The 67,727-nt window shown below is 43.0% G+C and overlaps 8 protein-coding genes and 2 long non-coding RNA genes across 16 annotated transcripts; 4 read left to right on the forward strand and 6 right to left on the reverse strand.

The window, feature by feature from the left end:
- Nucleotides 1–2,118: 2,118 nt before the first annotated feature.
- On the forward strand, nt 2,119–22,601 carry crebrf (creb3 regulatory factor). Of its 2 annotated transcripts, none has more exons than XM_037119132.1 (9): nt 2,119–2,257; nt 3,437–3,562; nt 5,668–5,843; nt 7,404–8,557; nt 8,826–9,023; nt 10,016–10,205; nt 10,374–10,447; nt 10,607–10,750; nt 12,006–22,601. In XM_037119132.1, the coding sequence occupies exons 1-9, from the start codon at nt 2,249–2,251 to the stop codon at nt 12,122–12,124; spliced, it is 2,190 nt and encodes a 729-aa protein (XP_036975027.1). In that variant the 5' UTR covers nt 2,119–2,248; the 3' UTR covers nt 12,125–22,601. The 2 variants fall into 2 exon arrangements, with proteins under 2 accessions (XP_036975027.1, XP_036975028.1); XM_037119133.1 differs by having other exon boundaries at nt 10,607–10,726.
- On the reverse strand, nt 2,227–5,119 carry LOC119031029. Of its 2 annotated transcripts, XR_005078491.1 has the most exons (4): nt 4,963–5,119; nt 4,534–4,712; nt 3,339–3,570; nt 2,227–2,364 (listed from the first exon to the last, which is right to left on the reverse strand). It is a non-coding gene; the product is annotated as an uncharacterized LOC119031029 (long non-coding RNA). The 2 variants fall into 2 exon arrangements; XR_005078490.1 differs by lacking the exon at nt 4,963–5,119 and having other exon boundaries at nt 4,534–4,852.
- Nucleotides 22,602–23,675: 1,074 nt separating the features above from the next.
- On the forward strand, nt 23,676–27,083 carry bnip1b (BCL2 interacting protein 1b). Its single transcript, XM_037119143.1, has 6 exons — nt 23,676–23,832; nt 25,106–25,198; nt 25,280–25,371; nt 25,549–25,656; nt 26,624–26,742; nt 26,887–27,083. Exons 1-6 carry the CDS (start codon nt 23,749–23,751, stop codon nt 27,081–27,083), a joined length of 693 nt encoding a protein of 230 aa, XP_036975038.1. The 5' UTR covers nt 23,676–23,748.
- Nucleotides 27,084–27,992: 909 nt separating this feature from the next.
- On the reverse strand, nt 27,993–33,806 carry LOC119031026 (stanniocalcin-2-like). The gene is made up of 4 exons (XM_037119142.1): nt 33,530–33,806; nt 30,704–30,846; nt 29,731–29,942; nt 27,993–28,930 (listed from the first exon to the last, which is right to left on the reverse strand). Exons 1-4 carry the CDS (start codon nt 33,672–33,674, stop codon nt 28,621–28,623), a joined length of 810 nt encoding a protein of 269 aa, XP_036975037.1. The 5' UTR covers nt 33,675–33,806; the 3' UTR covers nt 27,993–28,620.
- A 4,470-nt stretch (nt 33,807–38,276) lies between these two features.
- On the reverse strand, nt 38,277–40,535 carry bod1 (biorientation of chromosomes in cell division 1). Its single transcript, XM_037119144.1, has 4 exons — nt 40,243–40,535; nt 39,865–39,989; nt 39,096–39,304; nt 38,277–39,011 (listed from the first exon to the last, which is right to left on the reverse strand). Exons 1-3 carry the CDS (start codon nt 40,390–40,392, stop codon nt 39,097–39,099), a joined length of 483 nt encoding a protein of 160 aa, XP_036975039.1. The 5' UTR covers nt 40,393–40,535; the 3' UTR covers nt 38,277–39,011; nt 39,096.
- On the forward strand, nt 39,925–45,142 carry htatsf1 (HIV-1 Tat specific factor 1). Of its 2 annotated transcripts, none has more exons than XM_037119135.1 (10): nt 39,925–40,018; nt 41,734–41,898; nt 42,244–42,484; nt 42,599–42,646; nt 42,739–42,893; nt 43,027–43,190; nt 43,355–43,451; nt 43,525–43,614; nt 43,720–43,857; nt 44,128–45,142. In XM_037119135.1, the coding sequence occupies exons 2-10, from the start codon at nt 41,734–41,736 to the stop codon at nt 44,401–44,403; spliced, it is 1,374 nt and encodes a 457-aa protein (XP_036975030.1). In that variant the 5' UTR covers nt 39,925–40,018; the 3' UTR covers nt 44,404–45,142. The 2 variants fall into 2 exon arrangements, with proteins under 2 accessions (XP_036975030.1, XP_036975029.1); XM_037119134.1 differs by lacking the exon at nt 39,925–40,018 and adding an exon at nt 40,685–40,866 and having other exon boundaries at nt 44,128–45,140.
- A 400-nt stretch (nt 45,143–45,542) lies between these two features.
- On the reverse strand, nt 45,543–48,523 carry LOC119031031. Its single transcript, XR_005078492.1, has 2 exons — nt 48,386–48,523; nt 45,543–46,511 (listed from the first exon to the last, which is right to left on the reverse strand). It is a non-coding gene; the product is annotated as an uncharacterized LOC119031031 (long non-coding RNA).
- Nucleotides 48,333–51,370, forward strand: LOC119031024 (pinopsin-like). Of its 4 annotated transcripts, none has more exons than XM_037119140.1 (7): nt 48,333–48,781; nt 49,358–49,526; nt 49,665–49,836; nt 49,945–49,975; nt 50,203–50,235; nt 50,383–50,574; nt 50,868–51,370. In XM_037119140.1, exons 1-7 carry the CDS (start codon nt 48,439–48,441, stop codon nt 50,942–50,944), a joined length of 1,017 nt encoding a protein of 338 aa, XP_036975035.1. In that variant the 5' UTR covers nt 48,333–48,438; the 3' UTR covers nt 50,945–51,370. The 4 variants fall into 4 exon arrangements, with proteins under 4 accessions (XP_036975035.1, XP_036975031.1, XP_036975033.1 ...); XM_037119136.1 differs by having other exon boundaries at nt 50,383–50,567; XM_037119138.1 differs by lacking the exon at nt 49,945–49,975 and having other exon boundaries at nt 50,005–50,235; nt 50,868–51,009.
- On the reverse strand, nt 51,217–61,281 carry LOC119031025 (protein-tyrosine sulfotransferase 1-like). Its single transcript, XM_037119141.1, has 6 exons — nt 61,015–61,281; nt 56,724–57,440; nt 55,576–55,734; nt 55,152–55,405; nt 52,779–52,980; nt 51,217–51,833 (listed from the first exon to the last, which is right to left on the reverse strand). The coding sequence occupies exons 2-6, from the start codon at nt 57,129–57,131 to the stop codon at nt 51,798–51,800; spliced, it is 1,059 nt and encodes a 352-aa protein (XP_036975036.1). The 5' UTR covers nt 57,132–57,440; nt 61,015–61,281; the 3' UTR covers nt 51,217–51,797.
- Nucleotides 61,282–62,762: 1,481 nt separating this feature from the next.
- Nucleotides 62,763–66,199, reverse strand: LOC119031470 (calcitonin gene-related peptide-receptor component protein). The gene is made up of 6 exons (XM_037119970.1): nt 66,076–66,199; nt 65,220–65,256; nt 65,007–65,105; nt 64,807–64,901; nt 64,640–64,697; nt 62,763–64,463 (listed from the first exon to the last, which is right to left on the reverse strand). The coding sequence occupies exons 1-6, from the start codon at nt 66,081–66,083 to the stop codon at nt 64,317–64,319; spliced, it is 444 nt and encodes a 147-aa protein (XP_036975865.1). The 5' UTR covers nt 66,084–66,199; the 3' UTR covers nt 62,763–64,316.
- Between the last annotated feature and the right edge of the window lie 1,528 nt (nt 66,200–67,727).

Below are 67,727 nucleotides of genomic sequence, written 5' to 3' on the forward strand. Positions count from 1 at the left end.
AGAAATTACTGACGGGATTTCAACAAAACTTTGATGGATGATGGATCTCGGCCCAGAATAAACCCTGTTAACTTTGTTTTGGTTTTGAATATTGGATTAAACTTGATTATATTAATTCAGATTGGTCAGTATTTTGATCTATTTACAATTTCTGATCTGTTCTGTGTATATAAGCTGTTCTGAATGAATCCATTCACCCTTTCACCTTTATCATACATCCTGTATGATAAAGCTGGCTGTTGTTGAAATATAGGAATAATGATGCACATAGTTTCTCGTGAAAGACACTCATTCTGTTACACAGCGCCACTAATCCAATGATGGAAAGAAACGAGTATCTTGAACCTGAAGCAGGCTAGCCGTGCCGCACACCGTAGCACGCTGAGTCAGCTTTGAGATATCTGAAAACTTCAGTCGAGCCCAAAGATAGCTGGCTTACTCATTAATCTTGTTTCATGGAACAGGCCAAACGACATGAGAACATATTTAGGAAAAGCAGAAGTGAATTAGAGGGACGGAAGAGGAAAGATGAGATTGCGATAGACTAGCGCGGCCCAGTTCTGTGTTGACTTTAGGTCCGGCTCTAGAGATGCAGACAGCAGGCTGAACCTCCCACCCAGCAGTTATCAGTAAACAGACAGAGGACTGCAGGCAACAGTTTTAGAAGCTCTGGTTCAGAGTTTCCCATGATGTTTTCCTTTTAAAGACACAGAAACTATTTCTTTTTTTTTTTTTTGACAAACAAAGACCTAGCTGTTGCTACGGTTGAATAACGACTGGTGCATGGAGAAAAAGGTATTTTTAAAAAAGCTTTCAGAGGAATTCTACTTAATCAAGGTTTTTTTCATTATTCACATCGGACTGTATCACAAAAACCAGTTAGCATCTGGAGTCGACAAGCAACCCAGCAACCGAAATCCCCTTTCCTCTCCAGTGAAGAGGGAGCGGTGATGAACCTCTCCGCTGTCCGTCCTGTTGAAGAGAGGGTGTGATCTATCGATTGTTTTTTCACTCCCTTTATGCAGCTGCACGGTGAGATAAAACAAGCAGCAGAGAGAGAAGCATGGCCGCCAGAGAACGGAAGGACATTGATAATAAATACTGACAGTTACGTGTTGTTTTTTTTTGTTTTTTTTATAAAGTTACAGCAAAAGATATAATGAGTCATTACAGTATAAAGTGTGGTGTGGTGTCTCCAGGTGTGAGTTTACTCCTGTAAGACTTGAGACAGCACTTTTAGATCTTGGCACAACAAGCGTGCTGCGTACTTATTTGCTCACTGACCCTGTAGAGATTTAACTCCTGAGGTGTCAGAAGTAAATATCAAATGACGGGACATTTTTGATGCCATACAGGTATGTTGTAGGTTCAGTCCCCAGCTCCACTGCTCGCTTCCTGCTCAGCACCGAACAGCAGACAGACTTATTTAGCAACTAGCTTGTTAACGATGATGAAGGTTTAGCAGCTAAAGAGATTTTTCTATTAAGAGTTGTTAGCGGAGTAAAGAGTGAATAATTTACTTTCATTCATTAGTTTTTTAGAAACTTGACGCCAGCTAAATGATAATTTTGCTCTGTAACTGCTGGTTGTGTTAATGAGCAACAAATTAGTTTACGTGCAAAGAAAAGTTAAGAGAAACATAATTGTATACGCTTGAACCAGTGATTCGTTTTATATGCTAAAAAAATAACTAAAATATAATCAAAATAATAATAAAATACCATTAACTAATTATCAAAATTGTTGCCAAATAATTTCCTGTTGATTGGCTGTTAGATTCAGCACTTGTTGAAGTTCTTATGGTCATTTTTACTTTTTATGTGCTTTTATCTTTCTTTTCTTTTATCTTTTTTATTGGATGTAAAATAAGAGTTTGGTTTCCTGTCACACAGTGAGACAAAGAAACTCAGCAGCTGTGTTCAAAATGTCCTCACATGTCACTGTTGGGTTACTTCTTTGTTTCCGCTTTGGATTCTAATACCTCTGTTCTGTTTTTACCACAGACCTGAAGCATACAGAGCGCCACATCAGACCGCAACAGACCGGACCAGACCAGGTCGATCCCAGTCACTGACCCGTCCCCTCCCCTCCCCCCTCCAGCCTTGAAGGCTGCATCCACCAGCACTCGCCGATCGTCCTGTTTACCAGTTATTTATTTTGCTGATCGGACGACCTCACACCACCACCACTGGGACCGGACAGGAGGCCCAGAGGTTCCCCCCGCTGGACCTCTAAGCTGTGCCTGGCGATGCCTCAGGTAAGAGGGACGACAGAACGAGGGGAACTGGACTGTGAGCGACACACAGGTGGACGGGCGTCCTCCAAACAGGCCGGGACGAATGGACAGTGTCTGACATCTGAAATCTGAAAAAATCACAATTTTGTTTAAAACATAATAAATACAAATATAAACCTTCAAATCTAGCAAACAAATTAACAACAAAGGAGGTTTTCAGTAACCAGAAGCGGACATTCAGTACCAGAGATGTAAAACACAGTTCAGCTGTGTGACCCTGCTGCAATGTGATGCATCAGGCATCCAAACAGCTGCTGGGGGCAGATGGGCCGTGAGTAGCTGAGTGTTGAGTGTGTGGACGTGATTTCAGATTAAAGTTTAGTTTTTTTAATTAAACTATTTGTAGTGTTGAGTAAAAAGAAAGGCAACACACTCGACCTCAGGAGGAGATGATCGCGCTACGTTAAGATGTTGTAGAGAACACGTGTTGCATCCTGATGGATTGTGTGGAGACAAATATTACTGCAGGTAACTGCAACATATCTCGTCTCCAAGCAAAACCTTTACAAAGATCGACCACCAGAGAGCGCTGATGAAGTCAAATTATTGACTGTTAAATTCTCCGTGTGTCTCTTGGCTACAATTAATATTCAAAATCTGAATCAAGATTGCATATTTATGTTATGTGTTTGCATTTTTTTAATCAGGTGTTTCATTGATATTGGATATTTTGAACACATTTTCAGTATTTGTTAAGCTACTATGTTTGTACAACCCCCAACCAGAAGCTCTGTGAGGCTAACGAGTCGTCTGCTGCTAACAAACATTTGTGGACTGTAATAGCACGGGCACAGTTCATGAGCTGTTAATCCTCCGGTGGGTTGTGAGGGATTCATTAAGAGCATCAGGTAGCCCAGAGTCCTGGCGTCTCTTGTGTTTATCTCCGTATGTCAAAGATGAAGAAATAATGTTGTGTGTCTGCAGCTCGGCAGCTGAGTCATCAGCGAGAAAAGCTCCGTTGTCAGGATGTTCTGCTCATCTCGTAAAAGACAGATTTAGAAAACTGACACAACTTACAGAATTTAAAAAAAAACTGCATTACCGTCAATTAAACATGATATTCTGCCTTTGGTGGTGATGATGATGATGATGATGTTGTTTACTTCCGTTTCACCCCCTCGGTGTTCTGTTGTGTTGCAGCCCAGCGTCAGTGGGATGGAGCCTCCCTTTGGGGACGCCTTTCAGAACTACTCGTTTGCTGACCAGGCCCTGACCAGCACTGAGCTGCTCGCCACCAGCTCTGACCCAGATTTCATGTACGAACTGGTGAGTGGCTGTACACACACACACACACACACACACACACACACACACACACACACACACACACACACACACAGAGTCAGAGAGTACTGTTTAACCCGTTATAGAAGTGTACAACCGTTACTATCATCCGCACCTGTATTCATACGATGGTGCGTTTACTAACAGACTCATCTCACTCAGACGGCTAAACGTCCTTTGAGCCTGACTTCTTTTCAGATCAGCTACAGCTGCTCACGCTGCGCCGTCACTGAGCTGCATCTGAATGAAGTATCCAAGTTTAAAGATCACAGTTTTCACATGTGATCATCTTCCCAAGCACAGCATAGTTTCTGCATCATTTGTTGTGGTGGAAACAGGATTTGATTGACGTGTCTGTTATTGCTTTTAGGGATTCCTCTGATAGGCTTTCAGTGTAAAATGTAAAAATGCTCTTCATGCTTCCCTGTAGCTCACATTCAAAAACCGACTGGCAGCGATTGATGATAGTCTCTCTGTCTGTCCTCTGTGCCGAGCTTTAACAGATTTCAGGTCAGTTTTTGTTTTGACTCAAGCTCAGTAACATCAAAAAGAACAAATCTTAATCTGCAGTACAAACTGATCCCCTGGAAGCATCTTGCTGTGTGGTGCACAGACCAGTGTGAGATATATAGGGCAGTGTGCCAACGACACGCAAACACACAGATACTCTGGCAATGATTCTGTAGCCTCTAGTTCCTGTTCATGCTGTCAGATATCAGCCTTATTGATTTTAACATTTACTGATGGCTCGTGTTGGAGTTGTGTGAACTTCCTGCCGCTGCCACTTCACATTAAAAGCTCTCTACTTGCAAACCAGCAGCGTTTTTTACTGTGAAGCACCTGCAGGAAAAGCAAGTAGTACATCAGAGAGTTGGCTGAGATTTATATGTGTTACTATTCTTTGATAAAAAGCAGATCTGCACACCAGACATGGACATATTCTGATCTGTTACCTCAGGGTGTTATAGTTCAAGAAGAAACAGCCGCAGGGAGACGTTAGACGTTCATGCACCTCCAACGCGTCATCGAGGCAAACTGCTTCTTTAACCTTGCCGTGCTGTGCAGTGGAAAAACACTCGCACCCGCGCCAGCTTGAGTAGCTCGAGTGGTCACAGTTGCTCACAGCTCTGCTCTGCGAGAGTTTCCCCACCCGTATCGAAAAACAATATTAGGTTACACAGCACACAAGCTCCCAACAAACACCACAGAGAACCCAGTAAGTGGCACAGTGATGTTTTGTTGCTAATGCTTTTTAAAATTCAAATAATTAAAGGACTACAAAACAAGTATTACAGTCAGATGTTTTATGCACATTTGACAGCACTGAGATTAAACACAAACAGGGAAATCATCAGGTTTGGATCCAACACAGAAGTTGTCACCTGAACAGAGTGAAGTCAGAGTGTCTGCAGGGACGACGGCAGACTTTCTTCACAGCTGAAGTAAACGGAAAGTCCCTTGAACTTCCTCCGACATGTTAGAAAACACAGCAGCTCTTTCACTTTCAGTGTTTTGTTTGCTTTCTTCTGTTTCAGTCATCTCATTGTGAATCGGAGGTTTGCTCAGCCGCCAGCGTGGCATTTTAAACAGAGCAGCTGTGTCTAATTGTTTATCAGCCGTGTGACATTTGCCCGACTCTCAGCTCACCTGTCACTGCTCATGCTGTCAGCTACAGGTGTCTCCCTCAATTTAGTGTCCGTCGTAGACTAAACAATAGTGATTCAGAGCTGCGCTCTCCATTTCTAGCGCCATAGTAACACATTAATCAGATGGTTGTGTTGTGTTGGATCCTCTTCGATCAACAAATAGGACTTCTATAAACACCTTTACTAAATGCACAGTGTAAAAAGATTTCCAGCGTTCTGTTGCGATCTTCTCTGTCTCTCCAGTGAAGATCGTGAACGTTCTGACTGAGAACTCACACTTCTGCTCGGTAGACGTTCACCTACCAGGCACTCGATGAAATGACTTCACAGTCTTTATGACGAGGCCGCGGTAGTAAAATGGAAACAGAAACTAAACTGAATGGAATTTTAAAAAATAGAAGCTCTTCTAACCCAGAATCCATGTTTTCCTCCGCTGTGCAGGACAGAGACATGACCCATCGACAGAGCCCCTGTGGGGACAGCGTGGTGGGGGTCGGGGACGGAGGGAAGGAGGTGGAGGGCTGCGTGGATCAGCTGATGGGTCTGGGCGAGTGCGAGACGGTCTACAGCAGCTCAGCGTTCGAACAGTGGGACTCCTACTGGGAAGACCTCACCAGGTACTGGATTATTCATGTTTGTACTGGAGCTTATTTTAGATCAAGTTAAAAACAGCAGTAAGTAAATAAGACGCAAAAACACACTGATGAAATTCAAACGGCCTCCTAGTTCTCCATAAACTTTCCTGAAGTTGAATGTTGCGCTTCTTCTGAGAGAACTTGGTTTTCTTCAAAACATTAACTTGATAACTGAGTGAATACGTGGCAGAAGAGAGTAGCTGGTGGTGGACTTAGTATTCGTACTAGTCATGAAGGAAAAACAGCCTGACACTTTTCTTCCAGCTCGGTTTGTTGAATATCTTCATTTTAGTTGCTCGAGGTGCAGGTTGTGACTCTCTCTGCGTCTGCTGGTTAAATTTAATTTCATCTGCTCGAGTCACTCCTACCTCGGTTTGTAAAAGATTTCCACTCAGCTGAGGGAGTTTGACAAGCAGACAGTCGCAAGGCTGAGTGCAAATGTTACTGTCAACACATAACACATTGGATAAATCACCCAACTTCACACCGTCAGCTCATTTAAGAATTTAATACAAGCAGAGTAACAATCTGCAACAATCTAATCTAATTTTCTTGTAAACAAAAACATGGATCTGAAACTGTAAATAGTTTAGAATAAACATCTTAAATCCTCGCGTTTGACTCCGCGATCATCTGAATTGCAGTGGATGATTGTTTTTGGGGGACCAGCTGGATTTAAGTGAATTAAGAGGGTTCTGGCTCAGAGGAGGTTGTGCTCAGTGATTTCCTGAATCATGTTTGCTTGATTTCTACTGTAGGAATGACAGAAGTGAAGTCAGTCTGTGAGCATTATGAGATCGGACAGGTGCCTAAAGGTTTTTATAGCCGGAGAGTTTACCATCACTGACGGGTAATTCATGGAGGCAGGTCATCTTGGTTGAACACACGCAGACGACGTGAGGCAGGTATTGGTTTTGCTTCAAGGCAGGGTGTGGTTTAAGAGGTCGGTAAACAACAAAGCAGCTGGCTGCCGCAGTCTCCTGAGATCTCAGGTGATGCTCCGTCTGTCCTGCAGCTATCCTGATGCTCTGCTGCCAAAATAGTTTGTGCACACTGTCCTCTGATGTCAGCTGAGGGCAGAAAACAGTTTCTGAAGTCCAAAGGCTATTAAAACGGAGGCGGAGGAGTGCTGGGTTGAGGGTATCTGCCGTTAAGAGGGTTGATTGAGGTCATGTTTCAGTAGGGCAGAGGAAAGTGCTGCATCTTTTGGATAATGAGTGAGTCATTCTTTTACAACCCAGACTGTCCAGCTTAGTCCCACTTTTCTGTTTTGTAGCTGTGGAGAGTTTCTGGGTCAGTAGAAGCTGTGATTTACCAAGCAGCAGTTTTCTTCATAAAGAGATTAAAGCAGTGACTGTGTTCATGTGTCAAAACTCTGACTACGAGATGTGAAATGTAAGACTGTACTGAGCTTTATCTAGTTCACATTGTGTTCATTCAAGTATATAAAACAGGGAAAATATGAAAATCCTCGTCATGTCTTGGTAACATTTTACATTTTAAAGGTTATATCCAATCTAAGATTTTGTCTCTGGTCTGCAGATACACTCGGCTGGCCAGCTGTGACATCTGGGGTACCAAAGAGGTGGACTTCCTTGGCCTGGATGACTTCTCTAGTCCCTACCAGGACGAGGAAGTGATTGGTCGAACCCCGACGCTTGCTCAGCTTAACAGCGAGGATTCGCAGCCCGTGTGTGAGGCTCTCTACCCCCCTGCTGACCTGACCCTGTCCACCCCCCAGCCTCAGCCTCAGCCGTCCCAGCTTCCCTGTCACAGTAAGAGACCCCTGATCCCTGGACAAGGATTGGGCCCCGGATCTGTGCGGCCCTCCCTGAGCTCCACATCTTCCTCCCGTCCCTCCCGCAGCCTTCTCCCAGACTTCCCAGAAGGCTCCCAAAAAGCCACCAGGCCCGTCCCCTCCAGCACCGAGACCATGGCCAAGACCCAGAACCTCCTCAGTCTCACCCAGGACTACGGCCAAGCTCAAACCAAGCCCCACGGCCGAGGAGCCAAGATGGCGGCCCCGACTTCTCATGGCTCTGACTTTGTGCGGAAGGCCAAAGTCCGTGTGAGTGCTGTGCATAAAACTCTTCCTGACAAGCCCCCCCAGACGGATTTCGAGAGGTCTGATCCCCCTCTACCTCTCTCCCAGCCCCAAGAAGAGAAGGCCTCCACTTCGGCGAGCGCCGCCTTGGTGGGACTTCCTGCTGCAGCAGCCAGCGGCTCCAGCAGCCTGACGAGCTTTGAGAGGAGGTCAGAGGGGCCAGGGAGGAGAGAGATTCCTGTAGGCTGGTCCGCCGCAGTGCCTCATCTTATCGAGGCGAGTCAGGCCCTGGAGAGCAGCACCTCTGCCACAATCGGCGGCGGGGACGGCGTGGCGGGAGCTAGCGGCGGCGTTGTTGAGGGTACAGAGAAGAGCAAGGAAGAGGAACACAACTACTCTCTGTTCCTGACCCGCAGCAGACTGGCCAGCAGAGCCCAATCCCTGCTGGATGAGGAGGAGGAGGAGGAGGAGGATGAGGAAGAGGCGGAGGAGGATGAAGGCGACGGGCTGGAGCTCGACGACGAAGACCACGATGAGGGTTTTGGCAGCGAGCACGAGCTGTCGGAGAATGAGGAGGAAGAGGACGAGGAGGAGGATGAAGACTACGAAGCAGACAAGGATGACGACATGAGCGACGCCTTCTCCGAGCCAGGTAGCATCCCGTCGTCTTCCTTCTGCTGTCACCAGTCGCTGGCAAACAGTTGTTATAAAATTTTTGTTCTGAGGCTGAAGCAGCTCAGTAGTCTCGTAGTTCAGCACTCGGACAAAGTTCATTTTCTTTCACTGTCGCCACAATCAACAGCGAATTAAAGTTCCTCATAGCAGCTTTAAGCAATAACGTCCTGCGTCTATTTCTCCTTTTTCGTGTTTTCTTTTCTGCCACTCTGATTTCCTCCCTGTTCTCCTCCCGCCTCCACCAGGCTGCGACATGGAGCTGATGGAGGACATTAAAGGCCTGACAGCAGGAGTCTCCAGCCGGAAGAGAGGCAAGCGCCGCTACTTCTGGGAGTACAGCGAGCAGCTCACCCCCTCCAAACAGGAACGTATGCTAAAGCCGTCTGAGTGGGACAGACACACGCTGCCTAGCAACCTGTACCAGAAGAACGGGCCTCTCCACGGTATACATACGCACAAACACAAACACAAACACACACACACACACACACACACACACACACACTCATATATATATATATATAAATATATATATATAAATATAAAAACTGAACACCGGAGCACAAACAGACGTCGTGATGTAATGACTGTTCTTCACAGGAATCTTAAAAGGAGCGACTTTGTGCAAACTAACATGAAATGATATGTTGGATTATTATAATTTTGGCAGAAAACTAAACATATAAATGACTTCTCGTGGCGTCTGCAGCTCGAGACATTCAGCAGGACTGTGACAGTTTGAATTTTCCACAACAGCAGCTGTGCACAGCATGTTGCGGCGATACTGCAGCTCGAGTGATCGCATTGAAAGTATTAATTGGATGAAAGGAGCACGTCTCATTTCTCACATAAAAGGCAGCAGATTTCTCTCGCATTCATGTCCGTATTTATTTAATTCTGTCGCCCGAAATGAATGTTGTGTGAGGATGCAGAGGATGACTCATGATGCATATTGATCATTTCACAAAGAAGAAGCACTTGAAGCTTTTCCCCTGTTTGAAAATTCAATCATAACGTAAGTGTTGAGATTCAACACAGAGGGACGATTACTTTGCTACTGATCCAGGACCTGTTGTAGATCCACTGCAGGCGTCGTCAACTGTGGCTGAATGAAAAACAACCATTGAAAGTGTGTTTGATGCTTACGGCAATGAGAGAAATGAGAAAATGTCGAATTGCTCTGAAAGATATTGAGTGAACAGGGAAACTGTGCAAATTGAACATTACATGGAGTCATTTAAATGGATGCTGGAGGAAAAAGGAAGAAAAGTTTAGATACAAACAAATGTTTCATGATTGATTTATTGTTCAGAGCACAGATTATTGAATACAGATCAATTAATATTAACTTGATAAACCACAGGGAACCAATTTAAATAGTAGAAATGTTTGTTATTCTTATGCAGTAATCATCTTTTCTTCTCTCCTCATGAAGGAAAGTATATGCTGAAGAAATCTCGCCGCACTGACGTGGAGGATCTGACCCCCAACCCACGCAAGCTGCTGCAGATCGGCACCGAGCTCCGCAAACTGAACAAGGTGATCAGCGACTTGACCCCCGTGAGCGAGCTGCCGCTGACTGCACGGCCGCGGTCCCGCAAGGAGAAGAACAAGCTGGCGTCCAGGTAAGTTATTCACACGTACGCATTATCTACACTCAGCTGTTTATTTACAATCACGCTCAACTCCACGATATTGTAGTCAAGATGCTGATTTGGGAGCAGTATGTCATGTTTCCCAGAGCCTTTTCTGTTTCCATGAGTAAACTCCGCTCACCTGTCGTGTTTTTGTAGAGCGTGCCGTCTAAAAAAGAAGGCCCAGTATGAAGCAAACAAGGTGAAGCTCTGGGGACTCAGCACAGAGTACGGTACGTTAACAACACGATTTACATTCATCAACCCTCTGCAGTCATTGTGATTATTGTAATTTATGCAGCTGTACCTGTTTTTAAGCAAATTTAAAGTTGCCCCCCTGATAGTGAAATCGTTGTGTGCTGAATGTTTGTTTGTTTGCTGTCCTCCTTCAGACCGACTGCTGTTTGTGATCAACGCCATCAAGGAGGAGATCGTGGTGCGAGTGGAGGACTCTTCTCCGCGTCCGACCAACATGACTGACACTCTGGAGCATCTCATCCAGGAGACACTTGGTGAGAACAATTTACAGCTGACAGGTAACCAAAAATAGACATATTGTTATGTTAAAGATGATAAAAACATTCTCTGACATAAGGAATTTATAGCCAATTCATTTTATCGTGTGGGAAAACTTTGTGGGAATGTTATTTCCAGATTTGAATTTATGGGGTTAATAACTTGCATGAGAATCACAAACAATGCCTCATTCATTCATGGTAGACGAGTTAATTTTCATCCAGATGAGCTGGACAAGTTACAGCCAGCTGTCATGACAGTGCGCAGAAACCGTCTAACAAAGTGCAAAACAACAAGCGCAAATATTCATTTACTTCAGTCCTATGAAGGGTAGTGTCATCAAAATCACTTCACACATCCGTGGTCTCCTGTTGGTTACACAGCAGGTTAAAACTTTGTTGAATTTTTCCTGTTTGGAGTGAATTTGTCAGTTTCGCTTTTCAGTGTTGCACTTGTTGTCGGTGTCCGACGCACTCTCACCTGACAGGCGGCTGAATTTAACAAGCTCCGGTTGCTCCTAACTTTCTCTGTCATCTGCTAAAAAATGTCAGTACAGCCGATCACGCTGCACTTTAGTCGAATGCTGTTCAATATACTGTCCTCCGCAATTATGGCAAAGTACTAAAGGTCCACAGGTAATACTAGTCCTGTGCAAACAGGGCTTCAGAGGAGAGCTAATTGAAATGTAATGTAGACTGAAAAATGTGATTTTTAGAGGAAAAATAGTTACCAATCATTACTACAAAACTTACCCTTAGATTTAGATATGATATCACTCAAAATACCATTCTTATCAAAACTTAAACCAAACTAAATGTAACTATTGAAATGGTAAAAAAAAAAAAAAAGTTGATAAAGCAAGTCAGACAAGAAAGAAGTTAGTAAAGATAACAAATGACTCAGTTAACGTCGAGCCAGACGAGATAACCTCAGATCATATCAGAGGCACTGAAACAAATCAGAAGGTAATAAGGAGGCAGTTAACCACTTTTCAGGGATATCGAGCCGCCATGTTTACCTGAAGAAGAAATAATCTGGTGAAAATGTCACTGAAGAAAATAACAACACAGATGATTTACCAGGTGACTGCGTGACAAGTTGTGTAGTGACAGTGAGGAACCAACGTGAACGCTGATGGTATCACTGTGCAACCTGATGACACAATAAATCAGATATATTGTCTGTTTCCAGTTTAAATCAGGTGTTTTTTGTTTTTTTTTTTTAACGTCTAACATCTCTGACTGTCTGCATCTCTGTGTGTCTTTGTGCCGGCAGTGGCATCACCTGTTGCTGGGCAGACTTCGGACTTCGTCAACAAGATCTTGGACAACACAGGACGCGGGGATCCCACCGGCGGACTGGTCGGCCTGCGAGTCCCCACCTCCAAAATCTAGACAGAAGCGCGGTCCACTAAGAGGAGTGGACTATTCCCACCGTGCTGTCCTATTGTAACTATGCTCCCCTCTGCATGCCCCTCCAACCCAGAGTACACACACATTGTTAGTCACACAAACACACATACCACTCCCTGTGCGTATGTATGTGTGCTTGTTGTCGCCATGCACCCGTATGGCGTACACCCTAGCTTCCTGTCTCTGCGCGCCCTGTGCAGAAACAGTGCGTCACTGTCTCCCAACCCATCGTGAGAGTCTGTTGGGAAAAGCGCCTCAAAAAGCAAGGGATGGCTCGGTGTACAGCGAATAGCATGTTCTAAATCCACTGGTGATTACTAGATGTGTTTTAACATAGCGTTGTGTAGGGTCGGTTCTGACAGTCACACGAGTGTAACCACTGGAATACTACGACACAATTTGTTTGAGGTTGTGATGACAGAGGAGGAACTGTTACACGTCAGACACCATCAAAAGGTTCAAAAAGATCAAGTTAACATTTTTCGAGACGAGGTTATAACCTCACATGGCAACACAAATTAACTCCAGGATGTTAAATTGGCCCACTCAGTGAAGTTTTCGGGGTGGCAGGAAATATTTTGTTTTGAAGGCTTAAATATGTTCGTGCCACCCCCCGCCCCCCTGTTTGCCAATCAGGTCTTCTGTTGATAAAATATCGATGTTGACTTTTAGCAAAAATGAAAGTAGTAGAAGCTGAAAGTTCAAACGAGACTGTCAGCAGGAGCGACAGACATCCTGCCGAGTCGCAGGAGGAAGCTTAGCGTCTATTTTTGAAGACGCCGACTTAAACAAGAGGAGGTAGTTGACCATGTGGAGAGGAAGCGTATGTAGTTTGGTGCTTTTTGGCCTTGTGCTGGTTATAACTGGACTGTGTGAAATGGACATTTTGCCAGTGTGGGAGCAGATTGTGAGGAAGATGATGATGATGATGATGGTGGTGGTGGCGGTGATGAAGATGACATTAACAGTGATCCATCTCCTCGAGGAAACTGTACATAAAAGCGTCTCCCAGGTTAAAACCGGCTCCCCCTTTTTTGTACAGTAGAGACGGCCAGGCTAACAGTTTGGTGTGTTCATACTAGTGTTTGATCAGAGTTCTATTCATTGTGCCTTGTGTATGTATGTGTGTGTGTTTCTGTAAGTCTGAGTGAGTGTGAGTGTGTGCAAGGGACTGAATGAGAGGAGGTGATTGGTCAGAACTCCCTGAGGTCCAGCCAAGGAGAGGCCTACATTACACTGAGGGAGATAGTTATTGAATGTGAGGAGGGAGGCACCTGAGGGGGTTTGTTGTGTATTTCAGTTGTCTGAAGATATTCTGAATGTACATAAAATGAAACGGAAGCTCTCGTTGCGTGATGCCACAGAGTCTGTGTATATAGGAGGGCTCTGCAATAGATTACTTTTGGTTTTTGGTACTCTTGTCTTTAGGGATCGGGGGAGGGTTAACATATATTTTCGTTTTAGAGTTACAAAAAAAAAAATATTTGCACACTATATTTTGATTGTTTTTTGTACCAAAGACACATGCAACGAAATGGCGACCAGCCAGTTAAAGTAAGGTTTTGCACAGCTTACCTGACGCCGTATTGAATGTAAGAAACGTGGGAGGGTCAGGGAACTTCATTGAACTGTGAAATTAGCTTGGGTCCAATTCTGTACAGAAAAGGAACATTCATTCATTTCTTTTTTTTTTTTTAAATCTAAAAATTAACCCCATCTTTGGGCTTCTCCAGTAGATTTGTTGCCTAGCGAGCACTTCATTCCTGAACTGATTCCTCCCGCCACGTGCTAATTGTGTTAACGGCGCTATCTAGGACAAAAACCAAGAGCGCTAGTAGATAAGCTATGTTACATTTTTGCCTGTTTGTCAAGATGTCACCAACAATAACCAAAACGTTTTGTTCCTGTGTCACTTATTTGATTTTCTGTATGTAGACGAGATCTAGTTCATCAACAAAATATTAACTGAGTTGTGTTTTAAAGTACTGTATATAGAAGCATTAATGATATATCTATCGATGGTGAAATGCCACTTTTCATGACAATTGATTCATTTTTAAGCATGACACATTTCTAAAGCCTATCCTTGCATCGAGAAAGTTAGAGGAAAAAAAAACACAAAACCAAAAAAAAAAGGTTCTTGTTATATTTTTGTACTTTAGCTGCCTGCTAGCTTTCCTGTTGGTTTGGGAGTATTTGTTGGTCAGACAGGAGTGAAGAGAAGGAGATGTCCATCTGATAGTTTATGAAGCTACACTTGACCCCTCTTCGCCGACTGAAGTGAAATGTTGGAGAATCGGGGCTGCAGCGGTCTAGTTTGAATGGTCTATAAAGAGAATGAGGACATGCTGCCTTTAGTGAAGAGATGTTGTCTCAGAAAGAAAGCCAAAGCATCGTACTTTAGTCCCAGTTTCAACACTGTGCATTGTTACTTAGATTTTCTCCCGTATTCCCTCTCGAAATTTTGCATTTCCTGGGATTGACATCGCCGCCTTCGAGGTTGCATTGCCGAATTTTTACCTGCCTGGCCTTCGGTCCTCAGCATCCATCCTTCCTGACCGGTCACATCTGCAGAGAATGACTTTGTTGACTTTGCTTACGGAAACAAACAGAGTTACAATTTTGTCCAACGTTTAAAAAAAAACAAAAAAAACTAAGAACATGCATGATGCCTGCATGCCTGCCCCTCCTGCAGCCCCCCACACAGGACACGCTGCCAGTCCCAGGAAATGTAAAACTCAACCAGAATTCACGCGGCTGAATTCAGAAAGTGCTCCTTCACCGAATGATGTCTGATGATGATGAAGCAGAGCTGTGGTCTTTGTGTGATTGAAGAACAGCTAGTGCTACATACAGTATATATATACATATATATATATATTTTTACTGTTTTCCGTTCCGTCTAAAAAGGGAGAAATGGTGCTTTTTTTCTGAAACTAGAATGATGAGTATCCATGATTCTTATTTAGTCTAGTTGTAGCCTAATGACTTGCTCTCCCCCTTACCGTCCATAGCTATTTTCTTAGTAGTGATTCATTTTTTGTAAATAGACTATAAGTTAATATGTATCTTCTAAATGTTAGATATATGTATAGAATACTCTATCTTATATGTTTGAAAACAAAAGCACTTTGTCCAAAAAAGGAAAAAAACAAAAAAACAACAACAAAAAAAAAACAAAACAAAAAGAAAAGCATTTTTTTCTTCCATTTGCTGCTAAAAGGCCTGGTGTGAATGCTGCAAGTGTACTTGACGACTACTTGCTAGGATAGGTCTTGTACCTCACCTGGCTAGGTGTATAATCTAGCGAGGAGTAGGTGTTCGGCCTGGCGAGGGTTACATCTACATGTTTCTGGAGCCGTGAAATGATATGAGGCGTTGCTCGAGAGCGTATCATTCCTTGGCTTCGGGAAGTCCAGTGTCTTGACCGGATATGTCTATTTCCTGATCAGGGGATAGGTCGTGTGTTTGTGGTCTTAAAAAACAAAAAAAATAGAGGGTTTTGATTCCAGGGCCCCTACATTGATCCTGATGCTGACCCCCTTGGCGTCTTGATTCATTTGCCTTCAGTAGAGGTTTCCTATGGAAAAACAGTCTGCTTTGGCTTCCTCTTCAGGGTGATGTACAGTGTAGACACATTTCTCCAGAGAGCTATATTGTTATCATTTGTAAACTGATTTCTACTTGTGACTTAATGCGGAGGGGTGTAGCCTGGGGCGGCCCGGGAGGAGCCCGTTTGAAAGATGTTCTTCCGGGCCGCCTTGGGGGAAGTTACTTTATCACTGTACTGTATGGCAAGCCAATTACAAATGGAGACTCAATCCGGACACTTATTGCCTTCTGAAACTTTTCACTTACATACAAACAAAAATAATAACGTGGCAGACGTGTCTGTTGCCGAGGGGAGTGCCCGAGGTTCACGACGCTGTCCGCCAACATACGGTCAATAACAACAACAACAATAACAACAAAACCATTCAGCCTGATTGGCTCAAAACAACCTTGACTGAAGTAGCAGACGTGGCGAAATATATCTGACAAAAACGGCTTCAAATATTTGAACTACTCGTGCTCAGTTGTATCTTTTGGAACAGTATTTGAGGCATTTTTTTTCAGCGAGGATTTCGGCCCAGGTCTGGTAGGGGGTCAACAGCGGTTAAAGGGCCACTGGTTGACAAGACATTAGACCAGAGAAGCGTGTGTGTTTTGCTGTCGATCACGAGGCTGGTTCAAGAAAGAGTCCTCACAGGTTTTTACATTTAACATGATAGGTGCAAGCTGTGCAACTTTACATTCAAACCAGGAGACTCTGTGGCATTTTAACAGTCAAGGAGTGAGTGAAAATCCACGCCAGTAAAACTATTCCTTCTTCTTTTTATTTCTGATGACATAGATCCTATACAGTCAACTATTAAGCTAATAGAGTGTGTAACTTTGTGCTACTCTTGTCCAATAAAAGCTAAGTGGATCCATAAAGCTCTTCTTCAGCAAATCAGGGTAATATCGTTCTTCTATCTGACATATGTGATGACATATAAAATCAAAAGAAAATATATTTATGTATTCCAATTATTGTCGCCATTCTTTACTCTGTACAAAATATTTTGTGTGTGTGCGTGTGTATGTGTGTTATGAATTATCAATGTCAATCAATATAGTGCAATGCTCTTTACACAAACTGAAGAAAAAAAAAAAAAAAGGCCAACAGACTTGTCACAAGAATTCAAAGTTTCTCCGCTTTTCTTATTAAACTGGTATTCAGACACACACAACCTACAACATTCTCCTCTCACGAAAGGATTTGATTCTGGTTTCCAGCTGTGATCCAACTGGGGCGTGTCACATGGTGCTGATCACTTTTCACTATCCCAGAAATAATTCAACAATTAGAATCTGTATTCAGACCTGCTTGTGAATACGGCTGTCCATGTGATTGTTTTCAGTAACTGTCATCAGACCAGACTTCCCTGTCGGACCAATCAGAGGAAGATTCACACGTACTTTTGCTCTAAACAACAACGGACTGTTTTATTTTCTGTCGTACTGATCGGATCATTAATGTTGAGCATACCTTGGTTTTCCTTTTTGTAAAAGTCAGACTCCTGGATTTCACACCACAGCACAAAGTCAAAGAGGATTTTTACTCTGTTTGAGGAGGTGCGAAATAATCACCGATATTCTGGTGTGTCGTTTGGTTGATTTGGAATTTTTTTTTAATGTTATCATGAGAAAATAATGTAATTAAAATGAAACAAGTTTACTTTGTATTAAAAAATTCCAAGAGGAAATATTCGGTAACGCCTTTTTAAAATTTTATTATCATGTCTGTAATTTCCAAATAATTTCAGTTAAATGTACAACAAGGAATTGTCGATTATGAAAGTACAGCACTTAATATTCCATGTTATAATTATTAATCATCACTATGCTTCCTAACAGCTGAGATTAAAAAAAGAAGTGTATTAAAAATATGTTGCATCTTTCTTTCAGTCGCTTCCAAACCAAAATCAGAGGAGGTGGTGCTCGTGCTGCATTTGTCCACAGGGGGCGCCAGAATCAGCAGATATTAAAGTTCCTTGTTGCCTCTTTAAGGTTTCTTGAAACAACTTTAAAGTTTGGTAACAGGGAAAATAAAAGACAGCGTGTTATTGATACACTTTAAGTTAATTAATTTCACTTTTTGTGAAAAAAACCTTTATGTTCAATTATATTTGCTGCACTGATCTATATTTCTTTATTGGTTATAGGACGTCTGATATACGGATATTAATGATAAATTGTTGCATTTAAAACCAAAATATTGACATTGTGTTAATAATAAACATATGATAATACTGTGTAATTAATCCAGCACCTTCCTGTGTATCTTTATGCATCATTCAGCTCATTATTGTGGTTTTTACAGGCCACCATTTAACTTTTAGTTCAGTCTCAAATCTTTCACTAACAGGACGTTGTTTCCAATGAAAAACCTCTAAAACCCACCACAGAAAAATGTGAACGACAGTTATCAACTAGCTAGTGAACATAAAAGTGCACAAACACAGAAGTCTCCTCCGCCGGGCACTTTTAAAAACAGTAGTTGAATAGTTCATCGTGTTTCCAGGAAACGTCTCAGGAGATTATTAGGAAATTACATGTAACGTGTAAAACAAGTGTTACTGAATATTCTCGTCTCTAGAAGTGAACGCACCTCACGCTGGCTGTGACGTTAGATCTCAGAGTCTGGCTTCCGGCTTCTTTCGAGGCATTTCAAGTGTTTTTCCAGTCTTGTTTGGGCCCGTGTGAACACCTCATGTTCAGAGGCCGTGTGCTTACTACCCACGATTCTCCCTGTGTTAATTAGATACATACGGAAATGTACTCTGTGACAAAACAGGCAGTGGGAATGATGTTGGTGCATGCCGATTCCCTGCATCGCACTGAGAGAATGGAGTGGCGTCTCCACCGTCGCACCGTTCGCTCACTGTCAGTTGAATGATTTCATACTTGCTGCTATTGAATGAGCACAAAGAGATTTTAGAGTTTGGTTTAGCGTGTCCACGACACAAATACAGTATATTGTTACCACACATCCCCGGTTTTTTTCTCACCTTTTTTTTTTTTTTCCTACGACAGTCAGAAAAACCAACAGTGTTACTCACCTTGCACTTGGTTTTTACATATACAAGGAAAAAAAAAACTTTGAATATGATGCCTGCTGAACCAGGTGCCTTAATCAAATATACGAGAACACAAATCTGCACCTTCTGTCAGTCTGGAGGGGGTTTCCCTACAGAAACAAGGGGCTGGGTTTCCCAAAACCTTCACTTGAAAAAAATGAAACCTCATTTTAACCCCAAATCAAGACTTTTTTGTATAATAATCAGCCTTTAACAGCCTGCAAGACAAGCTGTTTGTCACGTACGGATAGAAATATTCCCTTTTGAAGCGTTACTGATTCAGAGCGTAGCCGATAACTTGTAAAGCTAAATTTTTGTTTTGGGAAACCTGGTTCTGTTTTTATCTCTTTCTCTGCCCACTACGCCACATTATTGTGTTTTCTGTATTGGCTGCTGCTGCTATCACCGCTGGTGTGTCCGTGTAGAGAAGAGCAAACTTCCACTGTGTTTGAGGCAGAGGGAGACTTGGACCTGCTTTGTACCTTGTCAATTACAATGTATTCTTCTTCTTCTTCTTCTTCTTCTTCTTCTGTGGTTTCGACATGGAGCACCGTGTTGCTGCTCTCTTGACCTTTTTTGAGAAAGAAAAAAAACAAACAAAAACAAACAAAAAAAAAAGCATAAAACAGAACTTTCCGTTTCTTAACTTTGCTATTATGAAGTGCCAGACCCTCCTTGAAGTCAGTGTTGGCACTGTGTCGCAGGCGAGCGAGTGAAGCGACAAACTGAGCATGGAGGTAAACTGTGGTGCTAATCTGTCCGTGGCTGGGTGCTAACATGGCTGTGTTTCAACAACAAAAAACGACAAAAAAAAAAAGCTGTATTAGCCATATTATTCCTTCTGTTGACGACTCTGGTCAATCTCGTGTTTCCGACTGCTGCACTGCTGTATGCTGACATAGCGAGGTATAACTCTGCTGCTGCTGCTTTGCTGATGAATGTAGACTAGTCTTCCTCAGCAGGATCATACAGACAGATGCGGTTGTCTGGTGGAGCTTTTTCCTGTTGTTCTTCTTCCCGTTAGACTTTGTTCAGAGGGAGACTCTTGTCGTCAGGATCCAGAAAGATCGTGATTATATGTTTTAAACCTTTTTTTTTTTCTTTTTGATTAATCTTGTGGATTGATATTTATGCTCTGACTCTGTCAAATGTTGCAGGTTTGAATTTTTTTTCTCCTAAATTATATTTTATATCCTTTTTTTTCCCCCTCCCCTGATCCCAGTGTTCAAACCGTTTCTTTGATATTTATTTGTTTTGTCCTAAAATTGAACATGTGAGGAGATAATTTCTTTAAATTTATAGCTTTTCCTCTGAAGCAGGTTTTAGCAGGAGTCTGAGGCTTCACAGGCAGGAAGTCAAAGTCACAGTGAAACAAGAAAAACTAAAAATACAATAATTCTTTTCTTGCATTTGTGAATGAAATATTTTACTAGATCCAGTCTGTAATATTACCTCATCGTGTACCACAGATAAGATTGGTTGTGAGGACAATCATCAATTAATGTTTACACTAAATAGATCAGACTGTAAAACACCTTACTTTGACAGAGAAATTCCAGTTAATCAGTTTAAAAATAACTGAACTCATTAAGTAATAGATGCGTTAAAATAAATGCATTAAAAAGCTAAATAAGACGTAAATGAAGCAGCTCATCAGGCAGACTTTGAGCCCAAGTTCCCTCTTTTACTGTAATAATATCCAGCTGTTTTATCCAATAATAAAAGGAACAACAAAACAAATGGCATTAACATTTACAGAGTAATGTGACGGACTATTTCTTGTCAGTGACTTCCTGGAGTCCAGAGAGCAATTTAGTCATTTTCTTTAGTGCTGACAGAGAAATCAACAGCCTGAATATGAAAATATATCTGAACACAAGAAGGTAATTGAATAATAATAAAGGATTATGATCCACTGGCTCCCAACCTGAAGGTCCAAAAGCTTCACAGGGCGATGTAACGTCTCCTCGATGTGTTCAAGTGTTCAAGAAACCTTGTAAAGAATATAAACTGTCGGCCTTCTGCAGTTAAAACAACCAACGAGCTGATGGAACAATGAAGAAAACACTAGAAATAGAAGCTTGTTTGTATTGTTATTCAAAAATAGGAATAAAAAACAGACATAATACAGACAGAGAATTGCATAAAATGTTCCTAAAAATATCAACCAGCCTCTCATCTCTTATTTAATATTGGAATATGAAGCGAAATATACATCTTCAGTTTGCTTGGTGATAGAAAATGTGTTCTTTAAGGAGAAAGTTTGGGAACGGCTGTAATCAAATATCGATCCTTCGGTATCCTATCACGTTATACGTTCTGACCTGGTGCCAGTCAGAAGGATCAGAGCTGCTGTTTCATGGTGACCTTGAGTTATCGTCTGTGAAGCCCTGGAAGCGTCGTGTCACTGGAGGTCTGGATCGGTCAGGCGGAACCAGAACCACCTCTGACACAACTCTTCTCCTGTCAGGACTCTGGATCGAGGATCAGGTGAAGTTAGGAGGCAGCTCGCCGGCTCTCTCTAACTTCTGTGTCAGACATTTTTTTTAGAAATCTGATCAGTTTTCTGGGAAAACTGCGGCAGAGATGTTGTGTTTTGTTTTGTTTTGTTCTGAGAAGGGCTTTGGTTTCGCAGTCGTCTCGTCAGGGAGCTCCTGAGATTAGCCAGGGGTCACTTATAGGCTGGTGGGCAGAGACCCCTCACCCTCCCCTGCTATGAACGACGAGGGGAGGATGATTTCCTCTTCCGCAGACTGATCTTACTAAAGCAAAACAACGACACCCGAGATAACAAAAACAAAAACCCCTCTTTTCATAGCGACACACGTCCTGCTCATCATCCAACACTGCAATGACTTACATCTCCCTCCAGACTTCCCAAAACACATGGAGCGAGAGACATTTAACAAGAAAAAAGAAAATCCTAAAGCATCTTTATTTTTTTTTCTTTTTCTATTTTTTTCTTCTTTAGATTCTTTAGCGACAGACAAGAAATCCATACAAGTCCAAACATGTAGAGGATGTGGGAGTTATCGGTCATCCTGAGCTCCACAGCTACATGCCACTGTAACGATGCTTCTGGTCTTGTATGGTAACTTATTTGATTAGATCGACAGCATGGGATCTTTCTGTAGTTAGTCCTGTGTGTGTTCCTCTCCCCAGTCTCAGTAGGAACGGCTGTACTTCATTGCTAAGTGCTCTACAATAGATCTCTTGGGGAATTATAATTTCATAAAGAAGCAAAACCTGCAGAACGTGTATCCTGCTGAAACTAACTTGATCCTCTCTTTAGCAATGACGTCTATATTTGTAGTTCACATATATGCCTGTTCGAATACAATATCTTGACAGTTGTTATATTTATGTTGTGTAATAAATGTCGTGCTGGGTTTATACTTTTGTTTTATCTAACTTTTTCTTTTTGTTTTACATCGTATTTTTTTGTTTTTTTGTTTTTTCTCGGAGGCACAGTGGGTGGTTTTATGCACAGGCGTGGAAATCTACAAGGTTTCCTTTTGTTTTCTTGGATTGTACTGTAACAACTCATTCTGTTTCAGAGCTTCTGACAGTTTTTGTCTCTGGCTGCTCGACATCCTGCGGACACCTGCCCTGAATCTCTGTCGTGTTATTGTGCCTCTCTCTCTCTTTTTCTTTCTTTTTTTTTCTTATTTTTTAAATCATTCTTTCACTGTTGTATCAGCCAGGAGTTGGTACCACAGCTCTGCTTGTAACCACAACAATAGTCTGATTATGTTTATTGATTTTAATATCAAAATAATAAAACCATTAGCACCCCATCCCGACTCACGTGTTTGACTGGTTGTAATGGAACTGTGCATGTTGGTTTTTGATGACTGATCACTGATTTATGGGAGGGGGTTTATTTGTTATCTACACCACAACATTTAATACAGTCTAAAGTTTATTGGTTAAACATCTCCATATTATTTAACACAGCTCTATGTATGTAATTCATGGATTATAGGTATGTGAAGAAGAACCAAAGACCCCGGGGGAAAAGACATGCGTTTAGGTTTTCTTAAGTTTGAATCGGTTGTTATCCATGACGATGAAATAAAAAAGATTAAAAATATATTCAATATTTTGGCTCCTATAGAACTGTAATATTGTTTTTAACAATTAAAGGGGTCCTTAATAGAAACCTTTTCTCCTTTACCATTTGATTTTGTAGCACGATCCCTGAGATAAATTATTTGCATTAGGGTTAATTTCAGACCCCCTTTTCTTCTAACAAGTTTGTAAATGATGTTATTGAATTTTCATAATGAAAATCAAACATTACAGACAGGAAAATATACCGAAATGTTAATGTGTGATTCAGATTTTTTAATTCAGTTTTGAAAATAAGCACAAAAAAGAAAAATGGCTTCAGGAACTCTCGGTTGTGACTTTACTGTAAAAACAAACTGTGTGGTTTACTTTTAAAGAGTTGGTACCTGGGTAATTTTATAGTAATTCACAACAAATTATCATTTCTATTCATATGAACTTGACATTATTTCAGCTGTGCGTAAATCCTTTAGTGTACTTCACTTAATCTGAATTCTACGAAGAATGGAGTTAAGAGTAAAAACATTCTTCTGATTTCTTTCAACTAGAAATCCAAAATATCGAGTTTATCGAGTTTATGCTAATATTCTGTTCATGTGTCTTGAGAATCTTATTTTCTGAAGTGAACCTTGAATCCACCACAATGACAACAATATAGGATGTATAATAATATAGAATAAATAATATATAAGTAGATTTCACAACTGATAAAATAATTAACAAGAAATTAATCCTAATCAGTTTTTAAATAGCATATGTATCGTATATCCATTGATTTTTCTCTTAAATAGTAACATTTCGTCACGCAGCTGCTTCGCCCTCAGCAGACCGCCATGTTGTTTGAGCCTCCTGCTTTGCCGTACAGAAACAAATATGGCGTCTTCTGCGGATGTACACGTCCGAATTTGTGGACAAGAAATTATAAAATATGACCTAGAAATCAAGGCTCTGATTCAGGTAAGAAATGAAGAACACGGTTTATCAGTTGATCCATTGATTGATTGATTGATTGATTGTGCTCGTGCTGCTGTCGGTTCAGTTCCGGAGGGAACAACAGGTGACCCGAGGAGAAGCTAACGTTAGCTAGCTAACATGTTCAAACTGTTATAAGAAACAATCTGATCAACATAAGTTGGTTTATCTTCATGTCCTCCTGTAACTGCCACCTGTTTATCCAGGTGTCTGTCTCAGGTGGTGACAGATGTGGAAAAAAAGAAACTTAACACGAAATGACGATATTATTTTACCGTCACGGTGAGATAAATGATAAACAGACCGACCGTCAGATCTGATTATCAGCTGATGAGCAGCGATATGAAGGTTTATCAGTTGAAACACTTGTTACATCCTGATGAATCATTTACTATCACACCAAACTTTGTAACCAAACAGCTGGTGATAAACTGTAAAGATGGTTTAACACTGAATGGACGCACAGCAGAATTATCCTTGACTTGATCATTTGATATTTTGAGAAAAACATATATTAGTTTAGTCGATTAATCATCTCATTTATGAGTCCACTAAGAGAGTAAACTAGATTTTTAAGCAAAAATGGAAAATATGTACAAAGTTCCAGCTTCTCAGATGTGTGTTGGCTGGTTTTCTTTGATTTCTTCACAGTTTTCAGGTCGTTTTATTTTCTTACATCTAGAAAAAACATAACAAGGATTGTGAGTTGATATTATTATTTGAAAAATCTGACACGACATACTTTGTTTCAGTGGTGTTCAATAGAAGTAATGTAGGTAGAATATGTATATATGTATTGAAGAACAGTTTATTGTTTTGTACAACATTTGGTCATTTAATTTTAGGACATTTTTGGAATAATTCCAACATGATTGGACTTTGTGTAACGATTGAGTTTCAGAAATGTAATGGGTCTCTGATTGTATTTTCCATTTATTATTTATTTTTCATATCTAGTGGCAAAAATAGTGGCAACTACATTTTAAAATGGCAATTGAATAATCATCCGTCTCTCTCTGGACATGGACATCGGTCTCTACCAGAGTGTGTGTATAAGTGAATATGTATATATATGTTATGAACAACAACATGCAGCATCATATACAAAACATTTTTTATTGATAGACGGAACATGTCCTCAGTGTTTGCTCTCACAGATTAACTCAGTTCAGAACAGAACCTTGATCAACCATGTATTAATCATGAATATGTAACACTTAATTGTGTGTGTGTGTGTGTGTGTGTGTGTTACCTGCAGGACATCAGGGATTGCCCTGGACCTCAGTCAACCCTGTTGGAATTGAACTCTCAGGTCAAAGAGAAGTTCAGCCAGCTGAGACTCAGAATACAGGTCAGTCCTCACATCACCCGCGTGTTGTGTTGCATCTGACAGATTTCATAACGCCGTGATGTCGTTGTTGTTGTTGTTCAGGATCTGGAGCAGATGGCCAGAGAACAGGACAGAGAGACGGACAGACTGGCCATCCAGGCAGAGACAGAGAGCCAGCGAAGACAAATGCTGAGGTGTGTGGACGTGCAGAGCATCATGTCTGTAGCTGTTAAGAGTTTTAGGGGCAGATAAATGCGAGTGGGAAGTCAGGATTGATGGGGATTTAAAAAAACAGCATGCAGACAAGTCCAATTCACACAAAAAAGACCAGATGAGAAACTACATTGATTTTTATTATTTTTTTATCTCAGTAACCGGACAGCGTGGAGGAAAGCTATCGTGGCTTGTAAACTTGCCATAGACAACATGGAGAAGGACGAGCTGCTGCGTGGAGGAGAAAACCAGAGCAGCAGACAGCGGTGAGTGTGTTTCTGCTGAGACGATGACTCAGTCACATTAATACTATTGTGAAATGAAAATGTCGGGCGGTTTCCTTTTGTTCAGCCTAAATCCTTACTCAGACGAAATATCCCTCTGTAGAAACATTTCAGTGTCGTCTGCACTAGTCAGTGATTTTAATCCCGTCCACAGAGCTTATGCACTAATTACAGCTGCAGTTACCTCCAGGTTTAACAAACTCTCCAGGCCAGCCTGGAGAAACGCTTTGCATTTTAAAGGTGTATATCTGAGACTTTATACTTAATCGCAGTGTGATAACATAAGAAGTAAGAAAAGGATTTTCATAACATAATAGGCTGCCTAGTTAAACCTCTCAGCTCAAACAAGGAAGAGGAAACTGAAGATATATACGAGACCCAGACAGTAAAGCTCAGCAGGTTGTGTCGTCATGCTGCAGGTTATTTAATAATTTGATTACAGCTGAATCATTACAGTAACAAGGAGAAATACTTTGCATGCAAAAGGCAGAAATGTGTTTATTCAGTACAGAAAAGGGTTCATTATAAAAACACAACATAACATCTAATCAGGACACATTAACACACTACGGAAGAGTATTAGTGGCAGGGATGAGGGAAAGGAATGAGAAGAGGATGTTTTATTTTTCATTATGCACCTCAAGAAAAAATTGGAAATGTCAAGAACAAAGTCGACTCTTCTGGTCCCTCAAATCCAGTGAGAGGAGCGACGTCCTTCCAGTTTCAGCTTCCATGAGTGCGGCCGCCTCTTCATGCTTCTGTGGTTTTTCCTTCTGAACAGACAAAGTTTTTGGCACAATCACCAGTTCATCTGCCCGAGGCACTTTGTTGAGGCAGTTATTATACATGTTATTTCTCCTGTACCTGACTGTAGGTGCTCTTGTTTCACTGAACTTGGAAGCAGCAGCAGTGCATCACCTGGTCTGCTCTGTGTTTGTTTTTGTCTCAGGAGAGCGACCAAAGAAACGCTTGCGGAAACCAGCAGCAGCATCACAGAGAGTCTGATGTCCATCAGCAGGATGATGGCTGAGCAGGTGAACCAGAGCGAGGACACCATCAGCACGCTGGGTAAAAAGAAACTCTGCTTTTGTCCGTGTGTTTGCACAAGCTGTAAACCTGACAAAAAGACACAGAGTGTTTCTCTGTGAAAATCTTTATTGTCCTATCAACATTGTCCATCTTCAATGCTTCTCCTCCTGCTCCTCACTACAGCCACCTCCTCCAGGACGGTGCAGGAAACCAACGAGGAGTTCAGAAACATGACGGGAACCATCCACCTGGGGAGGAAGCTCATCCTCAAGTACAACCGGAGGGAGCTGACGGACAAGCTGCTCATCTTCCTGGCTCTGGCCCTCTTCCTCGCCACCGTCCTCTACATCCTTAAGAAGCGTCTCTTCCCTTTTATTTAACTAGCTGGCTTCAGCAACAGTTACCACAGATATTGTGGAGTCAGCCCAAGGATGTTTAGCAGGTATTGAGTTGAGGCAGCACATACAGGCTGTTTCAGTGGAAAACATCGCCTCAGTTTTAGCTTAAACAATATGCAAAATGTGGGTTGATCAAATAGTTGTGAAGGGTTTTGTAAGATCCCCTTCATCTGAAGTAAAAAGAGCCCAGCGACATTATGAGGTTTCACTCAACAGCGGCAAGAGTTTTAAAAGCCTCAGTATGTTTGAACTACGAGGTCTCGACATCAGTATCTACAGATCAGGATGAGCGTGCACACTCTCAGGCAGCGTCTCCTCACAGGCATTTGCAGTGCTGGATAAAAAGTCATAGTATTAGAAAAGAGGTTCAGAGAGAAGCTGAAATCCTGCCTACTTCCACACATCTGCACACCTGAGCCTCATACTGAGGCCTGGAAACTTAATTAGGCATTCAGAACTCAAGGCCACAGTATGTAATAACAGTTGTTTACATTTTGTCAAATTACAATCTGTGTGTATGTTTGTGTTTTCAACGTAGAAAGTGTGTGTTGGTCTGCTCTGGACGGATGTTCCAAACACGCTGTAGTTTGTTACTGACGAGTTTACTTTGTGCCTTTCTTCTTTCCAGCGGGACGTCCGGACTTCTGAGCCAGAACTCTCGTGTCTTACTCAGCATGTTGAGTCACAGACTGTGTGAATGTAGAACAAAAAGTATTTTTTGTTTTGTGTGTAAAAATGGATTAAATGCAACATATTGAAGAAGCGTTGTTGTGCAGATTTCCACAGACGCACCAGTAGATGGCAGAAAACCCAAAACTTCTCAGCACCAGAGACGCCACGCTGTGAATCTGTGTGAAGAACTGTTTTCTGGGACAGAACCGAGTCAGTGAACACACTCCTCTCTGTCCGGTGACGTCATGGAGTTTATTTAACCTCAATCAAAAACTCTTACAAATGTATTTTTAGATTCATTTAAATAAAACTTACAAAATATAGCTTGAAACCTGGGGTCTGTATGAAATGTGATCGTTCAAGTAGAACGTCAAAAATACATATTTATAACATGTCAACCAAAGAGTGCTTCCAATCCTGCAGACAGCAGCCCGACTGTCTGCAAGAGAACGTCTGTTCGTGTGTCAGCTATACGGTGCATCATATAACTCTCATAAATACAAAAACAAGCTTAAATAGGTAGAATACTGACTGAGCTGCACTTGATCTAGAGACAAATCCCCTGCAGTGTTTACTCGTGTGTCCATGTCCTCTGCTGAAGGATACAGCCACTGTGGTTTACTGTGGTATGGAAGTGAGGTAGATAACTGGCTTTCATCTGTTTACGAAGTCAAATGTAAAGAAAAATATTAATAAAGCACAAATATCCAATAAGATTAAATAAGTTATGTTGCATTGCTTTCACCAGCAACACCGCATTAAATACTGTGATCAAACTACAGCTAGTACTAAAACTACAGTGAGTGCATGTGAACCTGCTGCACCTCTGCGTCTCTCGCCTGCCTGTCTAAGAAGCAGTGACGTTGGTTCTCTCGGATACGTGCGGACCAGATTCAGTCGCGTTGTCGATCTTACTGAGCACGATCCCGCTGTCTGGTTCATCCGCTGTTGTCGGCTCCTCCAGGCTCCCCTCAGCAGTTGGTGACGGGGAGGTGGTGTGCTGCGGGGCGTCCGATTGGCCGAGAGAGCAGGTGCCGCCGAGGCCGCCACACAGCGCCCCCCAGTGTTGCTCGCACTGCCCGCGCAGCCGCCGGCCGACCCACAACCTGACCTCGTCTCCACACTTCAGCAGGAAGTTCATCAGCTCCACGTACGGTCTGTTGGGACGCATTTACATGCAATTACACAGATTCAGAAGTTCCCAAATTATTATTATCAGGTCCTGACTTTGTTTAGTGTGTCTACTAGAAAATGTTTTCATGGTCTAATCTCAAAAAAATATAATTTTTTTCATACCAACGATTTCTGCAGCTCCTCTATTCACCCTCGGTCTGAAAGCTCCTCCCACCATTAAAGGATAAATTCACCCAAAACTGAATATTCAGATTTGATTAAGCCAGATGAGCTGCATGAGCTCCTTCAGTTGTTTGGGAGAAAGTGGCGACACTGTTTCGCTTTGAATATTCACCTTTTGTCTTTCAAAAGCCACATACTCTTATTTAAATTTAGAGCACTCTGTTTATTAATGTGAAAGTAAAAGGCCAGTTCTGCATTATTGAATACTAAAGCGTGCAGCATCTTTCAGACAGGATAGTTTCACTGATGCCTGGACTTTTTTGGGATGCACGATATGGATTTTTTTTTCCAGCCGATTCCAATAATCCCTGCGTTTCTCTGCTCTAACAAACCTGTGGAACATTTGTTTTTAATGTGCTGTATTCCTCTGTAACTATAAAAAAAAGAATCCTTCTTCTTTGTGTATATTGGCAGCACAAAAACCAACTTTAAAGGTGCATACCACCCACTGTAGCGGCTCCAGATTATCAAATCCACTTAATTTCATAATTGGACAATAAATACGTTTCCCGATATCAGACCGATCATTTCTCAGGCGGTTAAATATCTTGCGTTCCCTCGTTCACGTCTTGTTGATTACTTGTGAGCGTGTGTCTCTCACCCCGGGGGAAACATCAGGTGGAACTGGACCAGGCTGCCCATGGTGTCCATGTGGTCTCGTAGCGCCAGGCAGAGCTGGTGTTTGGAGTAACACTCCCTCTGGAGCGAGAACACCATCTCCTTCACCGCTGAGCACCGGCGGCTCACGCAGCTGAAGCGCTGCCGCAGACCCAGCGCCATGCACCGCAACGCATCCTTCACAAACGACTTGCCCTGAGGAGGACGAGCAGGAGGAGTCAGTTCTGATTACAATCTCTCATCTGACAGAGGAAGATGAAAAACATATAGCTCCAACATTAGTGCTCAGGTGTTCACACAACTCTTCAATCTCTGTTAGTCCCTAACAAACTTGACAAACGCAGAATTTTTTTTAACTGAAGAAGAAGTGAAAGCAGTGACTTGAGAGTCGTGTTACATTAAACAGGTAATGTGGAACCAAACTGGATTAAAATAGTGATCATGCTTGTGTTGTGAAAGAACAGGTCATGTGTATCTTTTTACAGTGTGGAAGTAAAGCAATATTTTCTTAGAGTGACATGAGACGAGTCATTAACATACTGAAGCTGCGACTGAAATTGAATTTCTTTTTTTTGTCACTTCCAGCTCTGTGTGCCGGTCCGTCCGGGAGACACATTAGACCTGCATCACTCTCCCATGCACTTCTATTCTAGTAAAGTAGACAAGCTGTTCCCTCTCTCATTTCACTTCCCCTCTCAGTTTGTTCTGTAACCTGCGCTGCCATGGATAACTATTCACTGCTCCTTATACAACAGACATTCCTCACAAATGACTGTGATGACTGATGGGATTAAATGTAATAAAAACAGGTATCTACATATGTCTTTTCTAAGCCGGGCGTTAGCTGCTGTTGGACAGGGTTTCACACAGTGTCTGTTGGTGCAGAAGAGGCCAAGTGGCAAACAACGAGTGTCCGAGCGTATGAAATAAGGTCAGACTGTTGTGCAGCTGCTCACCTGTGAGTCGTAACGGCCGGCGTTGTGCAGCAGAGTGAGACAGATGTGGTGCAGACCTTGGATTTCACAGGAGTTGTTGTTGAAACACTGAAACGTCCCACAGCCGACGTCCCCTGAACTCACCAGGCAGCTCTGGATCTCAGCTGAGAGAGACACAGAGAGACAGTGATGCCACGGAAATCATATGTGCTACTTACAATACAATCAGTACAGTGACTTCATACGGCAGGATGACCTTGGTGACCTTTCTGCACCAGTTTTACAGAAAGAAAAGTTAGTTATCTCGTCATGTTAGTTCGGTAGTTGTGACGGGTTGAAGCATCATCCAAAGGAGCGAGCTGAAACTGTCCAACATCACTGACGGACAACAACACTTTCACGCTGCAGAAAACAGTCTTTCATATCAGTACAATATGAAGAGATCACTTCATTTGAAATAAATCTTTAAAAGGTGTGATTTTGTAATAAATGGCCAGAATTTGAAAGTAGCTCCAAAACTACAGGGGGCAGCAGAACTGCTCACTGCTGCAGAATTTGAGAGATTCATGTTGACAACATTTGGAAAGAAGAGCAGCAGCGTTACATGTGCACAAAGTTTTTTGGTTTCATGCATCGCTGAGCAGCTCTCAGAGGATTACTGGGGCTCTGTCGCTGTATCCAGATCTCCCTCTGTGGAGGTAAGGAGCCCCATCAGCTGACTGGAGTCTGTCTGGACACCAGACTGAGACTGAACACCAGAGACGGACGGCAGTATGATGAGAGAGGAGTATGGAGGTGATTTACAGCGGCTCTGACCAGGACTACGACTTCAGGGACAGGAGAGACAGCTGGACATCAACGGCATGAAAACAGTGTGTCAAACTTCTCTGTGAATTGAACTGCGGGCTGGCAGACGAAACGTCTTGAGGTACAGACTGGTATTATAGACTGGATAGCCGGGTTAGCTTGCACACTTCAGTAGATGGAGATCTGAACTCTTTGTGCTGTAGAGTGACAGAGTCCTCAAAGTCTTTTTTACTGGTTTCCAGTTAAACATCTGAAATACAGTCTGAGGTTACCAGAGGATTCAGGAACTTACACGCTTTGTTCTACGAGATAAAATACATCATTGATTACAATTTGATTATAAAATGTCTGAGAAGCAGCGGTTGCTAACAGAAGTGTCTAAATGAGACTACAGAGGTTGTCAGACCGAACACAGAGACTCATCTGCTCACCAGTGGAATTTAGTTGCGAATCATTCAACTAACTTTACAACTTGTAGATCAATTTATAGAGGACATGTAGAGCAGTTATGTAGAAAGACGTTTAGTGGTGGTGACGTTCAAGTTATGCAACAGTCTGTTTATGACGTAACATTAAGATTTTTTACTTGCAGTGAATTTATTTACCTTCAATCTTGCCGTACAAAACGCGTCACAGATCTTATTTTAAGGCGATAAACGAAAATCCAGTTCAAACATAACTAGCTAAGCTAACTTCGTACAAAAACAGCACTCAGCATGTAAATGTACTAAAATGAACTACAGAATGTGAAGAAATAAGAGTTTTAACATACTTATGTTGCAGAAACATCTACTGAAGTTTGCATGATAACCAGCTCGGCCCGGCACGTCCCGGTCCAAAGCTGCTGTTCTAGTGACAATGTATGAGACTGCAAAGTTGTGTGAAGTCTCTTTAGCACCACAACTGGACCGCCTCCCCTACAATCAAAGTCAGATTCTGTGGGAAACACTGAAACACTGGTACCACTCCCAGTCCTGACCGCTAGATGCATGGCTAACAGAGCTAACAGGCTAACAGAAGCTACAGTTAGCAGCAGGTAGCTGTTCCTCTAGTGATATAGAGAGGCAAAGTCTGGTTTATTTCATGGGACGTTATTTTCATTAAAACTTTGTATGACAGTGACACAATTTACAAGATCATTAGTCAACTTCAGGAAACATGTAATCATGGAGACACACAGCTGACTGCTGTTGGTGCAGATCTGGCGGCCATGTTGGTGTTGTTGACATGATGTCCTTCACTGAGAAGTTTCACATAAAACTAGATGATATTTTACTTCAATCAGGACAAACTGCGACTTTATTAACTTAGAAAACGATCTTTTAAATCGACAGACGTCATGCGTGGAGTTCCAGACAGTTCAAACAGGATGGAGAATGTATTTGTCTCTCTGGGTTTTTATGACATCAGGTCCCATGTGCTCCTCAGGAAAGTGACCCTGAGTACACAACAGCATTTTTATTGAAGGTTTTAAACTTCCGTCCATATTTCATAAACTGGTCCTTTAAGCAGCCTTCATATCAGCGTGTCCCTGCAGCCCTCCCGCCTGTGCTGTTGATGTTGTGCAGCCTGCAGGTCAGCCTCGGGCCGGAGGTACGGAGGGAATGTGCTTGGATGGGATCGAGCCTCCGGAGCTGCGCATTGAATTACAGCCACCAGCAGGGCAGCAGAGCCAGAGCAGAGCTGCAGCGCTCAGCCGGGACACTGACAGAGATCACACTGCACTCAAGCTACATGAATTCAACGTTGCATTAAAAAGGACAACTTCAGTGCAGATGCACGAATTGATTATATTGTTACCGACAGTCTGATAATGAAGAAACACACAGAAATCAGGCTGCACGTGAAGGAGGCAGAGAGGATGAACTTCTGGTTAATGCATGATCTCACACTTCTGACTGCTCGTGTCAAATCTGACTGCGCATCAACTTTTCTCTAACAATTTAAAAAAGTAAACAGGTCCAGTTGCTGATCAGAACTCCAGCAGAACCTCCAGCAGCAGCAGAGGAGGTGGACCTGCTGTGGCTGCGGTGTGCTCACCTGTGCTCTGCAGGGACAGCCGTCGCTTCGTCTGGCTCACTTGCTTCTCCTGGACATCATGCGGCTCCATGGTCAGCACCTGTTGACAGGCCAGGAGCAGAAAACCCACCAGAACCACAGCGGACCGGGACAAGTCCTCCGGCATGTTCCAGACTGGTTGACGCGTTGTGCTGGACTGTTCGGTTGTGCGTGTTGCAGCAGGTCTGCAGAGTCTCCGGCACCGTACAGGATGACCGCGGCATGAAGCTGCAATATATAAAGCTGCGTGTGAGCTGCGCGTTCACGGCGGCCTGAGTGCGCGTCTGCACCAATCAGAGCGCAGCCCCGTGAGCGCGCAGCACACTGGAGCCAAAAGTTTATCATTGATGAGAGAAAGAGAGGACCAACAGTAAAGTGTGTGTGTGTTTGTGTGTTTGTGTGTGTGCGTGTGTGTGTGTTTGTGTGCGTGTGTGTGTGTGTGTGTGAGGACAGGTTGAATGAATTAAATCCCACATACATGAAGTGGAAATGCTCTTATAAGGTCTTCCTGTTCCTCTGGAGTCTGCGGGGGTACATGAAGGTCAACCACTCAAGACATCCACACTCAATTAACCCACCAGCCAGCCGTGTGTGCATGCGCGCGTGTGTGTGTGTGTGTGTGTTTGAGTGTTAGCAGCTGCTTTCTTGGCAGGGAGACGTGCAGCGAGGAACGTATCAGAAGCACCCAGACCGAAGGACTGAAGCAGGACTGTGTGAACCGGGTCAAGTTCTACACATTGTCAGAGTGCTCCAGTTCTGTAAACGGACATTTTTCACGTCATGTCTGTCTGATGTGTTTCTCATATATATAGATATATATATATATATATATATATATATATATATATATATTAGAAACACACACACACACACACACACACACACACACACACACAAAGCCTGGAGTGTTTTAGAAAGTCAGCATGCATTTATGGTAACACTGATCCAAACCCTGATTAAAATCAAGATTGTTTAATTAGGTGCCTCAGAATTAAAGTATAACAATTACACCTCTGTAACAAAAACACACAAGGAACTACTTCACCTTGTGGGCCGCGGACGATCACGGGAAAGATACTGAGTGAGACTGAGGCTTCGTTCACACAGCAGGCAAATCCGACTCGTTTCTAGAATCAGATCTGAAAGATAATTCACAAGTGATCAGATTGGATTTTTGTTTCCACCAGCTGGGCTTGGAAGCTAACTTTCATAGCGGCCAAACTGAGTAATTACATCAGCACCTGGTGTACTGAGGCCCAAAGACTTTTCCTCACAAGCTTACATTGTGAAACAAGTGTCACCATCGCCGTGAAATGACTGGTTGTTCTGACGGACCTCTGTCTCTCTGGAGTCGACGTCACTGTTTTGTGTCGGGCTTTGAAATCTGATACAAGCGTCCAGACTGAGATGCATCTGTAGAAATCAGATTCAGAACCTCCTAATGTGGTTTGGATCTGATTTGTAAAAATGTAAAAAAGAGTTTGCTGATGCTCTCATGGAGACTTTTATGTCACTAAAAATCAATCAGGACCTTTTTTTATTGGTTGCTTTCCCAATACATCATTGTTACAGAGTGATAAATATGTGGGCTGGAGCAAAGTGTCCTCTTGGACGCCCCATGACAGATTGAACGTGATAAAGTGCCGCCTATCGTAACCTTCTAGTGGACTAAACATGAAGAAGAGACCACGAGGCTGCTGTTTCAGTGCCCTCTCTGTCCACTGGTGCTCCACCACATACAGCTGGTGCGCTTAAAAAGAAAAATGTGGACAACTTTCAACTTCTGCAGGAAGGACAAGCCAGAAAAGGTTTGAGAACCTGCAGCTTCAGAAACTCAGGGAGGCCAAATGTATATAACACTGCATCATTGTTCTCCCCTCCATGATTTATCTCCCATACAGAGCTTGATGCAACAGAGGAGGAGATATATGTCGAAATATTCACGAGGGTGGACCGACCAGCAAGCAACGCCATCCGTAGAGTGTGGCTGATGAAAAGGGCTGAGGGAACTGAGAGTAATGCAAATGCAACAAAACAAACTGACTGTTACATAATGTGTGGTCAGGATCCTTCAAAAACATGTTACTGCCATGAGAAACACCTGAGCGCTCATCACCTCCATTGTACTGGGGCAAAAGCAAAACTCTCTGACAGATAAGCAGCAGTTAAACCTACAGTAGAAACCAAGACAGGTAAGTCAATGTTTTTGTGTAAAATTGCAGAAGACGTGAAACCAAAAATAACTTCTTTGTACTCTGAGTACTTTGACATCAGAGGTCACCGAGGTGAGTTCAGCTTTGTTTTTGTCATTACGATACATTCAGATCTCGCAGCCTACTTGTTGTGGTCGCGTGTTTTGCCTCCTGGCGGCCATGACCTCCGACCCTTTGCATTCTCAAAGGGACCGCCGTCTACGCTCATGTGACACCATGACAGCAGAGTCTCCACACGGGTCAAACAAACACCTCAAACCTCTCCCTCCTTTAAATTATCTGCATCCAAGAGGCCTTCACTGAGACGTGTGTGTGTGTGTGTCTCTGAGTGTGTGTGTTCTGCTGAGAGGTCAAGGTAGAAAGACAGGGTGTGTTGACGTGGTGTGTGTCCATGCTGGGGCCCGGTTGGGGAAGCCACCCTCCTACAGGAGGCTGATGTTTGGACTTTTTCCAACCTTTTCCCGCTCGTTCTGTCTCGTCGTGCTTCAAAACAACATCCCACAGCTTTCCTCACACATAAGACCCGATGACCACCCACACAATGACCCCTCACCCCGACATCGAACACACACACACACACACACACACACACACACACACACACACACACACACACACACACACACACACACACACACACACACACACACGTCTAAAGCGGCACACTTATGCACGGACAGCACTGAGTAAACAGTTCACATGTAGGACCCTCTTGTACTCTGTCTCTCACATGACTGTGTTGTGAACATGTCTGATTCTGTGTCTCTGTGAGAGCGTCCGTGTGAGTATAGATCAAATCCACGAGTATCTGCTGTGTGATTATTGATCTGTGGAGGAAGTATAGCATAGCCTTTGGGTTTATAAACTCTGACCAGTTCACTTCAGTACACTCTGCTCAACCTAAAGCACTTCAAGGTCCACAGTTCACACAAACCTCACGCAGATAGTTTGTTTTATGCGTTGAGGCTTCGACATTTTTGCCTCCAGCATCATTTTAGTATAATTTCCTCAGTAAAAGAGTTCAAGGTGAAGTCTCTAGATTATAATGTTTGAAACTATTAGATTTAGATAAGAAAATAGGATGTTTTGTGTGATTTAGCTGAACTGATCAGAATTACATTAATTGATAAACAATGAAAACAGAAATGCAAAAGTCTGTGAGAAAAATCAATGAATCTGTTAATAATGATGCCTTTTTTCTTAAAAGATGAAAACACTTGATATTGTATTAACTGATGTTTGAAAGTGCCCTAAGGATTATTAAACTAATTCATCAATTCAATTTGTGCAGCGCAGCACTTGTAGCTGACATCATGCAGACTTATAGTTCAGTGCAACAGATTTACAGACACACTCTGACACACATAACGTGTTCATCAGTCTCCTGCCAAAACAAGTACTGAAATCAATGAAGTTACGCAACCTGCGCTGACACACACAAAGATGAATAACGGCATGTACTGTTGCCATATTCACGAAGAATCCTAGTACTAAGAAAGTACTCGTAGTAAGAGTATTATGAGAAAATTCTCAGAATTATATTAGATTTTTTTTTTCTTAAAATAAGACAATAACAACAACAACAACAACAACTGATCCTTGTAAAGGAAATAAGATTCATTCATAAAGCTTCTTGGCCCTGAGAGCGCCTCAGGTGATCTGTAAGTATCAGACAGACCAGATATAGATCCAGTAGGACTCCTTAAATGACCTGTTAGTAAAAACATGTGAGCTTCATGAAACACAAGTTGGCCTGTTTTCAAACTTTCTGGGCTTCTTTGGAGTGATTTAACAGATATTCATTGAATAAAACAAGTATATTACACCACGCCATAATAGAGTAAAATCTAGGATTAGATTAGGATCGATTTCACTGTCCAGTCTCTGCTCATATCTACTATTTTTCTTTTTTAATCAACCATTCACAGTCTGCAACAGGCTCAACCACTCCTCATTAAGAAAACATTTTCTGGTCTTGTCTTTGCTCAAAGTTTCTCTAAAAAGTTTCCAGAATCACTCTTAAGCTCAGACTGCTAGAAGTTTTTAGGCTGAGAAGCTCTCGGAGAGGATCTCAGTGTGTTTGTGGATTGATCGAGGCTTTGACAGTGACGGGAATTTTCTACAAATCGTTCAGTTTTGCCTTTGATCTTGTAATTAAATTATAAAATAACCAACTCCCAGAGACGGGACGACTTCTCGTGGCTTTGCATGAACATAACATAACAATGTTTTTATGCATGTCTCTGCATGGTGGATAGTAAAGCTGACGATTGAGGATTAACACGAGCAGTCACAGTGTTCCTCCCTTCTGCTAACATGTCACAAGCTGGGATTTGAAGTTCTTCAGTAACAGTTATACTGTCTCTAAGGCCTAGGAATACTTTTTGGTGAATTCTGCCTTTACGTTACCTAACTGAGACCCACCTGCTGCTGCTGTTTTGTGTCTACGTACTCTACAGTCTGTTTTTAATCGCAGGAAACTGATAAAGTCAGGTACAATAAGAAAAAGAAGAGGGTTGTGATGTCAACTGTGTTTAGTAAAGCAGATGTGAGGTTCAATCATTACTACATACATGTTCATGCACCAAAAAGAAGTTCAACCTGCTGTGATGAAAAACAAGGACCTCAAAGTACCAAACAAAATATTTTTACATACAGGTTTTTTCAAAAATTGGAGAGCTCTCAAGACGTAGCAGAAACACTTTCATACGTCATGTGAGTCTATGAAAACCTCTATTCCTCCAACTGGAAATCAATCAACCTTTTGAATCCCTGAAGACAGAGTTTGCAAAGTTTAACATATTGTTAGAAGAAAATATCTGTACACACAACTGAGTGAGAATTCTGCACTCAACATAAGACGGACAGAAATCTATCTGAAATCACACGTTCAAAAAAAAAGGAAAAAAAAGTGTTCAAAACTAATAATCCAGGTTTGTGTCATGTTCTTCTGAAAGGCAGCGCTGTGCAGCTTAGTGACAGTCCACAACTTTGCATTGTCCAATCACCAGTAGTAGCCTCGTGCAGCACAGACGGGCGGTGACAAACATCTCATGCTGAACTTTTGATTCCAGAAACTCCTGAGCCTGGTCTGTTAATCAGAGTTATATCAGGAAATAACCTCTTCCCCTCTTCCTCCTCCTTCTCTTCTTCTTCTTCTCTCTCCTCCTCCTGTCTGATGCTGCACCTTTCACACAGCTAACACGGTCATACAACATTATGTGAAGACCAGCAAGTACCAGCAGGTGAATCTGCAGAGGGAGTGAAAATAAAGATTTCTTTATTGTTTTCCTAAACCGTCTGACTTTAAACAGTGCTTCAGCTCGTAAACAAACCTCAGGGGGTTTTGGGCCCAGACACAGACGGGGCCTCCTGTGGTTCTGTCTGCTCAGAGTTACAACTCGAAGCGTTCTCCTCCTTCCTGTCTTCACCTGACAAGAAATCATGGATGGCAGTTTCTATGTGTGGTCGGAAAGTGTGGTTCATCTTGGGGTCCACGACCTGAGTGATGATCCTGTCCACACCAGACTCCAGCATACCCGATCTAAAAGAAAAAACATGCGTCTGAATTGTATATCTTTGAGCTTTGGACTACTAACCTGACAAAACAAGTCATTTTTAGCTTGAACAGCAAATAATGGACTGACTAATGGTACAATGTGGAGGCCATTAAAAATGTGAGTAAACTTTTCTAGAGCCAGTGATTGGTTTGTCCTTTCTAGGCTACTGTAGAAAATGGCACTGCAACATGGTGGGCTCCCCAAAAGATACAGAAGGCTCATTCTACAGCAATTAAAACACAATCATGAATATTACAAACAATTGCTGTCAATAGAGCCTCCTAAATTCCTTGAAATCTTACACTGCAAATACTCAGTAAGATAATCCCTAATTTTTTTGGCATCCTTGTTCTTTAATATGTTGCTTGGAGTGCTCAAATTGTATTTAGATATCTGGGGAGCCTCTTTAATGAATGTGGCAATCTGACTGGATTTCTATTATAGATGCCACAGCAACTGACTGCTGTGTGAAAATTAACTGTACATTACTACTGCATACAGGCTCTCTTTCCAATCCTGAAGTATTTGTGCATTTTGTACTCACTGAACAACACTTTGCCTGAGTCCGTTCCTCATCTGGTTCTTGTTGATGGACGGGTTCCAGTCCTGAGTGCTCAGCTGCGACGTGACAAAGTTGTCAACTTTCTGTCGCAGGTTCTGATAAGCAGGCTGGGAGCAATGACAGCGATGTAAACACGGTCAGTGTGCAACAAAAAACACAATATACTAAACAAGAGAGGTTTAATGAGACAACAATTGGCCTACAAGTAAAAATATCCAAATTGGCAACGGGTTAACACTTGTTCTAGTTGGCAAGAGAAGCCAACTAGAACAACAATTAAAATACTAGCTAATATTAGCTCTGAATCCGGTTTGCTGAAGTACATGACACAAGTAGCAAAGTTAGCATTAGCTGAGTTACCTTCGTATCAACATCGGCTAGACAGTCCCGACGGAACTCGTCAAATAGCCCCCGGTTCTTCAGATGCTCCACAATCATAGCGATAAGCTGCGGGTCTCCTGGAGGAAGGCTGGCCGGGCCGACATTAACGTTACCGCTACCCTCCGCCATGCCAAACCGAAGAAAATACTAGCTATTTACCTGTTAGCTTCATCGAGAGCTAGCTAGCTGAGCTGTCGGCGGTTGTTTTCCCACAAAACATGCGGTCAACTTGGCTGTCTTTACCAGACTGGCGGGCGGAGTGATCGTTCATATGGATAAAGCGTGCAGCCGCATCGTGGCAGACCCCACGGCGAAAGCTGGTAAATAATTGGAGCGCTCCGCCCCCAGTTACCACGCATGCGCATCAGGAAACTGACACCGGAAGTAGTTCGTTCAAGCTCTGCCGCGGACTGGTAGTAAACGTTAGTGCGCCGTGATTAACGGCGGCTTTAGAGTACATTTCATTTAAAACACTAACAAAATTACTAAAACACCACGGCCTGGTGGGTTCTGGGGTTGGATTAGTGGACGGAGACAGTCTTTTTTGTCAATATTCTCACCTGTCTACCAGTTTTGAGTTTGCCTGGACTGTCGTTGTAAAAGGTAACGCTAGCTAGCTTTGTTGGCTAACACGAACTAATGTATGAGCAGTACTCACACTCTGAAGCGCAGACATACAGTATATATATATACACACACAGACTATCCAATGTTATAATGTGCATCAGTGAATTTGACTGTCGTTGTGTAAACACGGGCAGCAGATATTAATAATGTACAAACCTGCTAACACTGAGTCAAGCTGTCAGTTTTAAAGAATCACAGTGTGATGAATGAAGGCAACTGGCTGATGTTCCTTATGAGGGCGGAGACTGTTAGTACCGAGATATAACTGGACGACTGATGGCTTGTTTGCTAATTCTTTATATAAGTGCAGTATATAAAATCAACATTAGGGGTCGACCGATATGGTTTTGTCAGAGCTGATATTGAAACCGATAATTACAGATCAAGGAGACTAAAAACAGATATTTGAGACTGATATTCATTGGCAGTAAAAATAAAAATCCATTGATGAAATAATGCATGGAATAAGTTACCCAAGTACTGTTCTTAAATGCAGTCCTCTGCGACTGTATACTTCCTCTCCACTGTATTTATTTGATAAATTGATCACTGTGCAGATTCATATTATTTTATTGTTTACAGACTATTAATTGTGATGCGTCAACACTCAGATAGTGTTGTAAATGGGACATTGTGTGAAAGGATTCAGCACCAGAGCCAAATTATCACATTGTTTAAATTGTTTATTTTGTCTGACAGAAAAATTATTGATAACAATAATCTGAAAAATGCTGAATATCAGCCCGACACTCCTAATCAACTCTACTTGAGTGTAAAAGACTCGCTACATTCAGCGATGGCTTGCTGACCTGAGTAATTTCACATTTCACGTTCTTGTTGCAGATGAGTGGGGGACCAGATTCAAACAAAGAGTTTATGGAGCAGCTGCGGATGCAGGAGCTCTACGGCAGGAGAAATGAGGATGGCTCCGACCCGAACACCTACACTGACCCAGAGGATGGGACAGTGTATGACTGGGACCCTGAGAAGAAGGCCTGGTTCCCTAAAGTATGAACTTCTCAGCTTTTTTTGTCTATATCAGATCTTTCTTGCTAGTATTTATCTTTTACACATATTAGATGCTTGGTATAAATGCTTGTGACCTTGTTTTGTCAACACTGCTCATGTAAAGCCTTACTCTCTGCCAGTTTAGTTGACTTTGCAATGTAACAAGTAGTTTTACCTTAAACACTCAAAGTCTCCATCATACCAGCTTGAATTTGCCAGTGACTAACATAACACACTTCTGCACGCTTCTTTCTGTTCAATCTATTTTAACTTCTGTGAGTTGGGTCAAAATTGGTCACAGTCACTTTCTTTGTTTATGTTAAGTAGTTTGCTTTGTTTCTCTAGATAACAGAGGACTTCATTGCAGCTTACCAGGCCAACTACGGCTTCACTCAGGAAGGAGACCCAGATACTAAAAACACTGCAGTGAGCAGCACCGAACCAGCAGCCTCAGAACCAGATGGCAAGCCTTCAGGAAAGGAGAAGCCAGGAGATGCCACCCAGAACCCAAACACAAACCCAGACCAGCAACAGACGGCAGCAAAAGAAGCCAAGCAGAAAGGGGAGAAGAGGAAAGCAGATCCAGGTTAAGAGACATTTGCAACCAGAGAGGAGAGATACAATAAATGTATTTCCTCCACATCTACAGTTGTGATTATGTTAAACAAATGCTTTTATGAAATCTTCTCTGTCTCTGCAGGATGGTTCGATATCGACGAGAATAAGAACACAAACGTCTATGTGTCAGGTTGGTATTGCTAAAAAAATGTTGTCATTGTTAAGTAAACAGCTGTGACTCTGTTTATCCTACCTCACTCTCACCTGGTCACCTGTCCTCAGGCCTGCCTCCTGACATCAGCTCTGAGGAGTTTGCCGAGTTGATGTCCAAGTGCGGCATTGTGATGCGGGACCCCATGACTGAAGAGTACAAGGTCAAACTTTACAAGGACAAAGAGGGAAATCTGAAGGGAGATGGCCTCTGCTGCTATCTCAAGGTTAGTCTGTCCTTCATCCTGCATTTCAACAAACAACAACCTGTTCTCACTCTCAAAGAGACAAAATAACTGTGTAAACTTTAAAGCATCAGTCAAAATCCTAACACAAGTGTGTATTTGTGATTCTCTGCAGAAGGAGTCGGTGGCACTGGCTCTACGTCTGATTGATGAATCGGAGGTCAGAGGTTACAGACTCCATGTGGAAGCAGCCCGGTTTGAGCTGAAGGGCCAGTACGACGCCAGCAAGAAGAAGAAGAAGAGCAAAGATTACAGGAAGAGGATGCAGCAGCAACAGAAGTAAACTCTACCTCCTGTCCTTTTTATATAACCTCTCACAAATCCTGTTCTGCATGCAGGCACTACTCAGAGTGCTGCAGAGGATTAGGAGAAGACGAATAACTAGGCATTTATTACTATCACATTAGTTCTTACTGACTGCCTGTTTGTCTGTGTTTGTGTAGACAGTTGGACTGGAGGCCCGAGAAGAAAGGAGAACTGAGGAAGAGGCATGAAAAAGTCGTCATCATAAGGAACATGTTTCATCCCAGTGACTTTGAGGTGTGGAGATGAACAAACATGCACATGTGGAGACTTTCTGTTGAGGGTATTAACCTCTGTGGTCTCTTCATAGGAGGACCCACTGGTGCTCAACGAGTATCGTGAGGACTTGCGGACGGAGTGTGAGAAGTTTGGCATCGTCAAGAAGGTCATCCTCTTTGATGTGAGTTTTGGTCATTCGTGTTGTTTCAAAGTCACAGTAGAATAGTTGAATTTGACATCAGTAGCATCAATAAATTGTCGGTATGTGACTGTGTTTGCGCTGCAGAGACACCCGGACGGCGTGGCATCAATCGCATTTAAGGAGCCTGAGGAAGCCGATGCGTGCATTCTGTCATTCAACGGCCGCTGGTTTGGAGGGAGGCAGCTCACTGCTCAGCTTTGGGATGGAACGACAGACTATCAGGTACACAAAATACAAATGTCAAAAATGTTGTGGGCGTGCACAGCCAAGCTGATATTTTGCTAGTTTCCATGTATAAACACTGAGTGGGGGCAGAAGCATTGGCCTAGCCTCCTGCAGACAGACATGGTCAAAAATATATAAATAATGTGTTGAAGTGCTTTGTAGTAGCTTTAAAATACGAACAGGCTGAGCTGTTGTGAGATCATTGACTAACTTCGACTCTACACCTTTTGAGATTTTGCATTCTTCATGTGAATTGTGTTTGTGCAGGTGGAGGAGACGACACGCGAGCGGGAGGAGCGGCTGAAGGGTTGGTCTGCTTTCCTGGAGGGAGGCGATCAGAGCCAGCAGAAGAAGAACGACGACAACAATGCGACGCCAGCAGAGAGTGGCACCACCAGCACCACTGAACCCACAGAGGCCTCCAGCACCACAGAGCCTGAACAGCACCCAAAAACAAAAACACAGGAACCGGAACCAGAACCGGAACCGGACGCAGACTCTACAGACAGCAGCCTGGCAGGAAGTGACGACGAGGACGCCTAGACACTTCTATACACATCTTTGGTCCCCATGGCAACCACTTGATTAGGACCGTCCTCCGTGAATCTGAACTGCAGCGAAGCTTCGTGTCGAGCAGGCGAGGAAGAAGTTGGACAGTTTGAGCTATTTTGTAATGTAGAGAAATAAAAATATGATTTTGTCGAGACTATTTTCATCATTTTGGTTCGAGTTGTAATTCAACCTGCACTTCTGGCAGTTTTACACAACTTTGTAAGAGTTTGTTTACAGTATTGTGTTGATGACCCCAAAATAATAGATTACAAAAGAAAAAACTGAGTTGGATTTGATTTGGAGAAGATCTTAGCTTAGCAATTCACTCTGATGTGTTCTTGATATTAGAGGCTTTTAAAAACAGTTTGAGCTGAAACAGCAGCTGAATTGTTGTTTATTTTCTATCTCTAGTAGCACTTTGTGTTACATGTTGGGACAGGAACGATGATGTTTCTCTTACTGCAGCTGTTTTGTTTTTTTTTCTTAGATCTGTTTAGAGCAGCCAAACATATAACAGGATATTTGTAAGATTTGCATAAAACATCTTCAAGAAAATCGTAAGAAAAAAAAAAATCCTAAGTAATAAAGCAAAACTTCTCATTGTAAATCACCGGCTACAATCGTAACACAAAGTGTACAAATGTAAAAGAAACTGATCTTGTATATATCGTCACATCAGGCAAAGCTTGTTGGAATACAGAGAAATAAAACAACACACATTTAAGGAACAGCTGTTTGTCTCCACAATATTGAACTGTTGTCTCCCTCTTGTGGCCGTCAGCTTTCTCTCCATAACATCTACAAAGCTGCTGAAGCGACTCCTGAACAACTTGCTGCAATAGATAATTAATCAGTAATGAGTGAACTTAATTGGAAATGGCCTCATTATGAAAAACTTGGTTCCATTCTCCAGCTGTAACGTTTGCCTCAAATATCATGAATCAAATCAACAGACTGCATCGGTCGTGACTACACAATGTTTTACTGAATTCAAGACAAACTCCACTAGTTTAAACCTCCAGCAGAAACAAACAGAGCGACAAGGACTAAAACACAACAACAACTCCGCTACATCATCTGTGTTCAGCCGACATGGAGGAAAGCAACAACACAAGTGAAGAAGAAAGATGTTTTCAAGCAGGAGGACTCTTTGTTTCAGTCCAGGTGTCATTTTACTTCTTCATCCTTCATCTAAAGCTTGAACAAATGAAATTATTGATCATTTCTTTTCACGCCACCACACATTATCAGCCTGACATTCAGACTAAATGATCATTTCTCTTCCCCATTTTAAGTCATTACACACTAATCATGCTGAATGGATCTGGGCATCGATCAAGAAGTCTGGATTTAGACTAACATATAGATGGTTATTTTATATTTGTTTTTAATTCCCACAATAGTTTGAACAATGATCTAATGTTTGTAGTGCAGCTGTAAGGTGTTTAATGTGAGTGAGAGACTCTTTTCTGTTCCTTCTTTTGAGGATATGTGCTGTTAAGTGAGTATTAGTGGTGAACTCGTTCATATTGTCTACATGACAGTGTTCTTGATTCCTGTAGCACCTTTAAAAACAGAGTTTGCATCGAGCAGAAGCAGGAGAGTCAACAAGTCAAACTGAAGGAAACCTCGAATACGGTGAAGTTAATACGAGAAGGCAGAACAGAAAATATTAAAACACAAAAAGTCAGTATTTTCTGAGCTTGTGAGGATTTAACAGTGTTACTCGGAGCATCTAGTCGTCCGGCTTCGTATTTAAGGTGCAATATCTCAAACTGACAGAGATACAAAGACGATAATCAACTGGACTCGAGGACTCGGTGTTCTAACACCTGGTTCACCTTGGATATAAAATATGTTTTCATAAAGAACAGTGCTTTAAAAACTCCTGACTGTCAGAGAGAAGTAAACTAAAACCCTCAGTTTCCTCCAATCATCCCCGTTGACCTGCACGCCGTGACACGTGCAGGTGTCCAAGTCTTCTCTGTGCTGCTGACCTCATGAGCTCCTCTTCACCTCCACCCTGGATTTATTATCCGGGGATGAATGTGTTGACGTGTGGACGGCCACACTGCTGCTGCTCAGCTGCTTCTCTTCCTCTACAACACAAGAACAGGGACGTTGAAGTGCGAGTGACCTACGTTGCGTTTGTATATGTGTGTGTATATTGTGTTGTGGATGACACTAATGAATCAATTACTGTGTGAAATGAAAGTACTCTGCATCACAAAAGACTCACATATCACATGGAGGAGGTGACAAACATGAGGCTCTGAGGATGTGCTGCTACAAACTGGTTCTGTTACAATTAAACATGTGAGAAATATCAGCGTCCTGCAGCTTCAGGCCCAGTTGTGAAGCTTTAAATGTTTGATAGCAATGTTTTAAGAAGTGTAGCATCATTCTACATACATTATGGCCTCTCTCAAACAATCAGTTAGCAACGTTGTGACACAAGTCGAGCTGTAATCAGACATTACTGGGTTGTAGTGCATCAGCTGCAAAGAAAAATCTGCTAGAACGTGCAGAAATGTTCATTGTAGGAGGTTTATTGACTGGTTATTGGTTGTCTTTGTTGACTAATTAATTTAAAGACAATTCTTTTCTCCAGGGTGTAAAGATAAGGCCAGAGGAAAAAGGTTCATTCAGATAAAGGATCAATACCAGAAATGAAAATGTAGTCATGATCTACACACCCCGATGCAAAAGGAAAGCAAAGGATGTAATTTTTTTTATTTTTGAAACATGACTATAAAAGCTTTAGAGATCATTTATTTTGTTTATTCTTCAAACAACTTTAAAGGGACAGAGATGAAAATTCAGTCACTATCTACTCGCCCTCGTGTGGATGGAAAGTTCGCTGATTAGTCAAATAAAACATTTCTGGAGCTTCACAACAAACTGTTGCATCATTCTGCCGAACAAGCGAAACATAAAATGGCTCCATACATCTTGTTCGGCGTAATCCAAGTCTCCTGAAGCCTTGAAACGCCTATTTTCCACAACATTATTTTGCTGTGAAGCTCCAGAAATGTTTTGTGGACTATGAAATTTACAAAGCGGGTAGATAAAGACTGAATCTTCTTTTTTTTCGGTGAACTATTCCTTAAAATTTGTCTTAAGCTAGAACCAGAAATAAAGTCTCCCGGCTTTAAAACACAAATGTTATCGTAGAATTCAAAGTCATGTTTGAAAATAATGACTTAGATGTAAATTTCTGTTTTAAGCAGCCGCAGCGTCTCGTGTCTTCGGTGTCGCTGGCTCGACTCGGCCACAGCTTGTATTATTGATACGCTGGCTCAGTTATTCAGGTCTCCAATCTGGTCCAACAACAGAACAGAATCAAGACGGGACAGAACAGATTCTGGTTGGATCATCTCTTCTGCGCGTCACATCGCAGGTTTCAACATGTTTTCTCTTCTATTCTTGTGTTTTAACTGCGATTTGTGTTGATGGATGTTTGGGGTTTTTTTTCTTGTTGTTGAGGTTCTGGATCTGTTTCATTAGAGCATTTTTATAGGTGGACACATAAACAATCAGCTATTCTACTTTGTTTTTATTGTGTTGACCATATTTAAGTGGTTATAGTGACGTCAGACTTCTTCCTGTTCTGATCCATGGTGGTATTTTTCTCTTTGTGTCAGTGTTTCCTTCTTGTTTGTGGTCTTTGTGTTTCAGTTATTCTTCTAAATCTGTGTCACTTTTAAATATGGATGCAGATGAACAATGGAGGCAGACCTCCCCCTCTCCTCCTCCTCCCCCTCTCCTCCCCTCCTCCTCCTCCTCCCCCTCTCCTCCTCCCCCTCTCCTCCTCCTCCTCCTCCTCCTCTCCTCCTCCCCCTCTCCTCCTCCTCCTCCTCCTCCTCCTCCCCTCCTCCCCCTCTCCTCCTCCCCCTCTCCTCCTCCTCCTCCTCCTCCCCCTCTTCCTCCTTCAGAGTACTTAAACATGTCGTGGTCGTGTGTTTACACTCACTCTCCTCCTCCTTCGGAGACGGACAGCCATCCTACAGTGGTAACCCGGTTGCCATGGTGATCCTCCTGCAGCATAGCAACAACCTCAGCACCGGGCACAGCTCCGTGTCGGACCCCGCCACCGGCGCGCTGAGCCGGGCGGGTCACACCGCGGCGGCCGTGGTCCTCGGGTTGATCCTGGTTCTGGGCTTCGTCGGTAACTTCCTCGTGCTCCTCGTGTTCTCCCGGTTCCGCTGCCTGCAGACTCCCGCGAACCTGCTGCTGGTCAACGTCAGCGCCAGCGACATGTTGGTCTGCCTCTTCGGGACCCCCCTCAGCTTCGCGGCCAGCGTCAGAGGCAGGTGGCTGACCGGGACCTACGGGTGCCGGTGGTACGGTTTCTCAAACGCGCTGTTCGGTGAGTGAGTGAGTGATGGGTGCAGGTGCTCCAACATGTGACCTCACCTGGCCTGAAGGCAGAAATACCTGTGCAGTGCTGGGAACAGGAACCACTTGATTAAATAGTACTTGAGAAAAAGTCTTAAATCATCTGATATTATGGATCAAAAGTAAATTACACATGTATATTTTCATATTGTACACTATAGGCCGACTGATTATTAACCTCACAATTTATCACATCTAATATTATGTTTGTTTTTACACGACTCAACAATAAGTTATTAGATTAATACACTTATTGAATATTGAAGACCAAACAAAAAAATACAATAAAAATTCAGATGTCACAGAATAAACAATCCAGTGAGACATTAAAATGTCCCAATGTCTCTAATTTTGATTAGAAGAAGAAAAAAAAAATGCACTTATTTGTGTCTAATGCAACAAAGTAATCTGCAAATGAACAAGTAATTTAAAGCGATCAAATGGATGCAGAGGAGTAAGAAAGTAGAACATTTGCCTCTGAACTGTTCCAGAATGTGTTCATCACTGCAGCATGGACCGATACTCTCTCTCTCTCTCTCTCTGGCAGGTATAGTGTCTCTGGTGTCTCTCTCCCTGCTGTCTCTGGAGAGATACTCTGTGGTGCTGCGCAGCGCTCAGCCGGACTCCTCTCAGTACCGCAGGGCCCGGCTCGCCATCGCCGCCTCCTGGTTCTACTCGCTACTCTGGACTCTGCCGCCGCTGCTGGGCTGGGGCAGGTCTGCACCGTCCTCACTGATCACCTCTCTCATTGGATCATTCAGTCATTCAGTAAAAACTTAGAAGTGAGCGCTTTAAGATGAGAAACGTATGATGAGATGAAATCAAAGCTTGTGTCGTGTCTTATTCTGGAGCAGCTACGGGCCGGAGGGTCCCGGCACCGTCTGCTCGGTCCAGTGGCACCAGCGCTCAGCCCCGGCTCGCTCCTACATCAGCTGCCTGTTCATCTTCTGCCTGCTCCTGCCGCTCCTGCTCATGGTCTTCTGCTACGGCAGGATCCTGCTGGCTCTGCGGGCGATGGCGAGGCAGGTGAGCAGCACAGGTGACCTCTGACCTCTGAGGCCATGTCACATATCTTCAGTTACCTTTTCTAAACAGATATTTTGGGACGTGACCTGTGTTGTCTGTGACCTCTAGCTTTACCATTCAAAGCTTCCACCTGTGTGTGTGAACATGTGTGTGTGTGTGTGTGTGTAGGTCAGCAGGATCCGCTCTTCATCTGAACGGAGGGAAGGTCGTGTCCTCGTCACGGTGGTCTCCATGGTGTCATGCTACCTGTTGTGCTGGATGCCATACGGAGTCGTTGCGTTGCTCGCGTCCTTCGGCCGGCCCGGTGTGGTGCCGCCTGCCGCCAGTTTGATCCCCTCCCTGCTGGCAAAGACCAGCACCGTCCTCAACCCTGTTGTCTATGTGCTGCTCAACAACCAGGTAACAACAACAACAACACACCCCCGAACAATCAGAGGGGGACGAGCCTGAGTTAGCCTGCAGCCTCCAGTAGCTCGTCAAGCTGCGAGGTGAAACTGTCTCATAATGATTCTGCTGCCTCTTCTTCTCTATTTGTGTGTCCCACAGTTCTCCAGGTGTTTCCTGTACATGATCAGGTGCAGCTCAGAAGCCCCGCCCACTCCGGTACACCACAGACTGCCCAGCAGCAGGGGGGTGTGGCTTCACACTCACAACCTGGCAACACAGGAACAGAGGACAGTTGCTGCACAGCAGCCCAGCCTGGTGCTGGAGGCTCAATATGCAACATAGAGGTCAAAGGTCATTTCTTTAAAAAAAGACATTACATTGTCTTTCATTCTGTTTCCTTCTTCTTTGTTGTTTTATTGATGGATCTATTGATCAGGCGGGTCGATGGAGCTTAACTTTGAGTGTTTCTATCAGTTTTTCACAGCAGCAGTCCGACGTGTTTGTCAGTCTGTGTTACCTCAGGCCATTAAACTTTACAGCAGCTGTTGCTTGTTTTTCGATCAAACCATGTGGATATGCAAGTATAGTTTATTTAAAATGTAATATGAAATATTTTTTTTAAATATTGCTGTGTCTCACTTCAGGGTCTGCCTCCTCTGAAGGACGATCTACGCCACGCGATGTCGCCATTTTCTCTCTCAAAGAATCCTGGGATATGTGAGGCTGTGAGGGATCGTAGCGGTGCGTCCTCCAACAACACGGAAAAGAAGCCTTTGAACTGGGACGGCTTTTATGCAGCGTTGTGGCATAACTGACCTTACAATGCTCCTCTGAAGGATTCAGACCCTGAACTGAGACACAGCATGTACTTGTGTATTTGTGTGTCTGCTCCACAGGAGGGCGCTCTGACCGGCTGATGAACATGCATTGATTTAAAGATGAGTGTGCGACTGGATAACTAGTGAACAAAATATCTAAACAACATCATACAGGTGACATTTAGACTCTTTTTTATTATCATTATTCGTGTTGAACAATATACAACATTTAAAAAGCCTCAATTCAGAGTAAACAACTTTACATTCCTGAATGAATGGTCGACACCAAAATAATTTATTAAGAAAATAAACATACGTCTTCAAAAATATACAGTCGTTATGCTTCATGAACACTGACTGGACTCTCAGTAAGTGTAGCACTGGTCTAAAGACACATTCACATTTGTGCTGAATCATAACAACCGACAGACATGTTGAAATATTTTCACGTACGAGGTGAGAGGACGCATCGAACTGCAGTGTAATACTGTCGGTCCACTGTGGAGGAGACGCGAGAAGCAGCGAACTTCTTCGAGCAGGTAGTTCACGTGTGATTTTAGAGCTGAGATATCAACACCAAACCGCCGTAACGAGTCCGTATTTTAAACGCTCCACCTGTGCACAGACATTACCACTGCACTCAAGTCTTACAAACAATTCAAAAAATACACATGGAACAATTTAAAAACTTTCCTGTGAGGATTCATTACTGGAAGTCCGTGTTTAAGGTGCATCCTCATCGTGGAACGGTTTCGTTTAACTGGGGTGTGGAGCGTCTGTTGCTTTCAAACTCTGAGGAGAGAGAAGAAGAAATGGTCACTTATGATGGGAAATATCATCGAGGGGAAAACAGGAAACCTTAGAGGATCATCTGCGTGACTGGAGCTCAGGAGGGAGGAATACAACACAAGTCGAAAGGAGGTTGAGTACTAAAACCAGACATCTAACACATCTAGCCATGTTCACTGCAAACTTTCTGTGCGATGCGACAGCCGCTCTCTTTCAAAGTATTATTTAAACGAAGCAGTGAACCAGTGAGACATTTCTCTTCTTTCCCTTCTCTGATGAAAAGTGCACATATCTGATGAATACGTGAAGGCTCGGCACAGTGTTAACACGGAACTGTTTGACAAAGACGGACAGAAAAGTTTCTTATTTTTAAACATGTGTCACATCACTGTGCCTGAAAGAGGAAACCTTCAGCGTGAACACGCGGGTATCATATTTCCATCTCGGCTGATAAACATCCGTGACGACTGTTGAGTCATTTCACATCTGAATGGCTGTTATTGTTCTCCAACGGACGACAAAAGATATTGTTTGTGTTTTCTTTTCTTTTGTCCAGTGTGAATTTATATTATAAACATTCAAGTCTGTCTGCGTGTCATTCGTTACAGTTAATGCCAAGTGAAAATAAAAAGGTTTATCTTTGTTTGATAAATTCTTTATGTCAATTTAATCTGAAACAACGGAATTCAAATACAATTTTAAAAATCGTATTAACATCAGGTAGAAGTCAGCAGTGCTGAAATAAATATGTGATAAACTGAAATAAAACTAATGAACAACAACTCAGATAATTAATTCATCTTTTACCAAGAAAAGAAGGAACACTCGCAGGTTTCAGCTCGTCACACGTGAGGATCTGCTGCTTTTCTCTGTTTAATATCAGTGATGATTAATTCACGATGAGATTTGAGCAACAAACTTTTTGGATCAGTTTTTAATTGACGTCACCTGTGAGTAGTTGGCCGGATATGCTACAGGTTCTGGTCTGGTGTAGTCGGGCGGGTTGGCGTGGGGGTCGTAGCCCAGGCGAGCCAGCATGGGGGCGATTTCAGCCATGTCACTCAACACGTCAGAGGGAATGTGTCCGACCCAGTTGGAGAGGGCGTCCGTGTTCACCGGCTTCATCACCTGGTCTGTGGAGCGCTCCACCCTGCACACACACACACACACACACACACACACACACACACACACACACGAATCTGTTTAATTTAGGCATTTTAAATCTTCCATACTTATCACCCCCTCCACCCTAAAAAAAATAAAAGTGTGTTAATTTTTACGATTCAGAACCAAAACATGCCACATTCTGTGATATTTAGCAGGTTTGTGTGACTCATAATGTGCCAACTGTTGCATAACTGATCAAAATGAGGATTTTAATTCCCCCAGAATTTGGCCTAATTCCTTCAAACACACGCCAGGTTTGGGTTTTTTTATGGTAGGAAGCAGCCAAATCTGCAGAGCTCAACTTAAACCAAGTGGAGCAGAACAAATTAAATCGTGTACGGAGGAAGTCTGTAAGCTTAACTTGACCTTAAAAGTTTGTCTGCATCATGTGAAAACTGCGGCTGAACGCAGACTCAAATACAAAACGTGGGAATCTGCTTCACAACCTTTTTTATGGTTTATTATTAAAGTTTGTTGTTTTTAGATGTTAAATATATCAATATGAAATAAAGGCTTTTGGTTTTTCTGGTAACATTACATATGTGTAAGTCAGGAGAAGGCTTTGAATACTGAATACTTAAATAAATACATTTTTAAATTTGTCCTTATTGTCAGAACATCTTATTAACTCTCAGGTTTTTTTTTAGGTTTGTTAAATATTTCTTAGGTACTTTAAGTTGCATTTGGGGTGATTTAAGTATTTTTACATTTCTGGCTTGTTTAGGTCGTATAACTTTTAGTCTTTAAGGTCACATGAAGATATTTTTATCTGCTAAAAATATGCAGTGATGACACAAACTATTTAACTGTTTAATGACACAAATGAGTTTCTTTCAAACCTCCACAGTCGACAATCAGACAGAAAAAAAAACAATTCACAAGAGATTTAAGCTGAAATGAATCATCCATTAATTGATCAGCATTTCCACAGAAAAGAAACCAGCAACAATTCTGCTAATCGATTATTGTTTAAACCTTCAAACACCTCAATGATTCACCGGTTGAGCTTCTCAAATGAGAATCTTTGAGAAACTATTTTGTGTTTTGGATTGTGGGCTGGACAGAAAGAGACTCTATGAATATTTCACTTTGAGCTTGAGGAAATCATGATCAGTGTTTTCTTACATTTTATAGACTAAATAATCATCAGATAAATCAATAATGGAAATAGTCACTGGCAGCGTGACAAGAGGCAGATACACCGGTCTGTCCACTAACCGTCTCCTCAGATATGACATGTTGTGTTTGCCTCTTGTTATGAAGCTTTTGTTTTCCATGGCAGTAGAAACCTTGACACCTGTTCTCTGAGGGTTCATCAAAATTGAAACAAACTCAAACTCCTCCTCATGTTTTTACTCATACAAAGTTCACACAGGTCTGAAACTCTGTGAAACTTCAGACGAGGAACACAAACTGCATCGTCTGATAACACAAACTCCAGGTGTTTTTTTTTTAGGATTTTAAGATTTAACACCTTTAACACCACATGTGGGGGATATCTCGTCAACTGTGAACCAACTGCATATTTATTAATGAAATGCTGAATATTCTGCATGTTTTGGCTAATCAGCCTTCATCAGGAGGACAAACTGCAGGAATAAAACCTTTGTATGATTCAGTGACACGAGTCAGGTTTTGTTATTGACTCTTAGAACCCGAGGACGCCTTCAGGAACCAACCTGAATTTAAGACAGTGTTAGAAACGTTTATAATACTGAAATGAAGAAAATTAGAAAATCAATAATGTAAGAAGGACAAAGTAACATCAAATATAACTGTTGATGCATCAGAGGCCAATTTAAAATGGGTGAGAGTGAGGTGTATAAGAAAGGTTTCATATCTCTACAAAATAAAAATGCAAATATTTCGAGGCCTGCAGAGCAGAACTGAAGGCACACATCCTACATGTGGACGTTTCAGTGTGCAGATAGTTTCAGTTTAGTGTGCTGAGGTCAGAGAGACGTGCTTCTGAAACTGCCACCACCACAAGAGAAGTGAATACAATTGTGTCAATGTGAATGTGAACACACATTTGAAAAAAAATGAGACTAGCCTGAAAACCTCAAGCACATACAAGTGAAAGCAACTGCATGGCTAGATAGCACTGGGGCGTACAGATAAGCTGGGTGCACACACACTTCAGATACTCACTTGGACAGAGACACGCCACCAGCTTTTCCAATCAGCTCCTCGTGGTGCAACACTGACGGGTCCCACTGCAGCTCTAGGAAATGAAGCAACTTCCTCATTTCCTCCTCTGTGTGGAGGACGAGCTGCTCGTAGCGGACGGGCAAACATCTGGTCTCCCCGGCCGCCTGGCACTGGCTGAACATGGTCTCCACCGCGCTGCTCCACTTGGTCAGACAGTCCCTGTAGCTGGTCAGGTCGAAGCCGGAGATGGTCACCTGTGAGTGGAGGGATCATATAAAACACAGGAGACCAATCAGGACAGAGTTAACACAGAGGGGAAAATCAATTTGGTCACAACAACTTGTTAAGAGGTTGGGAAGCATGAGCCCCGTGAGGACGTTCGTCTGCCTGCAGCCTGCAGATAAGAGACAGAAACACAGCGTACCTTGCGTGATATCATGGAGTGGACGGTCGCCCGCCCGTCTCTCAGCATGAGCACAAATTTGGCTTTAGGGAAGATGCGCGACAGATATGAGAGCGACTTCAGGGCAAACGGATCCTTGTTGCAAAGGCGAGGTGCCGGCTCCCCGTGGCCAACTATCACCTGAAACACACACGAAGAAACTGATGACCACCAGAAGAAACGCCGGAGCTGTTACACGCAAACATATCGTCTTTATAATCAGGATACCAAGATCGTTAATATTCACACTGAGATGTCAAATGTAAAAGTGTCACTTACAGTAAGAGGAACACTTATCCCATTTAAGAGGAACATATATATTTAACCCAACACAGTCTGGTTGTTACCACACATGGAGACATTTATATCAATTATTTAGCAAAAGTCTGACAATATTTTAACAAGTTGGCAAACACATCTAGTCTGAAACATACTGACATTTCCCACATTGATACATCGAAAAATACTGATATTCTACACCATGGTTGATACCACAGAGTAACACTAACAACACTGAGGGCTTAAAATTCAAAATAAATACACCCAGGCTTGTGTACTGTGTGTCAAGAACATCAGCATCTAAGTGAATGTGGGTTAATGTGTGGACAGATTAAACAAACACAAATATTGATCCCGCTCAGTGTTTTTGTTGAGCTAAACTTTATTATCTGATCTGTTTCCATCATGCAAAGTAGTAGTTTTTATCCAAACTGTGTTTTATTTTGGAAGTTTGTGTAAAGCAGCCTTTTAAGATTTGGTTTAAAATATAACTTTACAAAAACAGGGGTATCGATAATTTGATTGACAGACAAACTGATCAGCAACAATTTTGATATTAGAGTTTGTTTTTAAATGTTTTAAAGAAAATATACCCTGAAGTTCTTGTCCCAGCTTATAAAATGTGGAGAAATATTATTTGTGTCTGTCATATCATACAAAATGTAATATTCATGTTCTTCAGACAAAACAGAACAAGCAATGTGAAGACGTCACTTTCGGTTCTGAGACATTGGGTCAAGCATTTTCATACAGTCGCAGCTCTGAAGCCGTATTTTGGTTAATATCTTAAATCTCGTATCTACAACAGATGCAGAGGTGTGTTGACCAGCAGGCTGAACCAACCGTCTCACCTCCAACAGGAACGCTCTGACTGCAGAGTCCAACACCTGGTCAGTGACGCCGGCCTCGTCCAGTCGTATCCTCTCCTTCACCGAGCGGCTCCAGGTGGCCCGCATGGCTAACAGGCGTGGGATCACTCGGGTCTCTTCGCCGCAGCGCACATGATTGTGGGCGTCCAGCATGACACGCATCAGCGTCGTGCCGCTCCTGGGAAAGCCGCCGATGAAGATGAGGGGCGTGTCTTCGGGGAAGTGTTCAGTCAGGGACAGGCTCTGATTGGCTGAGCCCAGGTTGAGCTCCATCCACCGATACCGATGGCTTTTTCGCGGGCACTCGATCCCGTTCATGCCCAGGTAGACCAGGGAGGCTGAGCAGAGGAGCACGCAGCCCAGCAGAAAGCTCGATCTGGTGTTCCTCATGGTTGCTGGGTGTATCTGAGATTCAGATTCATAAAACAATAATCGGGGGGCACCTGAGGAGGCTGCCTGCTGGAGATCTGAACGTGTCTGTTTATTATATTCCAGCAAAGGTCAGTTCAAGCCTGGACAACGAGGACAGACTGAGGCGATGCTGAGGGAGGCCTGACAGAGGCGGAGTCAGGTCTTTATATTCAGGTGTGCTGGGGAGAGTCCTCAGTCCTCTGCAGCTCCTCAGCCGTGGTGTCGAGGAGCAGGATCCAGGCCCGCCGCGCTCCACAGCCGGCCACGTCTCTTACACATCGTTCCAGCCTAAAACAAGAGACGAACACGTCACACACCTCCGTAACACCTGCACCAGAACAAATAATATTAATAATCATCATTTAAAATGTCTAAACATTAGCTACTGCCCTGCACGAGTGAGTTATTATCAGCAAGCAGCCGGATGTGATGGTTTGCCAGGAACACTTGAACACCCTGTCAGAGCCGCTGAAATTCATCCAGTTTTTGTTCTCAAAGCAACTACGATGCATCTTTCCTCTGGGGAGCCGCTAATTGTTGAGAGATATCAAAGCTCACTGTGGCACGCAGCACACACACACACACACACACACACACACACACACACACACACACACACACACACACACACTCCGGGATGCTGAAGCTACTAATTACAGTTTCCTCATGTTTACATTCACACTGGCAGTTTCTGCCACACTGAAGCACAAAAGCAGTTTGTTTAGCGTCGGATTACTTCTGACTACGTGCGCCGTTCTTCAACTTCCCCGTTTCTCTTCTGCAAAGTACATAACACCATCAATTTCAACAGCATAAGTTTGCCTCCAATTCCTCTTTTTATCACACAGCAAATTCAAAAACTAAAACTTGTGGGAAAAAAAAATGATTTCAGCGAATACTGATTTCACTACCGTGTTGGAATTACTTTTAAAGAAGGCACATTACAGCTCTGCAGCGCAGAAACAAACACTCAGCTCAAACAGCAGCTTCACTGACAGTTTTACTTCAGAAGCTCAGAGTAATTATGGACTACGTCTCCCTTTCTCTGAGGTATTCTGGTATTCGTCTTATCCGTCTGAATGAGGAGGAACCCTGCCTGACATCTGGATGCCACGTGGGGAACACTCCTTTCCCTGTGCTGGTGTAACTCCCCTGTAAAACTCTGTCCAGTGATCAAAGCGTGGAGAAGAAACAGCTGGATATGAGGACATCACGTCGGCCCGCCGGGATACTTAGGTGCTGCCTTAAGCCACGCTAAGCCCGGCAGGATCCACGAGCTTTACATGTAATTCTAATGCATTTCCATGCAGAGATTAAGCCACTTGGAGTTTGGAAAGAATTAGGCCAGCGGTTCAAGATGAGCCTCGCTGCTTTTTCTCTCTCTCTCCAAGTGTTTTTTTCTCTTTAAAGGGCTGGCACACCCAATTTAAGTCACAATTTAAGTGTACTTTCTCATTATTGATTAATGTGCCAGTTACGTTTTCAATAAATCATTTGATCTACAATATGACAAACAACACTGTGCTCATGATAACAAATAAATAAATGCTCATAATAATTATTTTAGGACGAAGACAAGCAGCAGATCCTCAGAACTGAGATGCTGGAAACGATGGCTAAAATGATAAATCAATAATAAATACATTTCCTGATTATTTCTCTCACCATTGATTATTCAATTAGTTGTTTCAGCTTCGTCTCATTTATCTTTGGTGTACATGTAGATGTAAATGTTTTGCCTCCACCCAAAAACAGCTACAATGAATCTAATTGTCTCTTCTTGTCTCTTGGTGCTCAAACTATTTAAAAATAACAAAACAAGGAAGCAGCTCCAACAAAAACTGTACAGCAGCGAGAGCCTGCTTCTAGTCAGAGATGTTGCTCTCGAGTTTATGTATTTATTTTATTTTAACACTGTGACACAAACACATTGTGTTACAGCCCAGAGGCTGAAGTATCGGAGACAGACGTCCGGACCGACAGATCCAAACCCAGCTAGACGCTACAACAGCAGCTTCTGCAAACACTCGCGGTGGATTCAAGGATCGACCTTGAGAAGACCACAATGTTTGCTGATCACAGACAAACACGTCTATAATAAGCACAAACCAGTGAACTGTGATAACAGTCAGTCGTGGCTGAGGTGGCTGGCAGGACAGCAGAAAGCTGACACATTCGACTGGAAGGTTGTCAGGAAACCCAAAGCCAGCGTCAGTTCACAGGAGAACACAAAGAAGTGTGAATCCATTACAGCAGTTTCCTTGAATACTCTTCAGTGGTTTCATGTGTACATGTACATCTTTCTGAGTTCATCTTTCTTAACTCTGTGCTGCGATGACAGTTTCCCCTCAGTGGTAAAGATGTCGAGTCAATCAAATATCCAAACCATCACATTTTACAACAAGCTGGTGGTTTTGTGTCGTTTCTTCTCCTCGCTTTTAAAATGATTATTGACATTTTTTTCTTGTATATACCCGGAAAAAAATTCAGTGTACTCTTTCTGATGCCCAATTGGAGTTACTTTTTGTGGCGTAAAGATCTGGAGACACTTTACTGGGTACTTATTGTTTCAGACTGTATTTTACTGCATCGTATTTTATTTTTCTGTGCTTCAATCTGTCTGGATTTCTGCTCTCTGCTCTTTGTTTTGGATGATGCACGACCCGACTTGGTCTTGACCAGACGGATTATCTCTGACCATTTATCCACTCAGGGACAATTCAGTCATCGTATGACCTGAGATGAACATGTGCATGTTTTCTGTGATCTGTTCTGGTATACTCAGTTATGTCTGTGTGCTTGTTTTTGTCTTTTGCATGTGCATTGTGAAAAAGGAACATTTCATAAATAATATATATATATATACACACACACACAGTAACATTATGTAGAAACTGGCATTTTGTGCAGTTTGGTGTGCAGATACAGATCCCAGGTCTGTAACTGTTAGTCAGATGTAATGCAGGTGCTAATCAATAATAAAACTCATTACATCATAACTTGTATATTGATGTAAACATGTGTGTAATGTTGTGATGCTCTCGCTGAAGTTACATGTGCAGAAACAAGCGGCTGAGACACCGTTCACCCTGTTACAAGACACTTTACCATCAACGCGGTTCTGAAGCTGCTGTTTAAAGGTTAAAAAGTACATTTTCAGTTGCAGCTGTTTCACCATCATTCAGTTCCTGCCTGTTGTTGCTGTGTTGCACTGACTGTGTGCACCCTGTTGAAATCTCCCACCAGCAGGTTTTCTAGAAAGCCTCCTTGTTCCTCACAGGAGGAGCAACAACACTGACTTCCTGCAGAAGGAGGAGGTGAAACTTCTGCATTCTCCCTTTACCCTGGAGGATCCCTGTCCATTACTGAGGCTGTTGCACTGTCACCCAGGTCGTCGTGTATGTTTGCATGCTCTCTCTGCAGGCTGCTTCCTCTCCTTGGTGAAAAGAAATATGTGTAATGTCTGAGCTGGAGAGCAAAAATATGTGGTGAACCAGGTGCAAAGAAGCTAAAGCTGTGTGTGGGTGTTATATGCGTGTGTGTGTGTGTGTGTGTGTGTGTGTGTGTGTGTGTGTGCAGAAACAGGATTATATCACGGCTGTGAAGGCCCCAGCAGCCGCAAACATCTGGCCTGGCTTACAGATGCATCTTGTCTGCAAATATGCACCCGAGGCGCCACCAGGTGAACGACCTGCTATCAGTCAAACCCCCTCGTGACAGACCAGCAACACCTCTCGAGCCTGTCAGGGTCCCATCCCCCCTCCCCGTCTTCACCTGGTGTACACACCCGTGTCGCTGTCTGTAAGGTAGCGAACACGCGCCGTGAATAAAATCAGAGCCGTTAAAAATGGTGTTCACTCACCAACGTCTGAGGGGGGAAAAAACATGAACCTTGATCCAGAACCAGCGGAAGGCAGCGGCTCCTGACCCGGTGTCGTGTCTCCTGCGGCCGGACGTGTCCCGGGAGGTGAACGCGGTGATGTCTGCGCCCGTTTTAGTCGTTTAAACACACGTAATTACACATCGTGCCGCCGCTGGAGCACCGAAACTTCACCGAGAGAAGCGGAGCCGCGTCGACGGAGCGAGGGAGCCGCCGGGCACGAGCGCAGCCAGGCAGAGGAAGCCGGGCGCTGATTGGTCGGTGAACGTTCTGAATGCTAAAACGCAGCTGCCTGGTCGATTCCTATTGGCGGAGCTGTTAAAGGGCAGTTCCGCCGCAGTGATGGGACGGAGATGTATGTATTTATTTATTTATTTATTTATTTTCACACTGGAGGCTAAAATTACTTTACTTCATCGATCGGTGTGCTCTCAGTAAAAAGCCCACAGGGGGAATTTAATCACAGTGTTGGATTAAGTTGAGGTTAGAGCCGCCTCGCTTCATTTACCTGCCTTTTCATCAGCAGGACAGAATTTAGTAACACTTAAAGGTGCATTATGTAGTTCTGACATTTTAATCAGAAGAGAAAGATCTTTATAGACTGATTTTTCTATGCTTTGTTGCCATTGACTGAATAAACAAACTGACCATAAAGGACAACAGAGTTTCATGCTGTTTTACTTTGTTTACATGTGGCGGACCCTGCCACCTTTCTAGCCACAAACAGTGTGCTGGTGACCTTGTTTTCCTCTGTAAACAGCTTGTTTACTCAGTAATGGAAAATGACAATATTTCAGAGTTTGTATTATTGAATTTCACCGTAGTCCAGACTGCACAGCTTTAAAAAGAGTAAATCACTGTGATGTCGTGGTCACAGCAACAGTCACTTCCTGGTAAAAATGTGACTGTTCATACAGTTTTCTTCCTCCTGACACCTGCGGGCCATTGTTCTGTAAGCTCCTCAGTTCTCATGCAGGGTGAGGCTCTGTAGTTTTGGGGAAGAATGTTTAATCCAAAGAAAAAAATCTTCATGTTTTACACCTTAACAAACTAAATAAACAAACTGACATAAAATGACAACACAGTTACATACTGTTTTACTTTGTTTATATGTGGCGGACCCTGCCACCTTTCCAGCTTCAAACAGTGTTCTGGGACCTTATTTTCCACTGAGCACAGCTTCTTCATTCACTTATGGAAAATATGAAAATGGCTGAATTTGTATTATTACCTCATTAAAATTCAGAATTTCTACATATTGCCACTTTAAGATCTTCAGACAGATTGCGGCCTCTGTGGAGAACCAAATAACATTGGAAAGCCAATAAATAAAACATTTAATAACCACTATAAAATCATGAATAAGTAATGAGAAACATCAATAATCTATGTAATGAGTGCGTATGAGTCCTGATGCGATAGAAGGCTCACGATTAAATAATTGTTAGAGAGAATAAATGTTGACTGTTTACAACATGATTTAACTCAAATTATAATCAGATCTCTTAGCTTTACGTATGTTGAGTTACTGTGTGCTATTATAATGACAGAGTGGACAGACACTGCTGAGTCAGCACTAATCAGAGAGGGCGTTTCCATCTCTGTGAATCAAATCAAATCAATCTTACTCATACAGCACAAACACATTGCCTCAGTGGGAACAACATCCTCATCCTTAGACCGACAGATACAAGGACACAGAAGGCAAAACACACACGGAGTCTGAAAAGTCACAACCAGGTTAATTTAATGGGACAAAAACTAGCTCGCACTAACTCACTCTCACTATCTGCATAATTAAAATCAAATTAAACACATTAACACATGCCAGCAGATGGGAGCTTTCAGGACCCTTCGACTGCTCACTTTGACACGGCAACATTTAAACTCTGGGACAGCAATTACTTTTTATTTTCATTAGCATGTATTCTATTAGTCCTAAAATAAGATAATACCACACAAAGCCATATTAAAAGTCCAGTGTGTTGGATTCATTGGCATCTGGTGAGGCTGCAGGTCCAACCTGCCAAGAACCCGACAGTCCCCTTTTAGAGGCAGACACCAGGAAAGAGGACCTCCCTCTACAGGTATTCATTTCTAAGGTAACAAAAACAAAGACTCCTAGTTTCAGGTGATTGTACACTTTTATGAGGATGGCAGTCTGTTAATGGTGGACCTTTGAGACTGCTGTTTGCTCTGTTCTTCAGTGTAATTCTGAGTCTAACAATCAGCCTCGGGGCTCCTGTATGTGCTGGTACCAAATCAGCGTCTGTGACTTTTACTTTTTCCTCAGTGTATTACCTCAGCAAGGTATTACGACTCACAGGAAACTGATGTGATACACTAACAGGAAGCTCAAAAGAAAAAAAAAAAAAAACAGCGTATCCTTCCTCTGCTACCTCACGACATCCCAGCACAGAAAACACGAGCTGACCCAGATCCTGTAGATGAAGAGTTTATGTATCAGTGTGCGGCTCATATCCTGTGTTATCTCTGCGTGATCAGTGAGAACGATAACTGTCTCAGGATGATTAACTCTTTCCTATCACTTCTGAAGACGACAACAGACCCAAGATAACCTCCTAAAATGGCTACATAAACTGCGTGTATGATGACTAACGTGATGTGTTTATGGCATTTCACAAGCGCTTTTCTACCTTTGTGTTGCGTTCACAGACCAACAGGACGACACAGAGAGGATGCACTGAAGAGTTTTTTCTTGCAGCTGAAGGTGACACCACCACCGTCTGGCTGTAAAATGCTTTTGTGTCCAAATTTAGCAGCGGCTCTTCGGTGAGCTGTGCTGCTGCAGGCTTTCCTGTCAGCATATCTTGTGGTGTGTTAACTTCCCTTCTACCTGACCGTGTCAATCAAAACGACAAAAAGCCACAGACACATTTGGCATGATATTAATTAAAAATATAGCATTAATAAGAGAAAACAATCAACTCTTGGTCCATACTTTCTACTCTCTTTCTTATGTCGCCACTCTAATAACACCATCTGACCTTATATTTGTGCTGTGTATCAATGCAAATTCGACTGCATGACTGACAGATATTACAGCTTGGAAAAACATACACACGCCAACACAGAAGAAAGTGATTATTAATAATTAGTCGGAAACCAAAACTACATCAGGTTAACAGCAGACAGTCTCTGCATGAACCTCAGCTGATGTGATATACAAATCAGAGCAGCAACACGCTCAGTTCTGTAATCATTTTAATCCCTCACTCCAGTTCTTCCTCCACAGTATGAGTCATTTCTGGCCTGTCACTGTGTCATGACTGTTCGCCGGCTTCCTCCATCTCTGCATCTGCTGGAGCTGCGTTCTCCTGCTCCGGGTCACCAGGTAGGGCGTCAGCGACCGTCTGGATGAGCTCCTCGATCTGCTCCTCCGATAACCGCTCCTCACTCTCTTCCACCATCTGAGCACAAACGGAATATGACGGCACACACTCATCAGTGTCGTTTATTAAAAATTGCATTAAGTTTTATTTTATCGTCCTTGTTCTGTGCCTTACATGTACACATGAGCACTAGTTGTGAAGAATAAAGAGAGGTACGGTAACAACATGTTATAATAGTTATTGGTGACACTCACAAGCTGAATTTCCACTGCTGTCTGTGGCCGGTGGTTCAATAGCTGCAGTTTTTCTGCCCTGACGGGGAAATAATATCAATAACTACATCGTACAGTACATGTGTTTATATCTAATACTGTTCATTTGATGTAATTTAACATCTATGCCTTCGTGAGATCTCACTGACTTTGTGAGTTTGTGAGGCATCATGGTGGTGAGGAAGTCTTTGACGATATCTGGGCTCTGCCTGCTGCAGGGCATCTTCGACAGGTACTTCAGCGTCTGTATAGGAATGCAGAGGAAACCGCTGTAACAGTGCACATCTGACACAGCAGAGTCATGGAGCTGGTTTAAATCAGTGAGGAGAGGGAGAGGACATGTGCCGACCTCATACATGATGGTGTTGAGGTTCTGCTGCCCGGCGCTGTGTTTGTTCTTCCCGCTGTCCTTCCTCTGTTCCTTCAGGTCTGTGAGGAGTTTGAACACCTGAGAAACAAACAGACAAACCAACCTGAAGTGAAATGGAACGGTTTACACCTCTTGACTGGACAGAGCAAAACGATTTACTATGAAACAGCGGGATGTGACATGTCACCTTACCTCGTAGTTACTGAGCATAGCGGCGTTGGCATTCTTCCTGAAAAGAATAAATAAATCAATTTTACTAATGCAAGCTCATTTCTTGAGCTCCATAAACTGTTTTGTGTACTTAATCAGCTGTTAGAGCCTTAACCGGTTTTCATTTAGTGATTGGAGTTGACTCAGGTGTTACTGAAGTCATCTGAAGACACCTGAGCCACATCCAGTCACTGAATGACTGCAAAATGTGCCTGAAAGCTCTGAAAAAAAAAAGCTTAGATTATTTTGGGTACACAAACATAAAAAAAAGTGTGAAGGATTACATAGATACATATGCTACCCATCCACTTTACAGAGATACCCAGCCACTTTACATAGATACTCATCCACTTTACAGAGATACCCATCCACTTTACATAGATATCCATCCACTTTACACAGATACCCATCCACTAGCTAAGGACAGCTGCAACTAGGAGCAGTAAGCAGTATTTCTGGAGACACACGGTCCCCCGTGTGTTTGGACTAGATGTAGCCATGTGCCCCTTTTCAACAAGGCGCAATATGTAAGATTTTGGTTGAAAACAATCCATTTTAACACAGCATCTACGTTCTGTGCTCCAGAGTTGTATCTTAACATATTTTTGAACAGGTTATAATTCGGTGATGTTCGGCTGTGATCAGCAACATGTATGTATAATGTGCCGACACCGTTTCCCCCCCAGGATCAATAAATTATCCGAAAACTGTGAAGAAAACGTAGCTGTTGTACTTCTAATCACGATATTTGACTACAGTTCAAATGAAAAACGCACAGCTGCCAAATAACAAACTCACTGTGCTGAACGATTCTAAATTAGATTTAAATAAAACTCACACTTCCATTTCGCCAGGCTCTGGTTTGGTCCGTCGCAAAAACTACCCGTGTGGAAAACAAGCCGACGCAAACGTTCCGATGTCGCCAAGCTGGACTGACCGCCAGAGGCGGTGCTTCAGCACTGAATGTCTCCATCTCGCGCATGCGCAGGTCGAGTGTTAATACCAACAAAGTCACCCGTGACCCCTGACGATACCGGCTAGCCTATATTTTCCGGTGACGTCAGAGGATCTGTTCCTTCTCATCTTCTCGCTTTGCAGGTAGACGTACATCAGTGAGCTCTAGCTGAACTAAAATGTGTACTTCACTGCTACTTCGTCGCTGGTAGCCCTGCGACAACCTGTCGGAGCTGCGAGCTGCTCGCCCTCCAAGGGCTGCGACGAGCTGAGACGTGAGGTTTGTTGCGGTTTGCCACGGACACCCCTTCGGATCACCATCGGTTCGTCTCTACAACTGGCTGAGTATACCGGACGTAGTGTTACGTTTCCTTTGGGTATCTCTTTCTTTGTTAAATAAGGTTGATGAAGGCGCTGTACTCGCTCCCTCTCCTGACATTTGTGCTATTAGTTACAGGCGCTAGCGTTAGCATTACCTGCCGGACCTAGCGTCTGTGTAATCGGTACAGCGCTGATTGTACCCGCTTTCCGTTGTAGTCTTTTATGTCAGTGAAGCCAGCGTACTCGCTCCCTCTCCCGATATTTGTGCTGTTATTGGCGGGCATTAGCAGCTAGCGTTGTCCACTTGACCTACTGTCTGTGTAATCGGTCCACCGTTGGTTGTATCCGTTTTCCGTTGTACTCTTATATGTTGGTGAAGCCAGTGTACTCGCTCCCTCTCCCGACATCTGTACTACCGTTACATCTGCGAGTAATCTGTACAATTTGTACCCGCTTTTCGTTGTAGTTTTCCCGTGTTGGTGAAGGCAGTGTGTGCGCTCCCGCTCCCATCATAGGTGTATATTATTATATTTTTTCTGTAACAGCTCCTGAGCTGTGTTTGTTTTCTCTGGCAGTTTTGCTGGCGTCTTTCGTTCGGCCTACTTCAGTTTTTTATTGTGGCACCTGCGGTTGGGCCCGTTTGGTTTGTTTTTCTTGCGCAGCAGCCTGACCCCTGCTGGTGAAGGCAGTGCTCTCGCTCCCGCTCCCAGCATCTGTTGTATTTCTCAGTTGGTTTGTATTTGAACAGTTGTCACCATGCTTGGTGACCACTCTTGCTCGGCCTGTCTGGCCCCTCTGCAGTCTGAAGATGGTCATGATATGTGTCCTCTGTGCCTTGGCCTCGAACACCTGAGGGAGGGACTTTCAGAGGACCCCTGCATGAACTGTAGCTTCATGCCCCGGGCAGTGCGTGTTGCCAGACTGGCTGAGGCTGAACACCTGCTGGGCCATGTTCCAGAGCCGGACCAGTTGACTCCAGCCCAGCGATTGCCTCCAGCACAGCCTAGCCGACCTAAACGTCGGGCAGCAGAGGCTGCAGGCGCCTCGTCCGGGAAGAGGGTCAAGGAGTCTAAACTGGCCTGAGGAGCTAAATCAAATGAAATCCCTCTTCCTAGCCATCCAGTCTGGGACTGGTGCAGTGAATGTGGGTGCTCCTGCTTCCCCTGCTGCAATGCTCGAACCAGAGGAGGATGTGCTCTCCTTGGCGGCTTCAGC

Source organism: Acanthopagrus latus, chromosome 13 (genome assembly GCF_904848185.1).
Source record: "Acanthopagrus latus isolate v.2019 chromosome 13, fAcaLat1.1, whole genome shotgun sequence".
Classification (NCBI taxonomy): Eukaryota; Metazoa; Chordata; class Actinopteri; order Spariformes; family Sparidae; genus Acanthopagrus; species Acanthopagrus latus.

What these genes read in the sequence shown, in the direction of transcription:
- crebrf (XM_037119132.1), top strand. An exon ending in CAGATTTCATGTACGAACTG is followed by an intron (nt 3,563 to 5,667) that starts GTGAGTGGCTGT and finishes TCCGCTGTGCAG; the next exon opens with GACAGAGACATGACCCATCG. An exon ending in TACTGGGAAGACCTCACCAG is followed by an intron (nt 5,844 to 7,403) that starts GTACTGGATTAT and finishes TCTGGTCTGCAG; the next exon opens with ATACACTCGGCTGGCCAGCT.
- bnip1b (XM_037119143.1), top strand. Translation starts at nt 23,749, where the DNA reads ATGGCGTCTTCTGCGGATGTACACGTCCGAATTTGTGGACAAGAAATT. An exon ending in AAATCAAGGCTCTGATTCAG is followed by an intron (nt 23,833 to 25,105) that starts GTAAGAAATGAA and finishes TGTTACCTGCAG; the next exon opens with GACATCAGGGATTGCCCTGG. An exon ending in CAGCGAAGACAAATGCTGAG is followed by an intron (nt 25,372 to 25,548) that starts GTGTGTGGACGT and finishes TTTTTATCTCAG; the next exon opens with TAACCGGACAGCGTGGAGGA.
- LOC119031026 (XM_037119142.1), bottom strand. Translation starts at nt 33,674, where the DNA reads ATGCCGGAGGACTTGTCCCGGTCCGCTGTGGTTCTGGTGGGTTTTCTG. An exon ending in CCGGCCGTTACGACTCACAG is followed by an intron (nt 29,943 to 30,703) that starts GTGAGCAGCTGC and finishes CGTCCTCCTCAG; the next exon opens with GGCAAGTCGTTTGTGAAGGA. An exon ending in CACCTGATGTTTCCCCCGGG is followed by an intron (nt 28,931 to 29,730) that starts GTGAGAGACACA and finishes GCGTCCCAACAG; the next exon opens with ACCGTACGTGGAGCTGATGA.
- bod1 (XM_037119144.1), bottom strand. Translation starts at nt 40,392, where the DNA reads ATGGCGGAGGGTAGCGGTAACGTTAATGTCGGCCCGGCCAGCCTTCCT. An exon ending in TAGCCGATGTTGATACGAAG is followed by an intron (nt 39,990 to 40,242) that starts GTAACTCAGCTA and finishes CATTGCTCCCAG; the next exon opens with CCTGCTTATCAGAACCTGCG. An exon ending in CTCAGGCAAAGTGTTGTTCA is followed by an intron (nt 39,305 to 39,864) that starts GTGAGTACAAAA and finishes TTTTTCTTTTAG; the next exon opens with ATCGGGTATGCTGGAGTCTG.
- htatsf1 (XM_037119135.1), top strand. Translation starts at nt 41,734, where the DNA reads ATGAGTGGGGGACCAGATTCAAACAAAGAGTTTATGGAGCAGCTGCGG. An exon ending in TTCATCCCAGTGACTTTGAG is followed by an intron (nt 43,452 to 43,524) that starts GTGTGGAGATGA and finishes GTCTCTTCATAG; the next exon opens with GAGGACCCACTGGTGCTCAA. An exon ending in AGAAGGTCATCCTCTTTGAT is followed by an intron (nt 43,615 to 43,719) that starts GTGAGTTTTGGT and finishes TTTGCGCTGCAG; the next exon opens with AGACACCCGGACGGCGTGGC.
- LOC119031024 (XM_037119136.1), top strand. Translation starts at nt 48,439, where the DNA reads ATGGTGATCCTCCTGCAGCATAGCAACAACCTCAGCACCGGGCACAGC. An exon ending in TTTCTCAAACGCGCTGTTCG is followed by an intron (nt 48,782 to 49,357) that starts GTGAGTGAGTGA and finishes TCTCTCTGGCAG; the next exon opens with GTATAGTGTCTCTGGTGTCT. An exon ending in GCTCAATATGCAACATAGAG is followed by an intron (nt 50,568 to 50,867) that starts GTCAAAGGTCAT and finishes GTCTCACTTCAG; the next exon opens with GGTCTGCCTCCTCTGAAGGA.
- LOC119031025 (XM_037119141.1), bottom strand. Translation starts at nt 57,131, where the DNA reads ATGAGGAACACCAGATCGAGCTTTCTGCTGGGCTGCGTGCTCCTCTGC. An exon ending in TCAGAGCGTTCCTGTTGGAG is followed by an intron (nt 55,735 to 56,723) that starts GTGAGACGGTTG and finishes TGTGTGTTTCAG; the next exon opens with GTGATAGTTGGCCACGGGGA. An exon ending in GGTGGCGTGTCTCTGTCCAA is followed by an intron (nt 52,981 to 55,151) that starts GTGAGTATCTGA and finishes GTGTGTGTGCAG; the next exon opens with GGTGGAGCGCTCCACAGACC.
- LOC119031470 (XM_037119970.1), bottom strand. An exon ending in ATGCCTCACAAACTCACAAA is followed by an intron (nt 64,698 to 64,806) that starts GTCAGTGAGATC and finishes TTTCCCCGTCAG; the next exon opens with GGCAGAAAAACTGCAGCTAT. An exon ending in CAGCAGTGGAAATTCAGCTT is followed by an intron (nt 64,464 to 64,639) that starts GTGAGTGTCACC and finishes GTTTGTGCTCAG; the next exon opens with ATGGTGGAAGAGAGTGAGGA.